Source organism: Gastrolobium bilobum, unplaced genomic scaffold (genome assembly GCF_033153095.1).
Source record: "Gastrolobium bilobum isolate Gb01-03AN ecotype WA unplaced genomic scaffold, APGP_CSIRO_Gbil_v1 utg3261, whole genome shotgun sequence".
Lineage (NCBI taxonomy): Eukaryota > Viridiplantae > Streptophyta > Magnoliopsida > Fabales > Fabaceae > Gastrolobium > Gastrolobium bilobum.
The window spans coordinates 384,924-457,012 of NW_026899069.1; the positions used below are offsets into that span (position 1 = coordinate 384,924).

General features: G+C 33.8%; 5 protein-coding genes and 1 pseudogene across 6 annotated transcripts; 4 read left to right on the forward strand and 2 right to left on the reverse strand.

The window, feature by feature from the left end:
* Nucleotides 1-6,525: 6,525 nt before the first annotated feature.
* Nucleotides 6,526-9,404, forward strand: LOC133286876 (importin subunit beta-3-like; annotated as a pseudogene).
* A 6,160-nt stretch (nt 9,405-15,564) lies between these two features.
* LOC133286850 (importin subunit beta-3-like) lies at nt 15,565-20,101 on the forward strand. The gene is made up of 10 exons (XM_061484345.1): nt 15,565-16,761; nt 16,869-17,072; nt 17,703-17,813; nt 17,999-18,081; nt 18,180-18,246; nt 18,327-18,393; nt 18,479-18,615; nt 19,321-19,412; nt 19,500-19,566; nt 19,937-20,101. The coding sequence occupies exons 1-10, from the start codon at nt 15,565-15,567 to the stop codon at nt 20,099-20,101; spliced, it is 2,190 nt and encodes a 729-aa protein (XP_061340329.1).
* Nucleotides 20,102-20,449: 348 nt separating this feature from the next.
* LOC133286877 (uncharacterized) lies at nt 20,450-21,193 on the forward strand. Its single transcript, XM_061484377.1, has one exon. It carries the CDS (start codon nt 20,450-20,452, stop codon nt 21,191-21,193), a length of 744 nt encoding a protein of 247 aa, XP_061340361.1.
* A 6,667-nt stretch (nt 21,194-27,860) lies between these two features.
* On the reverse strand, nt 27,861-29,845 carry LOC133286895 (uncharacterized). Its single transcript, XM_061484397.1, has 2 exons — nt 29,390-29,845; nt 27,861-28,943 (listed from the first exon to the last, which is right to left on the reverse strand). The coding sequence occupies exons 1-2, from the start codon at nt 29,843-29,845 to the stop codon at nt 27,861-27,863; spliced, it is 1,539 nt and encodes a 512-aa protein (XP_061340381.1).
* Nucleotides 29,846-31,694: 1,849 nt separating this feature from the next.
* LOC133286862 (uncharacterized) lies at nt 31,695-34,402 on the forward strand. Its single transcript, XM_061484364.1, has 3 exons — nt 31,695-32,005; nt 32,858-33,095; nt 33,862-34,402. Exons 1-3 carry the CDS (start codon nt 31,730-31,732, stop codon nt 34,008-34,010), a joined length of 663 nt encoding a protein of 220 aa, XP_061340348.1. The 5' UTR covers nt 31,695-31,729; the 3' UTR covers nt 34,011-34,402.
* An 8,588-nt stretch (nt 34,403-42,990) lies between these two features.
* On the reverse strand, nt 42,991-49,081 carry LOC133286885 (transcription repressor KAN1-like). Of its 2 annotated transcripts, none has more exons than XM_061484386.1 (6): nt 47,651-49,081; nt 47,327-47,403; nt 46,726-46,771; nt 46,252-46,405; nt 44,253-44,349; nt 42,991-43,416 (listed from the first exon to the last, which is right to left on the reverse strand). In XM_061484386.1, the coding sequence occupies exons 1-6, from the start codon at nt 48,618-48,620 to the stop codon at nt 43,300-43,302; spliced, it is 1,461 nt and encodes a 486-aa protein (XP_061340370.1). In that variant the 5' UTR covers nt 48,621-49,081; the 3' UTR covers nt 42,991-43,299. The 2 variants fall into 2 exon arrangements, with proteins under 2 accessions (XP_061340370.1, XP_061340369.1); XM_061484385.1 differs by having other exon boundaries at nt 44,253-44,352.
* Between the last annotated feature and the right edge of the window lie 23,008 nt (nt 49,082-72,089).

The window sequence follows — 72,089 nt, forward strand, 5'->3', positions numbered from 1 at the left end:
ATTTGAAATCAATTCAGAATTCGAATTTTCAAAAGAGTGAGGAATGAGAAGAAAATCGAAATATGTGCATTAAAAAGAAAAAATACAATACCTGATTGTGAAAAGATTTTCACGATTTTCACTGCATCAGAGAGAATAGGAGTTAAGAAATTGAAAAGAAAAACTAAAACCCATTCTAAAGAATTCAACATTAGCAACTAAAACAAAAGAAAAAAATGAAAAGAAACATAATGCATGATAGAGAATTCAAGATTGAAGAACTGAAAAAGAATACCTGATTGTGAAGGGATTTTCACGATTTTCACATCATCAGAGAGAATAGAAGATCAAAAATTGAAAAGAAAAACTAAAACTCATTCCAAATAATTCAACTTTAGCAACGAAATCAGAAGAAAAAAAGAAAAGAAACATAATGCATGACAGAGAATTCAAAATTAAAGAACCGAAAAAGAATACCTAATTGTGAAAGAATTTTCACGATTTTCACTGCATCAGAGAGAATAGGAGTTCAGAAATTGAAAAAAAAAAACTAAAACCCATTTCAAAGAATTTAACATTAGCAACTAAAAAAAAAAGAAAAAAGAAAAGAAAAGAAACATAATACATGATAGAGAATTCAAAATTGAAGAACTTAAGAAGAATACCTGATGGTGAAAGGATTTTCACGAATTTCCCTACATCAGAGAGAATAGGAGTTAAGAAATTGAAAAGAAAAACTAAAACTCATTCCAAAGAATTCAACATTAGCAACTAAAATAAAAGAAAAAAATGAAAAGAAACACAATGCATGATAGAGAATTCAAAGTTGAAGAACTGAAAAAGAATACCTGATTGTGAAGGGATTTTCACGATTTTCACTTCATCAGAGAGAATAGGAGATCAAAAATTGAAAAGAAAAACTAAAACTCATTCCAAAGAATTCAACTTTAGCAACGAAATCAAAAGAAAAAGAAAGAAAGAAAAGAAACATAATGCATGATAGAGAATTCAAAATTGAAGAACCGAAAAAGAATACCTAATTGTGAAAGGATTTTCACGATTTTCACTGCATTAGAGAGAATAGAAGTTCAGAATTTGAAAAGAAAAACTAAAACCCATTTCAAAGAATTCATCATTAGCAACTAAAACAAAAGAAAAAAAAAACATAATGCATGATAGAGAATTCAAAATTGAAGAACTTAAAAAGAATACCTGATGGTGAAAGGATTTTCATGATTTTCCCTGCATCAGATATAATAGGAGTTCAGAAATTGAAAAGAAAAATTAAAACCTATTCCAAAGACATCAACATTAGCAACTAAAACAAAAGAAAAAAATGAAAAGAAACATAATGCATGATAGAGAATTCAAAATTGAAGAACTGAAAAAGAATACCTGATTGTGAAAGGATTTTCACTGCATCAGAGAGAATAGGAGTTAAGAAATTGAAAAGAAAAACTAAAATCCATTCCAAAGAATTCAACATTAGCAACTAAAAAAAATGAAAAGAAACATAATGCATGATAGAGAATTCAAGATTGAAGAACTGAAAAAGAATACCTGATTGTGAAGGGATTTTCACGATTTTCACTTCATCAGAGAGAATGGGAGATCAAAAATTGAACAGAAAAACTAAAACCCATTCCAAAGAATTCAACTTTAGCAACGAAATCAGAAGAAGAAAAAAGAAAAAAAACATAATGCATGATAGAGAATTCAAAATTGAAGAACTGAAATAGAATACCTAATTGTGAAAGGATTTTCATGATTTTCACTGCATCAGAGATAATATGAGTTTAGAAATTGAAAAGAAAAACTAAAACCCATTCCAAAGAATTCAACATTAGCAGCGAAAACAGAAAAAGAAAAAGAAAAAAAGAAACATAATGTATAATAGAGAATTCAAAATTGAAGAACTTAAAAAGAATACCTGATGGTGAAAGGATTTTCACGATTTTCACTGCATCAGAGAGAATAGAAGTTCAGAAATTGAAAAGAAAAACTAAAACTCATTCCAAAGAATTCAACATTAGCAACTAAAACAAAAGAAAAAAATGAAAAGAAACATAATGCATGATAGAGAATTCAAAATTGAAGAACTGAAAAAGAATACCTGATTGTGAAAGGATTTTCACGATTTTCACTGCATCAGAGAGAATAGGAGTTAAGAAATTGAATAGAAAAACTAAAACCCATTCCAAAGAATTCAACATTAGCAACTAAAAAAAATGAAAAGAAACATAATGCATGATAGAGAATTCAAAATTGAAGAACTGAAAAAGAGTACCTGATTGTGAAGGGATTTTCACAATTTTCACTTCATCAGAGAGAATGGGAGATCAAAAATTGAAAAGAAAAACTAAAACTCATTCCAAAGAATTCAAATTTAGCAACGAATTCAGAAGAAGAAGAAAGAAAAGAAACATAATGCATGATAGAGAATTCAAAATTGAAGAACTGAAATAGAATACCTAATTGTGAAAGGATTTTCACAATTTTCACTGCATCAGAGATAATATGAGTTTAGAAATTGAAAAGAAAAACTAAAACTCATTCCAAAGAATTCAACATTAGCAACGAAAACAGAAGAAAAAAAAAAGAAACATAATGCGTAATAGAGAATTCGGAATTGAAGAACTGAAAAAGAATACCTTATTGTGAAAGGATTTTCACGATTTTCACTGCATCAGAGAGAATAGGAGTTAAGAAATTGAAAAGAAAAACTAAAACCCATTCCAAAGAATTCAACATTAGCAACTAAAAAAAAATGAAAAGAAACATAATGCATGATAGAGAATTCAAAATTGAAGAACTGAAAAAGAATACTTGATTGTGAAGGGATTTTCACGATTTTCACTTCATCAGAGAGAATAGAAGATCAAAAATTGAAAAGAAAAACTAAAACTCATTCCAAATAATTCAACTTTAGCAACGAAATCAGAAGAAAAAAAAGAAAAGAAACATAATGCATGACAGAGAATTCAAAATTACAGAACCGAAAAAGAATACCTAATTGTGAAAGAATTTTCACAATTTTCACTGCATCAAAGAGAATAGGAGTTCAGAAATTGAAAAAAAAAACTAAAACCCATTTCAAAGAATTTAACATTAGCAACTAAAAAAAAGAAAAAAAAAAGAAACATAATGCATGATAGAGATTTCAAAATTGAAGAACTTAAGAAGAATACCTGATGGTGAAAGGATTTTCACGAATTTCACTACATCAGAGAGAATATGAGTTAAGAAATTGAAAGAAAAACTAAAACTCATTCCAAAGAATTCAACTTTAGCAACGAAAACAGAAAAAAAGAAAAAAAAAAAGAAACATAATGTATAATAGAGAATTCAAAATTGAAGAACCGAAAAAGAATACCTGATTATGAAAGGATTTTCATGATTTGCACTGCATCAGAGAGAATAGGAGTTCAGAAATTGAAAAGAAAAACTAAAACTCATTCCAAATAATTCAACATTAGTAAGGAAAACAGAAGAAAAATAAAAGAAAAGAAACATAATGCATGATAGAGAATTCAAAATTGAAGAACTGAAAAAGAATACCTGATTGTGAAATACGACGAAACCTAAACCCACACACCATGAAATACGACGAAACGTTCCGCCATACAAAACGAAAAAAAGAGAATTAGTATACAAAAATCAGAACACGAATTCATAGCAACAATCCCTACAAAAAAATATTGTCTGAACGGGATTTGAATGCAACTTAATCAAATAAGCATGTATAAGACATATTTTTTGCTTACATTGCAAAAAATGATAATTCTAAATAGAATTAAATATAACAAATTTTTCACATCCTGTTCTATTCACTCTAATTTTTTTTAAAATCTAAATAATAATAACCGGTGTTGTTTTATTTCATGCAATAGCCTTTGAGTTTTCCATCACTCAGCTACAGTTTTACGCACTGCGTTTTTCATCACTCGTCTCAAGTTCTTCACATGTTTCTTCTCCATGATGCTAGCTAGGTTTACTACCTTCCTCTCTCTTTTTATCCTCTTCTAGACCTTAAAAAAAACTTCCTATAAATTTGATCAATCAACTTTTATTATAATTATCTTAAAATTAATCATAAAAGACATATGATCAATAACTTAATGTGAATTTACCGAAATACAAAGTGAATTTTTCAGATCTCATTTAACTCAAATTGCAAACATAATTAAATAATAACTATCTCATTCCAGAAGCAACAGAAACCACCGCCTATGTAGTTACACTACTATAGTTTCAATTCACCAATGATTTTAAATACCACTAACAGATCTAACCATCCAATTATGCATTCGTAAAGCGAATATATTAAATTCAACAATATGAGTTACGAAATTAAGTTAAACAGTCGGGGAACTCACCTTGCTGAGATTTCAAGGAGTGAGTCCACGGGACTCGGTGGTGACAGTGCTCTGTCAGGAAGCGACAGAGGTGATCAATAGACATGGAGGAGGCGCCAGCGGCCAAGCGATGGAGATGGTCCTGTTCGTCGAAGAGAGCATCTGTGATGGCGGTGTTCTTGTGATATAGGGTTTCGATTTTTTTTTTAGACGAATTGTTGACAGGGTCAGTATTTGCATTAGTGGCAGGACAGATTTATCCTATTTGGAAATGGAGATGAGGTAGGTCCTGTCGCGATCGTACAAATCGAACGCATCGCGGAGCTTGGCGGCATCACCGTGCGGCGATTCTGAGCTTTCTATTCTTAGCACACACGGAGAGAGATAGAGAGAGGCGGTAGAGAGATTGTCGTGCTCAATTAGTTAGATCGTGCTGATAACGTGTATATTTTGCAATTCATAGAACAGTGAGAATGCTTGTATATTTTGTTAAACGTTTAACAATTTCAAGAAAGTAGGTGAACATTAACTGAGTTGTCAGTTTTTAAAAATCAAATTTAAATTTTGAACTCCAAATTTCAAATTTCAAATTTCAAAAAAAGATGAGTTGTGTCCTAATAAAAATGAGAACAGATCTGCACCATTGATTTTAGGTAGCAAATCGTGGCCATCAATTTTGAGTCCAGATTATAATTTCTTTTCGAATTTTTTTATTCCCTGAATTACCAAAGAAGGAAACTTTTTGAATTGTGTAGTGTGAAAGCAAACCTGAAAGTGAAAGAGAAGCAGACACGTGTCAGAAGTTGCCAAAGAATGGCTTTGTCTTAGAATATAAGATTATATGGTTTTTGGGCTATGATTGGGAAAAGGCCCAAGTAAGTAGATGGTAAAATTGGAAAATCATTGGATCGGTTTGGATTGGATCGATTTTCACCAACTCATCCAAAATTCGATCCAATCCAATTAAATTTTACGATTTTTTTTCGATTTTCGATTTTTCGCTTTTGTCACCGTGGTTTGAATCTGTTTGAATCGATTGATGAACACTCCTACGAAACATGTGGGTTTAAAAAAAATAAAAATCCTCTTTATTAACTATATGAATGTAAATATTGAAAAAAAATAAGAGGAAAAATAAGCCAAAACACTTCTAACTCCAAACTTTGAAACTAATTGCTTTTTCTGGAATCTAATCTTGCCCTAACCCAATTATTTCATTGAAAAGTATATTTTTTTTGTCATTCAATCGACTTTATACATCAATTTTTTTTAAATATGTTAGGAAACAATATTTATCTATTTAAAAAATAATTATTTTATTTAAAATTATTATTATTTATTTATTTAATATTTAAATTAAAAAAACTTTCATTTTCTCCCGTCATGATTAATAATTTTAACTAAAATCACACAATTTAATATACTTTAAAGGGGAAGGATATTGTGACAACCAAGTTGTGTTACTACCAAGTGACTACCAATTAATCTCACTGTTAGATCGATTATGTTGATCCAACGGTTATATTTATTTCCATCTTTGTGTGGTCATGATTTCCCAAATTTAAATACTTTATATTTATTTCCACCTTTGTATGGTTAGGATTTCTCATATTTAATGCTTTCACTTTAAATATGGGAAATCATAACCATACAAAGATGGAAATAAATATAACCGTTGGATCAACATAATCGATCTAACAGTGAGATTAATTAGTAGTCACTTGTTAGTAACACAACTTGGTTGTCACAATATCTTTAAAAGTGCAAATACTAATCCCAATATGTTAACACAAAGTAGTTTTTGACTTTTACAAATATTTCTTAAAAAAGCAACGCGTAAGAATCTTTTGAAAACCATCTAAATTACGAATAAATCTTTGGTGTTATTATTGTATCTAGATTGATTCAGTGCACATTCCATCAATGGAAGCATTACACATCAGATAAGAGAAAAAAATTTGGTAGAGAAAATAAAATTTTGACTGATATATAAAATTTCTATTAATGGAATACACTGAATCTTTGATGCAGTAGTATTACCAAAAATTTATAGCTAGTGGTTTTTTTGTTCATTGAAGACTCGAGTGTTTTTTATATAAGGCAACCCCCGACATGTGACTGTAAAAGTTCAACAAGAATCCAAAACCTTCCACACCAAAGAAAAGAAAAAGAATCCAAAACCTTTCTTCTGATGGAGTCAGAGATCCCAAGCGAATGGCAATCCCAAGCCTTCAACGTTCTCAGTTCCAACGACAACAACGCCATTGAAACTCTCTTCTCCGACCTCTCCTCTCCCCAAGCACTCACATTCCTCCAATGCTGCATGCACCACCACCCCGATCTCCTCTTCATCAAGCTCTTCTTCCTCCTACGCTGTAGCCCTAATCTCGACACGCGCGCCAACGCCGCACGCGCCTTCAGCTTCGTTAAACCCTCCGAAATCTGGCCCATGCTACAGCCCGTGGTCCAGGCCCACATCAAAACCCACTTCATTAATTACCTCACAGAAGAAACTTCAATCCACGTTCTCAGACTCGCTTCCTATGTCCTCGCTGAAACTGTTTCCGTTATATACAAAACTCATCAACACTGGCCTCAGATTCTTGAATGGATTGTGTCGTCTATCGCTTCAAACGACGACAAGTTTCGTGAAGTCGCGCTGTTGGTTTTGTCTTCGTTGCCAAACGATTGTCGTTTTCTTGTTTGCGATGCTCTCCGCGACCGCCTCCGCGTTCTTCATTCGTCGTTTTTGAGTTCTCTGGCGTCGTCGAACCCTAACCTTCAGGTTGCGTCGTTTGGTGCGGTTGTGAGTTTGGTTCGATTGTTCTCTGATCCTTCACTGTTCCATGAGCTCTTACGCGCGATGATGGCTGGCGTGTTCACACTCTTGCATGGTTTCGAAGGTACCTATTTTCGAATCGCGTTCGTTGAGTTGATAAATCTGGTGCCTTAAGAGCCTCTTCTGTTGAAGCCTTACGTGAGTGACATGGTTCTCGACGCGCTTCAGATCGCGGAGAATGAGGGTTTGACCAAAGAAACACATCGTTTGGCGTTTGAGTTGGTTATGGGCATGACTGAGGTAAAAGAGTACAGTGAACACGTGTTGCTGAACCTTCCTTCTCAAACTGTGGTTAGGTTGTTCCTCGTTCCTATGAAGATGCTTTTGTGTATTGAAGAGGATGGTGGTGTTGGTGAACATGACTATGACTTTGGAATAAAGTGTTTGAAACAACTTTGTGTTACACTTGGAGGGAGTAAAGTATTGGCAATTGCTTCAGAACTGTTGCCTCTTTACTTGGATTCCAAGGAATGGAAGAAGCGCCATGCTGGAATTACAATGCTTACTGTGATCTCAAAAGAGTTCTCTGATGAAATGGTGATCTCATCATCTTAACAACTCTCTTTTGCTTTCATATATATTAATAACTTTTTTGACTTAATTGCTGGTGAGGTTTACTACTTTCTCACACTGTCTAACCTTTGTTTATTAATTACATTTTTGCAGGTATTGATGGAAAATTTTCTTGGGGAAGTGCTGACCAAAGTTTTGAATTCATTCCAAGACTCTCATGCTCAAGTTAGGTTGGCAGCTTTTAATTTTATGGAGACGCCTACAAACTTTGTCCATGTGGCGCAAACCCTTTATCATCCTAGGCTTCTGAATGCTTTTTCTATTGCACTTGACAATGATCAGGACTATAAAGTGAAGGTATTGTAGATATATAGATGTGAAATTGAATTTGAATTTACTTGCATCATGTTAAAGCTAATTATTATGTTAGGGACCTATTTGCAAGGTATGGGACTTAGAGTCCCACGTTGGTTGTATGGGCAACTAATGTGGGGTTTATAAGGCGTTGAGGACTCTTACACTTTGAGTTAGCTTTAGAGGTGGTACACCTCAAGGTTCTTATCATATTATGATATACAAACTTCCGTGACCCATAGATAGTTGCTTCATTGCCCTGAAACATAAATACAGGAGAAACAACTCTGAAGTACATATACTCACTTTGCTAGTAGTCTAGGGGATTAATTCAGTTTTAGATTATTCACTTCATCCATAGCTTCTTTTGAATGAATTTTGCTGCTAGTTTTTTGGTATGCCAATCATGACTACATAAACAAAGGTATAATCCCTAGTGTATAGTTAAAAGGTACCTCCTCTTATTATGATCAAGATACATACCTCCTCTCAATCTCATGTTGAAATTTTTAGCAATTTATCTTTTGATAGTTTTTCTTTGAAATGAACACTCGGGGTGGGAACGTTGGCAATGCTTGGAAGCATGAACAGTGTCTAGATATTTTACTCGTCCTTCCATTCTTTATGTTTTCACTCTCACTGAGCAAGTCATTAGTGTTATTAGGGAAAAGTTCACTAATACCATGTGGTTTGCTTCAGGATCATTTATGTCCCTGTGGTTTTTTTTTTTATCATATATGTTCTTGTGGTTTGCAAAAATATATGTTTTTAATCATATATGTCCTGTGATTTTTTATTTTTTACAAAGCACAAGAGTATATGTGATAAAAAAAAACCACAGGAACATAGGTGATTCTGAAGCAAACCACAGAGATATTGGTCAACTTTTCCCTTGTTATTATCATCAGCATGTGTGTCTTCTTTATCTTGTTTTTCAAACTTGTCTTATAAGTTAATAATCTTGTGTTGCTTTTCTAGGTAAAAGCCGCCTCAGCTATGCTATTCTTTCTAAAGAACACTCTTCCAGAGAGCTTAACTATGTTCAAGGACGTGGACACCGTAATGGGCAAATTGTTGTCATTGCTTCAGGTAAAAATTACAATCTTTTTTTATGCTGGAATTCAGTGTCTGTCGATAAGTTACCGGATAATTTATTACTACCAATAAAGAAGGAAATATATTTCTTACATTTTCCTTCTTGAAATTTTCATCAAGGCTCATAATATTCTAATTCCTCCCATTGTGACATGCTTATTTGATATTTTTCAGCCATCTGCTTGCTAAGAAGTGTTAAGCAAAGAAGAATTGCTTTGTCAACTTTCAACTTTGTTGAACAGCGGTGTCATGAAGTAGCTCACAAGTAGTCTTGGCGAGAGGATTTTGTTAATAGTAATTCCAAAGTTCTCTTATTAATCTTCTAAGCAAGGGATATTGTAACTTTAATTTCATTTTTTCCCTTCTTTTTGTAGCTCATACAATTTATTCTGTTACTTTTTGTTAACAGAAAAATTTCAAATATAAGTGGAAGAGAAGCCCGCTCCAATATAGTAGCTTTACTTGTATATACATATATAATGATATACGATTAAATCATTTCAAAGGAAAAACGACAATACGTACCAACATTCATTAATAACCATATATCGTGTATTCAAATGATTAAGTTAAGATTAAATTCATATAGTAAAATGACTTCAATTTTAAATAACAAATCACTATTTTAGAGAGTGGATTGGTTTGTATTTTGAAGTAAATGGTTGTCTCTCTATCTCTATGTTTTGCCATATTAGTACATTTTTGCCAAAAAAAAAACTGTCAAAAAGGGTAAATGGAGCCAGTTTGTGACATGGCATGCATCATTGAATCCATACACCGTAAAGATTGTATCTTAATGTAGCACGATTGCAATGTAAAAATGAGAAAGAACTAACATATATATCAAAATGGAAAAAATATTATGGGAGAGCCACCTCCTATATAAGTTTGAAAAAGCTCTAATTGTATTAATTGAATAATTAATAAAATGGTGAAGAAATTAAAAAACTATCATATTGATATTGATATTTAATATGTATCGTATGATTTGTCTTTTGGATACTTTTAAATATTTTTAACCTATATTTTCAAATTACTTTTTGAATTTTTGTCCCCATAAAAATGAGATACTTTAATGATTAGATCCATAAATTACAGTACAATGATTAAAGCTGACTTGAAAAGTATTGATGTCTTTGGTATCATTTAAGAATACGTTTTTATATTAAGATTATATATTTTTATATGTTATACTTAGGAAAATAGTATCTAATGTTACGTTAGATAACTTGTCTAATGTCAATTGAAACGATGTTGTTTTGCAATTAAAAAATTAAAATGACAAAGACTATTATAATCCTGAAATAAATTAAAATTACAAACTCACCATAATTTTTGCCCCAACACAACATTGTTTCAATCAGTGGCGGACGCAGGAATTTTATTGAGAGGGGGCGAAAAATAAAAATACTTCTTCATAAATAAAATTACTTCAAATACAATACAGACATAATATGCAAAAAATTGAAAGAAATATATTACAGAAATTAAGATCACTTCACTTGACTCTTACTCTACGTGTTTTCGCATTGTTAAACCTATCTACAATAAAAACAGATCCAGAAAATGTTTAAATAAATTATAGATAAGTAAATAAATTAAAAAAAGTGTATGTGGAAATACATTGTACCTAAATGATGCTTGGACAATCTGTTGAATCCAGTAAAATTATTTAAATATAATCATCAAGATATATTGTACGTAGAACAACACTCCTGCAAGCTAACCAACATTGAAAAGTAAACACTTCTAGATCCCAGAGTTCAAAGAATAAGAAATTACAGACTAAAAAAATACACTAACAGTTCAGTAAATGAAGTATTTGAAAATTTGAAATATTACAAGTCTCCAATAAATATGTTGTTTTTCACCTTGAGTTTTGATTTTATTTTTTTATTGGTTCATCCATGTTTTGAAATTTTTTTTAATTTATTTGTCCAGCACAATTTATTCTTTCAGTCATAAAGTAATCTTTAATGAAACATTAAAGCATTAAAAAATATTAACGCACCGAACGTCGGTATAAAAAAATGCTAATCAATGAGTCGAAACAAAACATTCAAAACATGGGATTATATGAAAGGATTTCGAAACAAAACAATCGAATAATAGCATCATTGTTAATTTCATAAAAAAAAAATAGAGATAGTGAAAGACTGAGCTGAGAAAATTTGTTAAAATTGAAAGAGAAAGAGAGGGATTTTTTCCATGGGGATGCAAATGGGGCCATGATTGAGTGTAGTGTGATATCTTATGGTGTCATGAAAAATAATTTTATATTATATAATTTTTAAAACAAATAATTTAATAATATTATTAAAATTTTATTTTATATATATATATTAAAAAAAGTTTCTTTAAATTTGGGAGGGTGGTGGCCCCCTAAATCCGCCTCTTGTTTCAATAAACTTTAGACAAAGTTATTTAAAACCTTATATCTTAACTGTATTGTGTTCTAAAATTTTAAAATTTATTCTATCCGTTTATCAAAAAAAATTACCGTGCATGCATGCCCACATATTCCGTATTTGTTTCCGTATTTCAAAGAGCTATATGAAATATGCGTAATTTAAAATATAAAATAAAAATATAGAAACAACAAAAATTTGCTTGAGAAAAACTTTATATACCAAGAATATAGATAAATTTCCGTTTATCTTTAAAACTATACGTTATTAGCTAAAGCTTTGTACCCTAATGTCTTACAAATCTATGAAATACTAAATTATATCAATTAGCCGAATCATATTGAAATAATAAAACAAAGATAACAACATATCTTATTTTTGGAGTCGACGACTTTGTTTTATCTTATATTATTTTCAGTTCTGTTTATGTTTTGTTTTTTTATTTGTTATCATTATAATTACTTTTTCTATATAATAAATCATTGACTTAATGTTTCTCAAGTTGTAGAAGATAATTAATTTATCTCCTATACATATATAAAAATGTGCGGTGTCTATATTTTTATTTTCTCTTTTTTTCATATGGCCTCATACACTTTTACAACATGAGAAACAATAATCTCGTAAACTTAGAGTTGACAAAATGTAAGCCGCTACAAATGGCGAGTTGGGTTGGGATTTCCATCCCGCCAACCTGCTTCAACCAGTCTCTTTTAAGGGCGGGTCAAAACGGGTTCAACTTGTGGCGAGGCAGGTTAATTTTTTATTTTAAATAATAATAATTATTATGATATTTCTTATATATCTTTTGTCTTCATTTGATACCTTTTACATTTGTGGGGAGTATAAATTAAAAAAAAAATCACTTTTTTAATATATTGATGAGTTGGCAAGGCGGTACGGGATAAAATTTTCAATTCATTTTCAAAAGTAAGGCAGATTGGATTATTTTAAGGTGGGTTGGAGGTGGGGCGGGCCATGTTACCCGCTTTGCCACCTCTTTATTTTACCCTTTTTTGTTTTTATCTTAAGATACATTATTTTAGCCTTTATAGTCATTATTAAATATCAGTTTTCCAAAAGTAAGTTTGGATAAGTATACTAAGCGAGGTGTATTGCTTTAGAATTTTGAAAAAAAAGTTTTTATAGATTTTAAAAGACTATTTAGAATTAGACTGACTTTAAAGACTTTTTAAAAAGATTTTTTTTTACAGTCAAGATTTCATAAGATTGAATTTTAAATGATTTTAATAGAATTTATAAGATTTGAAAAGATAATATTGATTTATAAGATTTTAAAAACAATATGAATTTATAACAAATATTCAAAATTACAAGAGTCAATTAAAAAATAATAAAGAAATGCAATGATATTAATAAAAAAATCAAAACCTAATATAATTTTCTCAATCAATAAAATATAATATAACTTTTAACAAACATTCAAAATTACTTAGCAATAATTCTCCATATATCTAAAATTATACTAGTCCTTCATGCATTAGCATTTTCTCGTTCATGCTATTGGGTTTGACCAATGAGTTAAAAATTATCTTCTTCATTTGGTACCAAAGCTATGCATGTATGATTATAACACCCAATTTTTATTTATTTATTAAAATAATTCTAAATTTACATATAGAACCTAAAGTTCATGATAAAATTTTGTTTGAAATTTTTTGCAATTGATCTTGGAAACCTTGGAGTTTTTGTTCTAAGTGATGAGAGTTTTCTAACCATATATCATATGCATGTTTTCATTTAGTATTTTAAGAAAATTTCGAATCTAAATTTTTGAGTTTTATTACATGAAAGTTTAGAAAAAATTTCAAATTATTTTCAATCGATACATTAAAATTTTAAATTATTTTGGGGCATTTGAAAAACAAGTTTTTAGTTATCTATTGATACAAAAATTGTTTGAAATCATTTCCTATAGCGAAGGAATTTAGTTCATGAATGTAGTGTTACGAAATATAGGGTTTATATTATGAAAGTTTCAATCTTTCTTTAAATTGATCTTGTTTCATTGATGTAAAATGAAAATTGGTTTAAGGGTTTTATGTTATTTTGAATACAAAAATCATACCTTTATATGCCAAGAAAAATCGTGGCCCATAGCTTGAAAAATTATTTTTTAAACTTCCAAAAGCTCTCAAAAAAATCTAATGTCTGAGTTGTTTTGTGATGAAAATCGCTCAAAAATATGCTATTTTTTAGCTTTGACGAAGCTCCCATAACCCGATTTTTAGCGGGTCAACCCATCAAAAGAAGAAGAAAATAGTGCAATAGAGAAATCTCAAGAAATCCTAGGGGTTAGGGTGAGATTGTGAGAGAGGCATCCTATATATTTCTCACTAAGAAATCTCACGAAATCCACACCAATAGAAAATCCATTATAATCATCAGATTTTTGAATACCACAAGATTGTTTTTCCTTTGTTTAAAATCCTGATTGAATACCGACGTATTTGGATGGACTCTAAAATAATCTTTTAAAATCCTAATCGAATATCACATCACTTTTTTTCAATCCTTTAAAATCCTAATCGAATACCAATGGATTTTTTGTCCAAAAACAATCCATTAAAATCCTTTGAAATCCCAATCCAATACACCCCTAAAAATGTTCTATAATTAGTAACATGGGTGTTATGATCTGATAGATCATAATGTCCAATCATAGATTGGTATGTTAATATTGGATCTGTTTACCCTCCCCCAGGTACCTATAGGAGAGGTACCCTAAAGATAGGCGCATCACTGTGCACTATAGTATAACGACATAGTCAAGGCGTGGGGTGTGTGCACAGTGACAAGCTAAGAGAGAGGGTTTTTAGTCTGTGTACCTTATTGGTTTAACCCCGTATTTATAGATGGGTTACCTGAAGGAGGGTACTTCTGGGCCTCTTAGGAATATTGGGAACCCAAGTCCAACTGCTTAGCTGTCTGGATAGGATCGTCATCAATAGGAGATTCCCTTCCCTTTGTGTTGTCCTTTATTGGTCCTTCTAGAATATGAGCCTTTGTCAGGTCCATAACAATGGGGTATTGGGATTTCATATTTAATAATCTCCTTGAGGGTATTTAAATTACGACTAATAATATGATATAAGGTTCGATCAGGTGTCCAAATTCACGATTATATGATGAAAGGTTCGATCAGGTGCCCCTAATTAGGGTGGTAAACGAACCAGGGGCCTTTGGCTCGGCTCGTGAAGGCCTGGACTCACGATTATATGATTATATGTCTAAAATTGGTTGTTGGAATCAGACTTAGACTTGTATCAAAGTTCGTTTAATAAAAAAGCCTCAGACTCCAATTTCGAAAGCTCGGCCTTAGAGCCTCCCAGGCTGACCTAGTATATTAATTTTTATTTTATATTTTTTATACTATTTTTAGTATCTCTCTCCTCAATCCATTTCACCCCATTTTATGGTTAAACAGATTTTTTGAATGATTTTGTTCTATATTATGCTATTTAGATGTACATTAAATTTATGAATATTATGGAATTACTAGCTGTTGATTGTATCTCTTGTTTGGATAAATTTTTGTTGTCTTATTTTTTTTAAACAGGCTAAACAAAGCTTTTATTTTTTTGTAAATAAGTGAGGACACAGGCTAATAATTATATTCATAACAAGTAACAGGCTTGGTCAGACTTACACATTTAAACACAGACTTAGCATTTTAAGACCAAAAACCAAAACTATAATTATATTCAAAACAAGTAACAGGCTTGATCACATTTAAACACAGACTTAGGCTTTTAAGACCAAAGCTCGGCTCGGCTCAACCCGTTAACGCCCCTACCGCCGATACTCATTGAATAAGAATAACAATTATGATGAAAATAACCTAATATATATAGCTTCGTAGACAATAAATCATAAGATTATTTATTTGTCTTGCTCTTTCAGCCATCACATATACTTTCTTTCTTTCTCTTGCTCCCTAGAGTTTTCGTTCTTTATGAAACAAATAACGTAGCAAGAAAGCACCTCGCAAACATTTGTAATGGAGTCAGAATTCTCAACCGAATTGCAATCCAAAGCCTTCGAGGTTCTCAGTTCCGATGACAACACTGCCATGGAAACACTCTTTTCACATCTCTTCTCTCACCAACACCAATCTCATGCAATCACATTCCTCCAATGCTGCATGCACCACCACCCCGATCTCCTCTTCATCAAGCTCTTCTTCCTCCTACGCTGCAGCCCTAATCTCGACACGCGCGCAAACGCCGCACGCGCCTTCCGCTTCGTTAAACCCTCCGAACTCTGGCCCAAGCTAAGACCCGTGGCCCAGGCCCGTCTCAAAGCCCACTTCATCGATTACCTCACTGAAGAAACTTCAATCCAAGTTCTCAGACTCGCTTCCGTCGTCCTCGCTGAAACCGTTTCCGTTGTATACAAAACTCATCAAAACTGGCCTGAGATTCTCGAATGGGTTATGTCGTCTGTCGCTTCAAACGACGACAAGTTTCGTGAAGTCGCGCTGTTGGTTTTGTCTTCGTTGCCAAACGATTGTCGTTTTCTTATTTCCGATGCTCTCCGCGACCGCGTCCGCGTCTTTCATTCGTCGTTTTTGAGTTCTCTGGCTTCGTCGAACCCTAACGTTCAGGTTGCGTCGTTTGGTGCGGTTGTGAGTTTGGTTCGGTTGTTCTCTGATCCTTCGCTGTTCCACGAGCTCTTACGCGCGATGATGGTTGGTGTGTTCACACTCTTGCATGGTTTCGAAGGTACCTATTTTCGAAGCGCGTTCGCTGAGTTGATAAATTTGGTGTCGCAAGAGCCTCTTCTGTTGAAGCCTTACGTGAGTGACATGGTTCTCGACGTGCTTCAGATCGCGGAGAGTGAGGGTTTGAGCAAAGAAACGCACCGTTTGGCGTTTGAGTTGGTTATGGCCATGACGGAGTTAAAAGAGTACCGTGAACACGTGTTGCTGAACCTTCCTTCTGATACTGTGGTTAGGTTGTTCCACATTCCAATGAAAATGTTACTATCTATTAAAGAGGATGGTGTTGGTGACCATGACCGTGACTTTGGAATAAAGTGTTTGAAACAACTTTGTGTCACACTTGGAGGGAGTAAAGTATTGCATTTAATTGTTTATGAAGTGTTGCCTCTTTACTTGGATGACACGGAATGGAAGAAGCGCCTTTCGGGAATTACATTGCTTAATGTGATTGCAAAAGAGTTCTCAGATGAAATGGTGACCTCATCTTAACATTTTCTTATATATAGAAATTGTTGTTATCTTAGTGGTTGTTTTCTTCAATATCACTGTCTAACCTTTTTTGTATACCTACATTTGTGCAGGTATTGATGGAAAATTTTCAAGGGGAAGTGCTGAACAAAGTTTTGAAGACATTCCAAGACTCCCATGTTCAAGTTCGGTTGGCAGCTTTTAATTTTATGGAGATGCCTACAAACTTTGTCCAGGCGGCGCAAATCCTTTATCATCATAGGCTTGTGCATGCTTTTTCCATTGCACTTGACAGTGATCAGGACTGTAAAGTGAAGGTACTGTAGATGTGAAATTGTGAATTGAGTACTGGTTTCATGCTAAAGCTGTTTACTATAATTTAAAAATTCCACGATCCTTAGATAGTTGCTTCATTGCCCTGAAACATAAATACAGAGGAAACACTCAGAAGTACTTCTATACTCACTGTTTGACTGGATTAATTCAGTTTTTGATTCACTTCATATCCAGATGTAGACATTTGAATGAAGATATCTTAATGAATTTCATAGTAGTTTTTTGTATTGCCAATCCTGTCCATATAAACATATGTAACATCACTAGTAGTTATACCTCCTCTCATTATAATCAAGATGCATACCCTACTATTTTGACATATTATTTTTCAAAAGCCTATGATGCTTTTAATTTTGAAAAAAGGGGGTGTGGTTTTTTTTTTTTTTTTATGCTTTTAATTTTGAAAAAATATTTTCTCCTACAGATATGCTTTGTTTACTATGAATCTTTTAGTGTGTATAAGAAGCCATGGGACATTATGGAAAATTATTTTTCCCTTTTGATTTTTTGGATTTCTACCAACACAAATGATCTTTATCACCAGCATGTGTCTTCTTTATCTCGTTGTCAAACATGTCTTATAAGTTAATAATCTTATGTTGTTTTTCTAGGAACAAGCTGCCTCAGCAATGCTATTCTTTCTAAAGAACACTCTTCCAGAGAGCTTAACATTGAACAAGAATGTGGATACCATAATGAGCAAATTGTTGTCAATGCTTAAGGTAAAAATTACATTATTATATTATGCATGATTTCAGTGTCTGTAGAAAGTCACCATATAGTTTATTATTACTAATTTTGGAGAAAATGTCATTCCTACATTTTTTTTTCTTGAAAGATTTTCCTTTTGAATTCCCACCATTATGATCTGTTTATTTGATGTTTTTCAGCCATCTGCTTGCTGCAGGGTAAAGAAAGTGCTAAGCAAAGAAGTATTGCCTTGTCAACTTTTAATATAGTTGCACAGCGGTGTCATGAAGTAGCTCCCAAGTAGTCTTTCTGATCTTCCTTTTGTCATTCTTATATGTTCGATATATTTATCAATATCATATAATGATCATACATGTTCTATATGTTTTTCTTGGTAGGTACTGTGCAAATTATCTTCCAATCTTACTAGAAGCATGTAATGACAAGGATTCTGAAATCAAAGAGGTTTCCTGCCTTGTGCCGGATTGGTTTTATTCCTATTGCAGATATTCTGTATCCAATTATTTACTATGTCCCTTTTTCAGGAGGCAGCACGGGGAATTCGAATTTGTGCAGAGTTTGGAACACCTCAGCTGAAGCCTTTTGTCAATAGTATGCTTTTGTTCCATAATTCTCCCAAATCCCAATGTTATTGTTAATAGTATCACAACTAAGATATGTTTTCTGTCCTTTTTAGGGATATTGTCAGAAATCAGTGTTTTAATGAAAGATCCAAATCGATCACTTTCAGAGAATGCAAAAGCACATGATATTGCTGTTTCTGCTCTAGGAAGAATTTGTGAATTCCATCGTGACAGCATTGATGGCTCTAAGGTAATGTTTTCCTTCATATTGTTGTCTAATCGTTAGAGGTTATTGCCCTTTCTTCAGATCTTTCTGTAAAAAAAAAAAAAAAAGTCCAGTTTTAATATTTACATAGAAATGAACTCCACAATTTTATTTACCAATCCTTTCTGCAATCCAAACACAAGATTTATCCGAAGTAGTTCAAGTTTTGTCAGAACTAGAATCGACATTAAAATTCTAAAACTTCAATTCTGATTTTGTTGTCCACATAGAGCCTAATGTTTTCTAATAAGCATAGGACTGAATTCACCAGGTATATACACTGTCCCCTCAGAACATATTCTGGAATGTGAAACAGAATTTATACTTGTCCTATCAGGGAGGGTCGAAGTTGCTGAAGTGATGCCTTATTCTGAAATTTGAATTCAGTTGTATTTACTCAAACTTTGTATGATAAGTATTATTTATTGCTTGTCCCTTTTAACATAAGAAATAGCATGGAAAAGGAAGGCTGCTTTATAATTTCTGACATGGTTCTTACTGCACTAATAGTCGAAACCTAGCCAACAGATTTAATTACTGGTTTACTACTATATTTATGTTCAGGTAGAGCTAAGTTTCTTGATATCAGGATAGATATATTTGATCAACTTATGTATTTGTTCAATTGGTGGCCATAGTTAGAAAATGATGAAGAAGAAAGAACAATTTTGACCCCTATTATACTTGCAGATTGTTCCTGCCTGGTTAAGTTACTTGCCACTTAAAGATGATTTGACTGAAGCCAAAGTCATGCATGAACAACTTTGTGTAATGGTTGCAAGGTGAGTGTTTAAAAGTATCTTTTTGAATTCTTAGTTTTTCAATACAACAAGCAGGTTTGATTAACGGAATGCTTTAATACTTTTCAGATTAGATAAGGACCTTTTAGGAGCCGGTAATCAAAACCTTGTTAAGATAATTGCAGTGTTTGTGGAGGTGAGTTATCGACATGTATATACCTATTTGTTTGATTTCTCTTTGTTTTTTCTGTCAATTAAGAAATGTTTAAACACTTGACAGCTATCAATATTGTAGGCATTCTTGTTTAAAAGAATATCTAGGAAATTACTGGGTTAACATGACTCGTTGAAGTCACAAAATGTCCCCTTTTGAATGAATTTCTATGCTGCATGAATTAGATTATAGATCAACTTTACTATTGCTTTTTGTTTTTTGTTATGAAAAGACTTGGATATGCTCTAATGCTCTAATTTCTTACACTATATAAACATGATTCTTTAATTTTATTGAATATTGATCACTTTATGTGTGCCCTTATATCTGGTTGAATATAATTTTATTACAGGTTATTGATAAGGGTGACAAATTAGCTACAACACAAACAATCAAGCAGATGAATAATTTGCTGAGGCAGCTTGGGCGACAGATTCCTCGTAGTGCGCTTGATACAATTTTATTGTCTTTGAATGCCAATCAACGGCAACTATTATTGCCTTTGGTATCCTCTTAGTAGTTTTACTTTTATAGAAAAAAGATGTATAGTTTTGTGAAAATATTGAACAACAAATCTTCATTTGAAACTTTGAAACTCTGTTAGATGTTAGTTTGTTAGGATTTTATGTTAGCCTATTGTAACAGCTAAGTATGATTTGTTATAGCTGTTTTCTTTGTAACAATTTGTACGTTCCTATGTCTATTTATATGACCTCTGGGAAATTAATAAGGCAGATCAATACAAACCATTATGCAAAACATATCTTCCGCTTCTAATATGGTATCAGAAGGTACAATCCAGGCCTCCTAACCTATCAAGCGTACAACCTTGTTACCTAATTTAAAACCCACCCACACCACCACCATGACTTCCGAAACAAATCCAAACACAACTCAACCCAACCCTAATACATCTGAAACCAGTAACACCACTGAGTCGTCTGGCCCCAACACAACCTTAAAAACTACAGATCCTCGTTCTCCTTTTTATCTCTCCCCACCAGGCGTTCTTCTCACCAACATATTGCTACGCGGTGACTCAAATTATGACACATGGAGCAGGGCCATGAAAAACGCGTTTGATGCCAAAAACAAGTTGGGGTTTGTCCTTGGTTCCATCCACGCTCCTTCCGACGTTATTTCTGATGAAGGTCAGGCTTGGAGAATGTGTAACTCCATGATATCTGGATGGATTCACAATACTATCGACCCACAACTACGTCATTTCATCAAATATTTTCCAACTGCTAAACAACTTTGGGATGATCTCAAGGATAAGTATTCTGTGGCCAACATTCCACGTATCTATCAACTCAAAAGTCTCCTTCCCAACATCAAACAACAAGGTTCTTCCATCAGTTCATACTACACACGCCTTCGTGCCATTTGGGATGAACTTGAGGAACACTACACATCTGACCCGTGCTCAAATGGGGATCAATGTCCTGTTACTAAGCTTCTTAACAGTATTATCACCAACGATCAAGTGTATCAGTTTCTCATGGGTCTTGATGAAGCAACTTTTGGTATCATCCGCTCCCAAATCCTTAACACCAATCCATTACCTTCCTTAAATCGCGTATATTCAATGTGTAAGACCTCATTCTAGAACCGGTTTGTTAACATCGCATTATGATATTAAGCGCAATTACAATCACATTGGCTCAATTAAAATTCCGGATAAATTTTTCTTTTTAAAACGATGCCGGATTTAAAATATCCAATTGCGTGATCATAACCATATTACTTTGCGGAATCAGATAAACCAAGCTTAACATCATGTTCTTATTCCATTTATAAACCATTAATTTACTTCTTATTTATTTCCCAACTTCTACTATATTGTAGATCTCTTCGTTAGCTACGCGTGGTTTCAAACCGCTCCTCATTTGGAGCTCTGTAGCTCAAGTTATGACGATTTTACTAACTCAGGTGTATGCTGAAAAACTACGCGGGCAGGGCGCTTAAGCGCGCTCCAGGGCGCTTAAGCGCCCACAGACAGAGGGAATTTACATTTTTTTTTGCCACCAAGGGCGCTTAAGCGCTCTCCAGGGCGCTTAAGCGCGCTACCTGGGCACTGATGTAATGTCCCACATCGGTTGGAGAGGGGAACGAAGCATGCCTTAAATAAGGGTGTGGATACCTTTCCTTGTAGGAGGCCTTTTGCGGGGGTAACCCGAAACGTAAAACCGTGAGCTCGACGGTGCTTGTGCACGGGGAAAAGCGGACAATATCCTGCTACCAGGGTTTGGGGCTGTTACATTTGGTATCAGAGCCTGGCCCTGGACCGGAGTGTACAGCGGGGACGCTATATTCCCAGTGGGGGAGGATGTAATGTCCCACATCGGTTGGAGAGGGGAACGAAGCATGCCTTAAATAAGGGTGTGGATACCTTTCCTTGTAAGAGGCCTTTTGGGGGGTAACCCGAAACGTAAAACCGTGAACTCGACGGTGCTTGTGCGCGGGGCAAAGCGGACAATATCCTCCTACAGGGTTTGGGGCTGTTACACAATGGCCACTCAGGAGGAAACTCACAAAACCATTATCCGTTCCTCACCTGATCGAGTTGATGCTGTTGGTTATGCTCTTCAAACTAAACCCCATGCACCATCTACTGTCAAGGCAGCAACCCAGGTTCGCATATGCTCTCATTGTGGTCGTCCAAATCATGACGTATCCAGGTGCTTCTTTCTCCATGGTTTTCCTCCAAAAACACCAGGACGTGATCGTTTCAAACCAAAAATCACTCCTGCCACAGCTAATGCCGCAATCTTGCCTACGCCTTCAGCAAATAATGTTGCATCTCCATCAACAACTCTAACTCCAGAAGTGGTACAACGCTTGCTTTCTCTTGTAGACAAGCCAACCAACGAATCACAACTTTTAACTGGTAATGTTGCTACTCCATCTTGGTTAATAGACAGTGGAGCCTCTCAACATATGACATGTAATATTAACCTGCTTAATAATCCTGTCCACATTGCTCCATCTCAAGTTGGCTTACATGATGGCTCTACCACGCTTGTTATTCAAGCGGGCATTGTCTGTCTAGCTCCGCAGTTAACATTGCACAATGTTTTGCATGTTCCTAATCTCACATGCAACTTGATTTCTGTATCTCAGTTATTATAGACATCCTCTACCATTGTCACATTTAATAAATTCACATGTTTTCTGCAGGACCTCACCCAGAAGATGCTGATTGGATTGGGTAAATTGGTCAATGGAGTATATGTGTTTCAACAGTCCAAGCATCAAGCTCTTGCAACTCAAGCCGACACTACTTTGTGGCATCGACGTTTGGGCCATCCTTCAAATGCAGTTTTTTCATTAATTCCTTGTATTCCTTTTAATATTAGCAACAATAAAGTTGATGTTTGTGATGTTTGTTGTCGAGCAAAAATGACTCGATGTCCTTTCCCTTTAAGCAATAATAAAACCAATGATTGCTTTCAACTTGTGCACTGTGATGTGTAGGGACCGTATCGTCCGTCTACAATTACTGGAGCTCATTATTTTCTCACATTGGTTGATGACTATACTCGTACTACATGGGTTTATCTTATGGCAGAAAAATCAGAAACCCACAGATTGATCACACGTTTCCTTGCTATGATAAAAACACATTTTGGCAAAATGGTCCAAGTATTTAGAACCGACAATGGAACTGAGTTTCTTTCCCAGTCTATGCACGAGTTGCATTCCAACTTTGGGATAGTTCACCAAATATCTTGCATTGACACCCCTCAACAAAATGGACGAGTTGAGCGAAAGCATCGAACAATTCTCAATGTTGCGCGAGCTCTTCGATTTCAAAGTAACCTATCGGTTAAATTTTGGGGAGAATGCATTCTCACCGCTGCCCATCTTCTCAATCGCACACCTAGCAAAACCCTTGGTGGCAAAACTTCCTATGAAATTGCTTTATGGACAGCCTCCTTCATATGCTCATCTACGTACGTTTGGTTGCTTGTGCTATGCCTTGATTCGTCCCAAACCTGCTGACAAGTTTGCTAATCGTTCCACAAGATGTGTGTTCCTCGGCTATCCATTTGGAAAGAAAGGTTGGAGATTAATGGATCTTGAAACCAATAAGATTTTTGTCTCGTGATTTTCGCTTTCAAGAATCAACATTTCCATTTGATGCAGACTCCACATGTGGTCCACCCGAGCCTACTCATGAAATGCAATTACCTTCCTCTATACTCCCACTTAATCACCACCCTTTGGAAGACATACCTCAAACTCTTCCACACAATCATTCTTCCTTTGTTCTTGATAACATACAAAACCCCACATCACCTGACAGGGGGAGTACTTGTCCTCCACAACCTATTGAAGACACCCTTTAAAGTGATCCCTCGTCAGAAAATTCTCCACAAGACCAAGCTACATTGTCTCAGCCTCAAAGAAGTCGTCGTCCTCCACGTTACTTGGATGATTATTCTTGCATCATGCACAAACACATATACTCCATCCCAAGTCTCCTATTCCATCCGCATCTTCAGGAGTAAGGTACCTCATTGAAAACTTTATCTCATATAAACCATTTACTTCAAAACACACACATTTCATGGCAGCTTTGTCTACAGGAGTTGAGCCAAATTCTTATAAAGAAGCCGCAACTGATGAACGTTGGTGTGAAGCCATGCAAGCTGAAATTAAAGCTCTACAAGATAATAAAAGATGGACCTTAACAACTCTTCCTCCAGGAAAACGTGCCATTCCATGTAAATGTATTTATCGTATCAAATACAAATCCGATGGCACTGTGGAAAGATTTAAAGCTCGTCTTGTAGTAGCTGTAAACCACCAAGTTGACAGTGAGGACTTCACGGAGACCTTTGCTCCGGTCACTAAAATGGTGAGTGTTTGTACTTTTCTATCAGTTGTTGTTGCCAAAAACTGGGATATTCATCAATTAGATGTCCACAATGCTTTCCTCCATGGTGATCTCAATGATGAAGTATATATGCGCCTTCCTCAAGGTTTTCATGTTGTCAGTCCATACCAAGTGTGTCGACTATGTAAATCCTTATACGGTTTGCGTCAATCTCCTCGTAACTGGTTCACAAAGCTGTCTTCCTATCTTCTCAACTATGGATTTGTTCAATCCAAAGCAGACTATACTCTATTCACTCTCACACGAGGAACTACATTCCTAGCTGTGTTGATTTACGTCGATGATATTCTTCTAGCAGGAAATGATGCAGAAGCTTGCTGCAAACTTAAATCCTACATGAACTCTTGTTTTCAAATTAAAGACTTGGGTCCACTTAAGTATTTCCTAGGGATCGAGTTTGCCCGCAATTCTACTGGTTTGTTCATGTCACAACGTAAATATGCCACTGACATCCTCAGCGAGGCTGGGTTACTTGGATGCAAGCCCACTGATAGTCCAATCGAACAAAACCACAAGCTAGCTACTGTTGATAGTCCTGACTACAATGATCCTACCAGATATCGCCGGCTCATAGGAAAACTGGTATATCTGACTATTACAAGACCAGAAATTTGCTATGGTGTTCATATCCTCTCCCAGTTTATGCAGAAACCAAAACAAGAACACTACAATGCAGTTTTGCAGTTACTTCACTATGTGAAAGCCAATCCTGGCCAAGGCCTTTTGCTGTCATCTTCTTCTGACCTTCAACTCTATGCTTACTGCGACTCGGACTGGGCTAGTTGTCCTATCACTCGCAGATCACTCACTGGTTTTTTCATCCAACTTGGTTCATCTCCAATCTCTTGGAAAACCAAGAAACAACCTACAGTGTCTAGGTCCTCAACTGAAGCAGAATATTGTGCTATGGCATGTGCAACTTCTGAATTAATATGGCTAAAATCATTTCTTGCGTCTTTGGGCGTCCTCCAATCATCCCCTATGAAATTATTTTGTGATAGCCAAGCTGCTTTGCACATTGCAACAAATCCTGTATTCCATGAGCGGACTAAGCATATCGAATTGGACTGTCATTTTGTACGTGATCATGTTCTTAGCAAGACGATTTCCACTGCACATATTGCTTCTGTTGACCAGCCTGCGGATATCTTTACCAAAGCATTGGGGAAGAAGTAATTCCATTATTTACTGTCCAAGTTGGGTATTTGTCACCTTCATACTCCAACTTGAGGGGGAGTATGAAAATATTGAACAACAAATCTTCATTTGAAACTTTGAAACTCTGTTAGCTGTTAGTTTGTTAGGATTTTATGTTAGCCTTTTGTAACAGCTAGGTATGATTTGTTATAGTTGTTTTCTTTGTAACAGTTTGTACGTTCCTATGTCTATTTATATGACCTCTGGGAAATTAATAAGGCAGATCAATACAAACCATTATGCAAAACATATCTTCCGCTTCTAATAAGTTTTTTTTACGGAAGAAAAAATGTATAGTTGATTTCGTTTTGAACATAATAAGATCATTGGCCTTTGAGTTAAGAGGATCTGAAAATTGTTTCATAAAATCCTTACAAAGGTTTTGGGAATAGAATTTGAGTTAGATTTTACCATGAACATCGAATGAACTAAAAGATAATAGTAATGAACTAACTACCTGAACCTCCCGACTCCTTTACCTTAATCTGTTTTATTTCTAATTTCATAAGTTAAAATGATTTAAGGATTTAATGTTTTGTAGGAGATAAATTTATTTTTTATACATACATAAAAGTATGTGAGATGTATATTTTTTTCTTTTTCTTTTTTCTTCTCGCATGAGTTCCATATAATTTTATGTATGTATAGAAGATAAATTTATCTTCTACAAAAACATTAAAACACGACAATTTCTGTTAATCTAAATTAAATATGAATTAATCTAAAAACGTTTATTAAAAAATTTTAATCTGACTTAACCAACTCAAAATCTAATCTCTCTCTTTTTTATCTTATAAACTATCACCTAGCTAGAGAAAAAACTATCATCTTATCATCTTTTAATTAAAGAATTAAAACTCAATTAGCCAGTAAGTTAATAACCTAGATAATAGGATACCCAAAAAAAAAAATTAAAAAAATAACCTAGTTAATTTGTCTTTAACACTAATTATTCAAACTTCTTAGTTTTAATTAATTTGAATTTAAAAAAAATAAATTTATAGAATTACAAATAAACTAAATTGACCATCACCATAAGGCCGACAAAAGACTAAAAATATGTTCAGCCCAATTTAACCCTTATATACACGCACGAGCCAGTTTTGAAAGCTCCCAATATACTTTTGACCATGAACAATTTAAAAGAGAAATTATAAAAAAGGAGAAAACAAATGCATTCATCTCACTTGTAACAAGAGTAAATCTTATCTGTATGTACAAAATTATACTAAGTAGCATTGAACAAGATCTTTGCTTTGATTGTCATCGTACAATTATAGTACTGTCCCTTGCCATGGCCGGATGACCCTCAAAGCGCAATGGTTGGAAAATAGTAAAACAGACCAACACCTAAGAACTATGTTGTAAGGACATCGATACGGGACACGAGATATGATATGATACTTTGACACATTAATTTTTAAAAATGCTAAATTTTGATATATTAGAACACGTTTAGATATTAAATAATATTTTTAATTTATGTAATGTATATTATATTTAATATTCGATAATTTAACAAAAAAAAATAAAATTAATCTTATAATAACCATCAATTTTGCTTTAAATTTAATAAAATAATAATCATAATCTAATGAATTTAATAGTTGAACTAAAAAAGCAATGCAACGCAATCTTCGAACCCTTTTTTTGAGTCTTTGCAATACATGTTGGAGAGTCAGAGAGTGTCAAAAAGTGTCGGACACGACACATCAAATTTTTTGAAGTGTCGATACTTCGTACCGAAGAACATTATTGCTTTCTTTGGAAGATTAATAAAAAACAGAATGTTAAAATGATAACCCAGTTATTTACACGTATTGTTACTGCTTCCTGCAAAATAATCATCATAATATTTCTTCTAATAATGAAAGGAGTTACTAATCATGGTGCTTGAGATAGTTTTCTCATGTGTGTTAGATAAATATGTGGAGTCCATAATTTAAAACAAAAAGAAAAAGAAATAAAAAAAACTGTCACAAAATTTGATGAGTGTATGACATGAGATATCTATCTTCAACGAAATGAGAAAATTTTTCCCAATAATGAAAACATCAACAGAGATTGCAAATTAACACGGGCATAAATGAAGAATAAAAAAAACAAAAATCACCCTAGACATGAACAAAACCAAGATTCTATAACATTCTATATTAAGAATAGAAGAGGCTTTTGTTCATTCTGTCATGTCATCCTCATCATCTTCGTCCTCTAGATCAAGATCAGCCAGCAACTCCTCCAATGCAACAGAAGGTAGCTCTTCACCAGCAGTCACTGATGCAATCTCTGATGGCTGGTACTCTTTATTTCGGTACAATGATATGTTAAACCTCATATCAGGGTTTTCTTCAAGATCTTTCAAGAATTGTTCATATTCTGAGTTCATCTTGTTTTGTTCAACTCTACCCTTGTTATCATCAACCTCCATGTCAAGTGATTTAAGCTTCCATGAGCGAGGCTTACCACGTTTTTTCTGGCGCTTCTCTTCATAACTCTTCTTTATTAAGATTGCATCAGGAAGAACAAGTCCTCTGTACTTGTCCAATTCAATGTCATTACTGTTAGCCCTATACAAGTCATAACCAAGAGCATAATCACCAGGACTTAAAAGATGGCCTAGGTGAGTCCTGATTGAAAATATTGTGCCATTCTTTCCAAAATCTGACACGCGAGCCATTTGTGCATCTGCCAAAACATATTTTGTGCCACCAATAGTAACCTCAGATGAAACAGCCTCCACATCTAACACAATATATTCCACTAACTGTCTGCTAGTAAGTAAAGACTTGAAGGATGTCCTCCAGTACTGATCAGCATCTAAGAAGCAGTGCCTTAGGGTAAATGGATCAAGCAAAGCAATGTTGTTGGTAACCTTAGTACAAATCACAAGAGGACCAAGATTTCCCAAACTAACAGCAACTTTAGGATGCAGACAAATTATATCCTCACGGCAAATGGGGCTGATTTCAACAGAAAATGTATATTTGTAGTTGTAGTTGTTACTCTTTGGATCATGAGAAACAAGTTGCTTATCGTGACGGCTCCTCACAGGAGCAACTTTCCCAACAAAGTTCACAAATTTGACACCATGACTTCTATTAGAGAAAAAGAAATCAATACCTTGATCCATCTGTTTGATTCTTATAGCACTAGCAGCAGCACCATGCTTCAGAATCATCTGTTCCAAATAAAAGAAAGTGCGCCGATGAGAAACATGTTGCCTGAGTTGCACAGCAGCAACCCACTGGTGAGGGTTAGCCTTGTTAGGTTTAGTATGCTCTTTTCACTTAAGCTCAATAGCTTCAGTGAGAGTGAGCCCAAAGTCCAATGTTAACCCATGAAGCTTAGGGTTAGTTTTGGATTGGGCAGACTATATAAACTCTCTTTTCTCTCAAGTGCTTCCTAGGGTTACAGACATCAGAAACACACCTAAGAGGCAGACGTTCATCATCTGAACAGTTGCCCACATGACCACCTGATCCCCTTGAGTCATAGCCTGGAAGATCAACCGTAGAGCGGAATTGCGACCGTTCGTAGTAGTGCGTTGCTGCAGATCGTGAGACTTGAGGAGGAGAACTGAACGTGAGAAATTGTTGGCACGTTCGCTGCTTCATCTCAGGTAATCAAAGCGGTGTTCTTCATTCCTCATCGCATCGGTACGTACGTACGATGCGCTTCCGCGTTTCTGATGATATACCTTCAAACCTGGACCCTAGAACAAGACTGAGACATATGTTCCTGTTGAAAATACTCCACAGTATAAGATTGTTCAAGAATAGCTCCATTCAGAACCTCCTTCTGAACTTTGACATTGACTTTTATCCTCTTGGAGTGGGGCTCAGTCCAAATAAATTCGGCGTGAACCATCCTTACTTTATTGGAGCTTAAATTCTTCTGCAATTTTTTCAAGCAAAATGTTAGCAGCTCCTTTGATTCTAAATGTAGTTTAACCCAACTTCTGGGTGGCTGCAAGTAACTCTCACACTCAGGGCAATGGACAAGCACTAGACGCTTCAGTAATCCTTCTGTGATATCAACTTCTGAGCGCAAACACTTCACACACATATTGGCAGCATTTGGTTGCATTGGAATTCCACATTTGCAACACAAAACACTGCCGATTGTTTGATGAATCATGAACATACCAGCTTCTTCTGCCATTCCTGAAGGACCTAACATAGTATTCTCCTATTGGAAAAGGGGAAAAATTACATAAGTATGCATATCGGAAAATTAATAATAAACAATAAAGAAAGGGAGTTCTGAAAAAGAGGAAGAAGAGACAGAGGAAACAGGAAATAGCTTGAAATATTATGCAAAGTACACTATTCGTTTAAGAATCCATAGTAATCGTTCTCCAGCCATTGAAATATTATAGACATTGGTGAGAAACAAATGCACATGTACTAGCCTCGAAAACCTTTTCCGCCTATAACATGCATGTCAAAAAGTATATATTCATAGAAATGATTGCTGGAAAGCAATAAACAGAACATTCAACATAAGGGATTCAGAATACGAGCCCATGAGAGGAAAAGAGAGAGAAAGAGAAAACATAAGTCCCATAAACTTTTATACATCAACATCAACATCAATAACATTTTTATCCCAAATTAATTGAGGTCGGTGGTAGATGAACTCAAATGAAAGATACAAAAAGGATAAACTTTTATATATATAAAAAATAAATTTATCTCCCATGATATAAGCAACATTTAACCCATAGTTTAATTTAGTAATGTAACTTTGAATGCGTGATTTCATGACGTGAAAGATAAGGAACCATGTAACATATCTTTTTTTCTTTTGGTAAAAAAAGTAACATGCCCTAAATCAGGGGATATTAAATTTTAAACCGCCTCTAGATTGAGCCTCGCTTACAACTTTCTCCGCTTTCGGTGTCAGTTCCTGAATCAAAAACTTTGTTTGGCTTACTTCTCAATCATACTTATACACATAATCTCTCTACACCTTAATAACACCTCGTCCCTCTGCTCTCTTTTCACTTTCACTCACATCAAGCGTAACCCCAACGTTTGCACAACATCAACCAAGCAATAAGACCAATGCATTTAAAAATAATAATAATAAATTCAGCCCTTAATAAAAAAAGGTATATTACAGATAATTGAATCAAAGCAGAAACATAAAAGGTACCTGGTACTTGGTAGGCGTCTTCTAATAGCTCTGGTCTTCTTGGAACAAAGATTGAAAGGAAACTACTTCTTCTTGCAACAGTGACCATTTTGTCACCAGCGGCGAACAGTAAATTTTTTGTCAAAACATGACGTGGCATATTTCGCTACACACTGTAGCGAAATATGTGTATAAATAATTCGCTATACAGTGTAGCGAAATATGCCACGTCAAAACCAAAAATGTCACGTGTCAAAACTGTAGAAATTCGCTACCCTATATAGCGAATTTTTTCAATTTTGACACATGACATTTTTTGTTCTGAGTAGTCTAACGTGGCATATTTCGCTACACTATGTAGTGAATTATTTGCACACATATTTCGCTACACAGTGTAGCGAAATATGCCACGTGACATTTTGATAAAATTTACTGTTAACGTGACAATCTGGTAATTTTTTTGGCCAACAGTGACACTTTAGTCACTGTTCCTCTCCTTCTTGTAAACTTCCCTCAATGCTTAAAACCACGGGCTTTGACCTAAAATATCAAAACAAAATAACCATGGGCTTAAAACCCAATTGATTGTCCAATATTGGGCCCATCATCAGCCCAACACTTTGATTCTGCTCTTATCTCAAAAATATATAAATAAATATTTGTTTATTATTTAATAAATTCTCATTCACAGAATCGAGAGTTGTATGTTGTAACAAGTGTACAATGATGAATCAGCAGCCCCACGTGGAGGGTGAAGATGTAATATAAGGTGCCGACGTGCTTGTCGCTCTCTCACGTGTCGCTGTTGCTTAATTAATCAAGTCAAAATCCACAATATGGGACCCACTTGGATGCAGTGTGCTTTTAATCTCACACTCTCTTTTCCTTATTCTCTCGCTGCAACTGAAAATGGCGGAGAAGGTTAACGGCAACGGCGTCGAAGAAGAGATGTTGAAGAAGCACACAAAGGGAACGGAAACGGAGACTTTGCCGGAGGTCGTTAACCGTATGGCTTCCGCTATTTTGTTCCCTGAACCGGTGAACAGTGGATCCCTACTTCGCCGGATCAAGGCCTCCGTCGCCGACAACGCTCCTCTTCTTCCAGAAGCTTCTAGAAACTCCGCACACCACGTTCTCCTCTGGACTCGCCAAGGCAGCCCCCTCCGTGCCCTACTCGTCATCTCCGTAAGTGTTGATTGAATCGAGTTCAAAGCATTCGTAAATTGTAGATTCTTTTTTCAATTAAATATTTTTTTTTACAAAATTAAAAATTAAAAAATAAAACCGTTGTCAATCTGTTGGTTGAACCTATGAGTAGTTGAGTGACTTCACACTTGATGCTGAAACTGTGAATCATCAATGTTGATGCAATTTTCCTCTATGTGAAGGTTGTCAGAAGAGGAAGCATTTTGCAGAGTGAAGATCACTTGGAATTTTTTTTTTTTCTTGTTAGTTTGAGTTTGGAATTTTATGTTCCTTTTTTCAAATTTATGAAGGAAAAACTTTAAAAATGGGAAACAGAATCCAATCAAGGCTTTTTTTTTTATCATTATCAATGAAAAGATTATCTACCAAAGTGAAATTAGAAAGCAAATCAAACATCAGATTGGCAATAGAGGGTTTAAGTAAAGGTGTAACATTAAGATGCAAAATAAGCTAATGGAAAGGGACGCTTATGGAGGGCTTGTAATGGATTTGTTCACATGCAGGATAGAATCTTTAGAATTCAAAGCATGCAAGATGATATTTTTGATGATATTGAAAATGGGGGAAATCAGAAGGCCATGCATGATTGTCAGTTTTGATGTCGTTTAATCTTGCCCTATTTTAATCTTAATAATTATAATGAATCATCTTCTATACATTTCCAAAGTAAAAAAAAAAAAAACAGAAGTCTTTTAATTTGTTAGTTCCATAGATTTTTTTAGACAGAACACTCTTCTGTCTTCTGTATGATATTTATATTAAGGAAAAGGTGTATGATAAATTTATCTTTTGATTTGAATGTTTATGATTTGTTTTTCCTTATTGCTGCAGGTTGGATCCGTTACTTTTGTTGCTCTTACAGGACTGCTTGTATTTATGCTTTTCTTTCTGGCTGCGACCATAAATGCCATTGTCATATCGTTGCTGATGTCTTTGGCAGCAGCTGGAGGATTCTTGGCTCTTTTCTTTGCTTCTGTTACAGCTATATACATTGGAGCGTTATCACTAGCCATATTTGTAATTTCCGTTACTACATTTTGGGCAATTGTGGCTGTTCTGATAACCACAGGTAAAAAGTTGTTTGGCCAACTCAGCTTTTTCTCATTTACTGTCCAGATATCTTGTTTTAGGTTTGATGTTGTTTGCTATTACACTGTTATGAAAACTTCCATCACTTGTGTGAAATCCAATAGTTTGAAAACAGCTATAGACATAATATCTCTTCAACAAGATGTGCTTCTAAATAAGATTTGAAATGATATTAACTGCATCCTTTTGTTGCAATTAGGCAGACATTATTGCAGATCAATGACTACTAGTTTGTAGTCCTTCCCAGTGTAGAAAAGTACCTGTAGCCGTAAGATTAATTTTTTTCCACCTGCGGGACGCTGCATATGTATAAATGATCAAATGGAGATTTATAATTTTGCATACAGTTGTCCTAATAATAGGCATATCTTTTTGAAATAGACCACCTACTGAACTCCTAATGGGTACGGGTGATGTAATGGGTTAAATGTTCACTATTTGAATGTTACTGCTGTTGGCTGCTTAGCAGTCAAAAACAGTTGCCATTAGACCAGCGTTGCCTAGTGTGGTAGTTCCTTCCTCAGAATTTCAACATTATTTTTGTGAATATGACAACCACAAGGGAGTTTCTGTGATTTCTCTAACTTATATGCAACTGATTTTGTCCTTTTTATTCTAAAATATAAGATTCTGTAGACATTTCCTTGATGGATTCCTATAATGTTCCTCTTTGTTTTTCCCAAAAAAAATTCTTCTGTGGGTTAACACTGTAATGTTCCCTGGACATGGAAATCAATGTGAACCAGGCTGGATTGGATTCTTTTATACTGTGTGGCTGGTAACTAGAAAGAGCTTTGGATTTGCTAAACACTCACTGAGTGCGACTGGCTCTGCAATTTCAACTTACACTACTGCTCGGCATGCCCGCCACCGAGTACACAAAGATTCAGATTAAAGGATGATCACAAATATAAGCTTATGAACAAATCTTAAGTTACATGTGCTTGTTTTGAAATGACACAAGCTTCTGTTGGCTGGTATGATGCCTTATTCCTAGATCTTGCACAGTTTGGTGGCGATGCCTATCTTTTATTTTGTACTTGTGAACTGAGAGAAGTTTTGAAAAATAATCCAGGTTATTTTGTGTTGTGTTTGAAGTTTGATGTTAATATAAAACAGTGGCATTTCTTCTTTAGCCACCTAGTTACCTGGTGTTGTAAACTTATTGCCGATATGAAATTACACTGCGTGCAAATGATGTAATTTTGAAACGAGTTATAATTGTTGCAGCATTTGTGTGAACAAAGATGTACATGCGGTACTAGTGGAGCCACACATCATATTATCATAATACCTTATATTTATATTTTGCTATGACGCTAGAGTGCAGAATTCTAATTCTTTATTACTTATTTTTTTCTTTTTGCCAAAGTTAGACTAGGGATTTCATTCCATCACACAGTTATAACCAAAACAAGCTTTGGACAAGCTCAGAAATACCAAGAAAACTTGGAACAAAGGGAAACTTGGAAGTTAGATCCAAACGGTAAAGTCATTACAAACAACCTCAAAAGCGATTCACTCAGTGGCAACATCATTAAGGCCAGACATCGAATTAGTAGTTTCTGCCTTATGTTTGGCCTTACCAAATGTGTTATACAGCTAGAAGGGAAGCTAGTATAGGGGCTTGTTTTTGTTGGATTAGCTCCATTTTGGTCCTTGTTTAAGCTATAGGAGAAGTGAATAGTTTTCTTTTCCATTATTAGTTCATTTGTTTCGCCTGTTAGAAAAAGTAACTTTTATCTCTTCTTTATTTTAAAAGTGTTTTTTATAAAAGTTAAAACTATTTATATTTTTATAAGAATATTTAATTTTTTTAAAAAAATATTTGGCTTTTGATTTCTGTTTTTTTTAGAAGTTAAATTTTTAGCTTTTAAAAAAAATAAATTTTTGACTTTTTTGTGACTTATGTTTTTTTTTAAAATAGACATTCAAACGAAATTAAAGTGAGAAATATTTTTTGTTCTTGAAAAAAACAGTTTTTGAAGAAAAAAAATTAATTCAAACGGGCCCTAAGTGCATTATGTGATTGTTTGAAACCTTAATATCGTGCAAGATCTACATTTAGCTTGTGGGATTAACTTCCTCGATTCTAAATTTACAATTTATTATTGTGATAACCATGACATTTCTTCTTAATGAATTGTGTTTGGGAAAATTATTCTTAATGGTCAGTAGCGGTCATTTTGGACAATTTGGATAAGTTGATAGTTTAGAATGTTTTCAAGCGTAGGCGGAACTAATATTGCGGGATAATCCTCCAATTCTCGCAATTTTTTACCCATATCCAAAATATATTTAGGAATAGTCTTTGGAAAAGTGTTTTGTGTAGGTAGGATGCGCACGTTTTGATTCGATTCAATTTTTTATGCCGAACAAAATCAAATTGATTTTAATACTTTGGTTAAAAAAATTAGATCGGTTTTAATTGTTTGGTAAATTTGCCGAATCGACTTTACATTTTTACAAATTGATTATGAACTGGTTTAAAATTGATTTTGGTTTCGAATTAATTTTGAGCTGATCTGATTATAACTGATTTTGGTTTTATTTTGAATTGGATTTAAGATTAAAAAAAATTGAAAAAAAAAATGATTCTAAAATAAAAAAAATGCTAGCAACTAAAGAAAAAGAATCCATTCGGTTTTTTGTTTCTAAAAATAGTTCAAACAAAATCATTCGGTTATTAAACCAATTTTAAAATTTATTATTTAATTGCTGTTTGATTCAGATGATGATTCCGTATGATTCTTTTGAATTATATGCGTACCCAGTCAAGTACATTTTGCGTCCTGAATAAAAATTAGATGATTCAATTTAATCTTTTAGAAAAAAAAGTCGACTCGTGATTCCTCTAGATTTCAAAATAGATCTATGTTAGTCCTTTTGAAGGATTAATACGGATCTTTTTCGAATTTCAGAGGAACCGCGATTTCAACTAATTTGGTCTATTTTGAAATTCAAAAGTATCACGAGTCAACTTTTTTTGTAAGCAATTAAATTGGATCCCATAATTTTTGTTGAGAACTCAAAAGGTACTTTACTCTGTATATAATTTCCAGAGCAGAAATGACAAGTGACACTGGAGGTGATCAGAGATAAGGGAGTATGGAGTATTGTTTAAAAACTCGGCCCGACCATCGACTTAGCTGAGGTCAGGGTCAAGGGGTTACGAGTTTAACTAGGGGTCACGAGATTACTTCGTTGACACGGTTTTATACATTAAAAAAATTAAATATATATCTTATACGAAAAATTCAAAAAAATCAAATCACCAATCATCATAGATTCAAAATATACTTAACATAATTTATCCAATTACATCCACAAGTCAATATTACACAAGCTAATCAAAGTATCAAAGTATAAAGCACATATTCCAATGGAGTTAATAAAAAGTTATATCATCAAACTCAAACCCTCATTGTCTTTCTCACGCACCTACAACAGCATATGAAAGGAGATCCCTTACCCAAGAGAGAAGAATAGAGGAGAGGTGACGACGAGACGAATCAACGATTGGGAGAGAAGAGCCAGCAAGACGGAGTAGAGGGAGAGAGAAGACCGAAGAGCATAAGAGGAGGTACCACCATGGCGGAGGAGATCACCGAATCAGGGAGACTAAGTCTGGGTTTGGTAAAGAAGATCGGAAGAAAAGAAGAAAAACGATTCAGATTTTAGATCTAGTTCTAGATCTAAGTAGCAACAAGTTTTTTTTTTTCAGTTTGCTTTTTGTTTTTTGTTTTTTTTTACACACCAAACGATTTTTTTTCGTGTGTAAATTTAAAAAAAAAATGCAGTGATCCCCCTAAACCCTCTGATCCGAGAGTCACAGATTCAACTGGAGGATTTCGGGGGATCAGAAGAGTCAACGTGCATACAAAATTTAATTATTGACCCCAACCCTCAGAAAGAGAGGGTAAGTGACCTGGCGGGGTCGACCCCTGGGCAGAGTTTTAAAACACTAGTATAGAGAAGATAAACTATTGTATATTTGACCATTTATATTGATTATTTTCAAGATATTTAATTTTAAGCAAAAGGAAAATAAATGTAATATACAATGTTAAATGAGGGTGCAATATGCTCAAATATATAAAATAAAATAAAAAGTGTAGTCTTCACCCTAAAAAAAGGTATAGTAACAATAATAAATCAGGTAAAGTACATTTGACAAAACAAAACAAAAAATACGCTATTGTGAGCTTATTAGGTCGTTTGTTCAAGTAACAATTAATTTTTCACAAAATAAAAATTTATAAATATAATGATGTCAAATCTTCTTATTTTATAGTTACGATGTCCAATAAATCAAATGTAGCAACCCCAAGACCCCAGCTAACTGAGACCAGGCCCAATCGTGTTAAGCGAAGGCCCAATTACCTAACGGACTACTGCTAGTGCTCTTTGAGCCCATGGAAACATAAATCCTTTAATTCAGCTTTTATAATTTCCTTTATGTAATTTTCTTTATGTAATTTCTTTTATGCACTCAGAAAAGCGTTGTAACAGAAAATGATATAGCCCATGAGGGGCGTGGGGAATAGAACAGAAAATGTTTGACAATCTCTCTTTTTTCTCTCTCACTACTCCTTCTTCTCTCTTTTCTGTTATCTGAATCTAGATCTGAAGAATCACCCTTACAATTGGTGCTTTCATTGCTCCTCATCCTACCTGCTCATGGCGGAAAATACGCGTTTAAGGGATTTGCAGCAGCGCCTTGACACCTTGGAGACTCAATTTCGCTCAGCGGAATTAGCCAGAGAACAACAGTACCTAGGGTTACAGGAATCCCATTCCAACTTACAAGAATTGCAACACACTATGCAATCCTCTCACGAGCGGCTCCATCAGGATCTGACACGTTTGATTGACTTACAGGAATCATCCTCAGGCGGTGTTCCTCTTAACCGTGGCATTTTGGGATCTGGACCCCATGGCCCTTCTGACCACGTCAGATCTCGCCAAATTAAGTTGGAATTTCCCCGATTTGCTTCTGGCGACCCTACTACATGGATTATTGCTGTTGAACGGTATTTTAATTTTTGCCAGGTCCCTTCTACTGATCGTGTGAACTTGGCTGCTTTTCATTTAACTGACCTAGCAGATAGCTGGTTTTATGGGTCAGATCAGAATGGTTTACTACCTGATTGGAGATCTTTCTGCACTTCTCTACAACGTCGTTTTGGACCTTCCGAGTTTGAGGATCCGGCTGGCTCACTATTTCGCCTCCATCAATCTGGTTCGGTTGTTGAATACCAATCCGCCTTTGAGAAACTGGTTAGCAAAGTTCCCGGGTTATCCGCTACACTCTTACGTAGTATCTTTATTTCTGGCTTAAAACCATATATTCGTCGTCTTATCCTCACCCAACGTCCCCATGACTACCATGCAGCCTTTTCCTTGGTCAGAATTTACGAAGATCAGGCCCACGATTCAAAACTGTATCCTCCCTGGATAAATTCCCAAAAATCCATTTTGCCAGCCCAATCCACCAATATACATAACCCTTCCACCGCCCTTCCATCCCCTTCCCAGAATCCACCACTACCTGCCATACCTATTCGCTGTTTGTCTCCGGCAGAAATGCTTGTGAGAAGAGAAAAAAATTTGTGCTATAACTGTGACGAGAAGTATTCCTTTGGTCACAGGTGCAAAGGCAAAGCTGCCCTTCTCTATTTAGAAGGTACTGATGAGGAAGTTCTTCCAGATCTTCCAGAGATACTTCCCGCACCCTTACCTCATGAGATTGAACCAGAAATCAGTCTCAATGCGTTACTTGGTAATCGTAACCCACGATCCTTTCGATTGGAGTGTACCATCAAGGGCAAACATGTCCAAATATTAGTTGATGGGGGTAGCACCCATAATTTTATCACTGAACGTGTGGCTACATTTCTTGAATTAACCATTCACATGATCACTCCGTTTCAGGTTCATGTTGGTAACGGTGAGGCACCAACGTGCACTGCTTCCTGTCCCTCTGTTCCTATGCTTTTGCAGTCCCAACTTTTCACCGTTGATCTCTTTGTTTTGGACCTGAAAGGGGCGGATGTTGTCCTTGGGGTCCAATGGTTGGCAACCTTAGGACCTATAATGACAGACTACTCTACTATGACTATGTCCTTCTCCAATGCGGGCTCCACTGTCACATTACATGGTAATCACATCACTGGTCCTACTTCCATCTCTGCCGCCCAACTGCAGAAGCTGGTGACTTAGCACTCCATTTCCTCTTACTTTATGTGCCTCACTAGCAACCTTATTCCACTAGCTACCCTTCCCTTGCCCTTACACACAAATATACATGACATCCTCACCCAATTCCAAGACATCTTTCAGGATCCTAAGTCCCTACCCCCTGACCGCTCCACCAACCATTCTATTAACCTGTTACCCGACTCCAAGCCCATCCAAGTTAGACCCTATCGCTACCCTCATTTCCAAAAGGCTGAGATTGAGAAAATGGTAGGGGAAATGCTTGAGTCTGGTACAATACAACCCAGTCACTCCCCTTTTAGTTCGCCAGTCTTTTTGGTCCGTAAAAAGGATGGCACATGGTGTTTCTGTGTGGACTACCGTGCTCTCAATGCCCTCACGATCCCAGATAAATTCCCCATTCCTACTGTTGATGAATTACTGGATGAACTTCATGGAGCTCAAATATTTTCTAAATTGGACTTAAGATCTGGGTATCACCAGATCAGAATGAAGCCTTGTGATGTGCCTAAGACTGCTTTCAGGACCCATAGTGGTCACTTTGAATTTTTGGTGATGCCTTTTGGGCTCTCTAATGCCCCATCGACCTTCCAAGCCACCATGAACCATGTCTTCGCACGTTTTTTACGTCGATTCGTGGTCATATTTTTTGATGATATCCTAGTCTACAGCTCTACCCTCCAAGATCATGAGGACCACTTGTTGCAAGTGTTACAAACACTGTGTCACCACAAATTCTTTGCTAAGCTCACTAAATGCTCTTTTGCTGTGCATGAAATACAATGTCTAGGTCACATTGTTTCTGCTGCGGGTGTCTCTCCAAACCCCTCTAAGGTCCAAGCGGTCCAACAGTGGCCCACCCCCCAATCGGTTACTGAATTACGGGCTTTTCTTGGTCTATCTGGCTATTAACGCCGTTTTATTAAGGGCTATGCTATGACAGCCGCTCCCCTCACCGACTTACTGTCCAAAGATGCTTTCGTGTGGACAACAGAGGCGGGTCAGGCTTTTGATTCTCTCAAGCGGCTGCTTACCACGGCTCCTATACTAGCCTTACCTAATCTTCAATTACCTTTTATACTGGAGACAGATGCCTCAGGTGTAGGTGTCGGTGCAGTGTTATTACAGGATAATCATCTGATTGCTTTTTTCAGTCGGAAATTGTCTAAGTTAATGCAATCTAAATCCACTTATTTTCGAGAAATGTTTGCTATCACTTCCGCGGTTGCTAAATGGCGACAATATCTTTTGGGCTCGCCCTTCGTCATCAAGACGGATCACCAGAGTTTACATCACTTAATGTCCCAGGTGATCTAAACCCCAGATCAACAACAATTTCTCGCGAAACTGTTGGGGTTTAATTTTTCCATTCAATATAAGTCTGGCAAATTAAATACGGTGGCAGATGCTCTGTCCCGCCACCCTGAGGGGACATCAGTTATTTCTTCCCCTGCACTATTGGCGATTACTGTGCCTACTACTCATTATCTTGAGGTCTTACAGTCCGAGATAAAGAATGATTCCTATGCTACACAAATTTTACAAGATATCAATTTGGATGCTTCTAAACGTCCCCATTGGCGCGTTCATAACGGTCTCTTGTTCCATCGCCACAGGTTGTATGTCCCTGCTGGATCTTCCATGATCCCATTTCTTTTACAGGAGTTCCATTCTTCCAAAGTGGGTGGCCACGCGGGGGTTCGTCGAACTCTGCTTCATCTTGGTGCAAAATTTACCTGGAAAAACATTAAGAAAGACGTTCAACAGTTTGTTCAACACTGTGAGATCTGTCAGAAAACAAAGGCCCCCAACCATGCCCCATACGACCTTCTTCAACCACTACCCATACCTGAAGAAATTTGGTCCTCGTTGTCCATGGACTTCATCACCCATCTTCCTTCTTCCGCAGGTTTTGCCACTATTTTCGTGGTTGTAGACAGATTAACGAAAGGGGCCCATTTTGTTGCTTTGCCCGCTCGATACTCGGCTGCTAAAGTGGCCCAAGTTTTTTGGGACAACATTGGCAAATTGCATGGTCCTCCAAAGTCCATTGTTTCCGATCGTGACCCCATATTCCTCAGTGAATTTTGGCGCACACTTTTTAAACTGCACGGAACAGATCTGCACTTTAGCACAGCATACCACCCACAATCGGACGGACAGACAGAGAGGGTTAATAGAAGTTTGGAACAGTACCTGAGGTGTTTCGTTCATGAACATCCTTCCTTCTGGCACTGGTACCTCAGTTGGGCGGAATTTCATTATAACACTGCTCACAATCGATCCACTGGTTTTTCCCCTTTTCAGGCTACATACGACCGCTCTCCGCATGTCTCCTCGAATATGCTATGGGCACAACTTCCCTAGAAGCTGTGGACTCGGATCTTCAACGATGTTCCTTACTCCTGTCATCGTTAAAACAAAACTTAAAAAGAGCACAAGGTTTCATGAAAGTACAGGCTGATAAAAAAAAGAAAAGATTTCACTTTTCAACTCGGCGATCTAGTGCTCCTTCGTCTCCAGCCCTTCCGACAGCTGTCTGTTCATCGGAGATCTTGTCACAAGCTCTCCTTACGTTTCTTTGGTCCATATCAGGTTCTGGAGCGCATCGTCCAGGTCGCTTATCGTCTCCAACTTCCAGCTGACTCTCGTGTTCATCCGGTGTTCCATGTGTCTCTCCTGAGACCCTTCACTACTACACAGAGGTACAAGATCCATGCTTTCCCTACAGATTTACAACGGTCCACTCCCACGCATGTGCTCGCAGCCATCGTTTCTCGTCGCATGATCTGGAAGCAAGGACGCCAGGTCCCTCAGTCACTGGTACAATGGCAAGGGTTACCACTGGAGGATTCGACATGGGAGGACGAGGCTTTGGTCTCCCTGAACCTACCCAACCAGTTACAGTTGCCTTCTCCAGCACAACATTCCACCCCAGCTACTTCAACAGACGCGGTTTCTTTTCCATCTCACCTAACCCTAGCCAACTGTGATATCAGTTCCCTCATTAATGCCACCGAACCCACAGCCAATGAGAAGCCTGCATCCCAGATTCTTATCCCTTCATCAACTAATGACACCCTGCCACATGCTCAATCCATCTGCCCACCTAACCCTATGTCTGACCCTTTGTACCTCGTGGACGAGGCCTGTTCTGAAGGAGAGGGGAATGTAGCAACCCCAGGACCCCAGCTAACTGAGACCAGGCCCAATCGTGTTAAGCGAAGGCCCAATTACCTAACGAACTACTGCTAGTGCTCTCTGAGCCCATGGAAATATAAATCCTTTAATTCAGCTTTTATAATTTCCTTTATGTAATTTCTTTTATGCACTCAGAAAAGCGTTGTAACAGAAAAGGATATAGCCCATGAGGGGCGTGGGGAATAGAACAGAAAATGTTTGACAATCTCTCTATTTTCTCTCTCACTACTCCTTCTTCTCTCTTTTCTGTTATCTGAATCTAGATCTGAAGAATCACCCTTACATCAAACCTTTTTACAAACTTTGCTTATGAAGTTTTGATTGTTCTTTTAATAAAATAAAGTGACAAGAAGGATAATTAAAATATATATTCCTGAGAAAAAAAGAGAGAGAAATAGAGCAAGAAGAAAATGGGAATTGGTTTAAACAAAATAAAGTTTTCTATTTCTTCCCCTTCCTCTCTATCTCTCTTCATTGTTGTTCTACATTGGCAGCTACATCAGCTTCTTCCTGTGCCTCCTCCTCACCAATTAATAAAATTTAAATACAATAAAAGGCTAAACAAAATTGTTCATAAACTCAGAAAACTTCCAAAAGAAACTTAGCAGAACTATATGTAGAGCTTTTTACTTCTTCTCCTTGACACCAATTTATACATATAACTAATACCGCATCTCTATTTCAGGAAAGATGAAGTTGCCACCGTGGATTATAATTAAATTATGCATAATTAATAGATCAGAAAATAAGGGAACCAATGAAAATTAGGCTTGTCCTTTGCCATTCCAATCTGGTATGCCTAATGTGAACTCCAAACTTGGGTTCTTGCACTCTAAATTAGATCCTGACAAACTGTTCTTGAGTTGAGTTGAATCACACTCCTGTAGGGTAAACAATCTTTTGTAAATTAGATATAAAATAAGGGAAAATTATTTGTCTTTTTAAAATATGTAACTTATGTCATTTTATCAATTTATAACTATGTACAAAGGGTGTACATAGTTATACTTAGAGGTGTAAATGGGCTAGGCTAGACTAGCTAGACTTTGGCTTAAATAGGCCAACCCTGTGTAAAAAACATTGGGTATGGCCTGACCTATTAGCCTGTGTAGGCTTCAAATTACAATTCTGGCATGACCTATATTCAAAAAATAAAAGTCTTGACCTAAGTCTGTTTAAACCTATTAAACATTCAACAATTAAATGAATAACTAAAATAATATTATTTTATTATTCAAAATTATTAAATAATAATTTTATTTATTATATTTTAAATAAATAACATGATATAGGTCTGCCTGTAAACTTATAGGCCCGACATGTACAAAAAAAACCTATGATCTATTTTCTAAATTGGTTTTTTTAAAAGCCTAGGTCTATTATATTTTACTACTTATAATAGGCCAAGTTTGGCCTAATATAGGCTAGGTCGTAGGTCCATGTAGGCCGGCCTAGCCCATTTACACCCCTAGTTATAATATTAAAGTTGTACTTTTTTCTCTCTCTTTAAATACTGTTTGTTGACGTGTGGAGAGAATACAATTTTAATATTATAATTATGTAATAACCTTAATAGATAGTTATAAATTGTTAAAATGACATAAGTTAAATCCTTTAAACTTTTAACCCATAAAATAATCACACATATATATATATATATATATATATATATATATATAGACACACCCACACACAGGCACACACCAATCTCTTATACCTGAACTTGATGCCCTCCTGCTATTGATTGTGACTGGAAGATAGGTGATCTGAAACCATCTATGTCATTAGAACTAGTTTGTGGCCATGGCTCTCTACTGCTGATCAATTCCATTAACATCCGAAAGACACAAGCATGAAAATTTTTTTGCGTTAGTTCCATTACATCACACATAATTTCCACGAAGATGAGAATTACACTACATACAGAAATTCGGAAATTGTCACATATTTGTGAACTATTAATTATTATAAATAGAGAAAAATTATCTTTGACCTATGTTGTGCTTACTCTTCTAATTTTTATTAATTAGCCATTCAGGAAAGAAATGTATATATAACTTTATCTTATATATAAACGATAAACCGTTGTTAAATTAATTTTCCTTGTTTAAAAAGAAATTATTGCATTAAAAGACATAAATTAAACCATACCTAAATCAATGTATTACATCTATGATGATCATTGATTAATAAAATTTATAAGTACTGTCAATATATACGCACTATAAAAAATAACAAAGGACTCATGTATACACATAATGTCCGTACAATGGTTTGGCTAGGCACGTGCCAAACTGCCAATTGTACTTACAATATGACCGCATAACTTATGATTATGACCCTTGCTTGTTTGCTTCCACCAAAACTGGTTTTCATTTAGTGAGAGTTCTAGACCATTAATTTAAGTTCATTTAAGGAAATATGATGAAGTTTACGTAAGGGAATATTTTTTTTTTTGATAACAAGGGAATATTTTTCAACCATGACAAACAGCAGTAGGTATTGGTCCTAGAAGTTTTAATATATCCAAAAACTGAATAAGAGAAAGAGGAGAGGCCTCTCAATTTTTAAAAGATATATGATTAAAGGCTATCATTACTATAAAACTTTACCTGCAAGAGCGACTATTTATCCCCTTGGATTTTAAATCTATCTTCAGCATCCCCTTTTGCATTTATATTTCGGTATAAACTTATATATCTATGTGTATGTTGCCGATATTATGAATCAATGACTTTGCAGAATTTCATCACCTATTTAGTCTAACATATTTGGTGCAATGTGTTCCGTGAGAATCTATCTAGCACGTCTTCAAGATAAAAAGCAAAAGAAAACACCATCTTAAGCGAAAACTCTAGAAGTAGAATATCCCCATTACCAAATACAATATGATATATTTCAATTTAGATTGTAAGTAATAACAATAATGCTTCTAGAAAAACACACTCAATATGAACGATTTCATCATTTGGGTTTTATGCACACTACAGGTGCAGAGAATAATACAACCACATTTTTAACAATGTTCCATATTTCCTTAGTTAAGATCTGTTGAGGAATTCAAGTGTGCATGAATGAAGTCTCACATTGGTTAAGAATAGATTGTGTGAGCATCGTATTAGTGGAAAGACTCTTGTACCAAATTCCTTAAGATTTTGAATTTGACTGTGGTGTCTAGATATGCTTAATATCGTTGCTCAGTTAGTTCATGGATGGGTAAGCATCAACTGTAATTACTATGTAGTATTAGGACACAAGCACACACATACACATAATAAAATAGGCGAATGATCAAGCTATAGGTTGCTTTCCTTTTATCCTAATTAAAGTTTGGTTATGTCTTGTAGCTTTCTTTTGTTGTACCTACCCAAGGCTACATATCTGATTAGGTGAAAAAATTCATTAAGATTCAAAAGATATATAAAGGAAAAAAGAAAGAAAGAAGAAAATCAATCAAACACAGGTAAAGCAAAAGCTGCCACGAGAACCCTTTTTATTCTTCATAAAAAAGAGTGTGACGGACGTGGGTTTGCATTGATTTCTAAGAGATACCATGCAAAAGCAAAAGCAAATCAAGCAATGCAGTGTCCCAAAATAATCATTTAATATGTACATACGTCTACTTATACAAGCACATATATAAAACATATGAATTTATTTATAATCTCTCTAACAAAGAGAAAGAGGAATTGGTAATGTTTTAATGGTAATGGTACCTTGAAGAGTTACTCCATAAAGTGGTGCTCGAAGAGTAGTCCATATCTTGTTGCACTGGCCGATCCGGCAACCCTCTTTGGTCGGAAAATTGCCGTAGACCACCGCTGCTTCCCATCGGAGACATGTCATCCTCTCCTGATCCATCTGAAAGTCCTGCAACAAAAAATAATAATGACTCCAAAATGAAATTGCAACATGTTTGTGTGTATGTGTAAGTGCATGCATGCACACATCTTCGTATTTTTTATATAATTAATTTATTTAGGATTAATGTATAGGTAAGAGACAATAGAAACAAGGGAATACTTGTGGTAATAGTATAATAAAATTGTCTGAAAAAGAACAAGGTAAGTGGCATTTTCCTTTATATAAAAAATTAACTAAATAAATATTCGTGATGTTTAAGAGAGGAATAAAAAAAAAAAGCTGCTGAAAAAGGAAAAAATGGTTGAAGATTGAACAATACGAATTACCTGAAGAAGCTGCAGGCTTGTCAGTGGTCTTAACAGTTCGATACATCTGGGAACAAAGTCATAAAACAAGGCATTTTACTTACAAATAAGGCATTTCCTCATTTGAAAGAAAACTATACACTACAAGTATATACATATACATATATAAAAATTAAAATAAAATAAAAAACAATTCTTTGTATAAAATATAAATTAAAGAAAAATAAAAACTGGTGATTCCCATTTAGATCCCTCTCTGTTCTCTACGTTAGGGTGTCTGGGGTTTGCACATTAATCACGAGGTTGATGTTTGATAAGGTTGTAAGGAGAGGTGTATTATTGGAAAATGATGACTTTTGTCTGTTTTTGTTTCTCTCTCTCTCTCTCTCTCTCTCTCTGTAAGCAGAAGCGGTGTCTGTCTGGTCGATTGTCTCAGACGATAAAGGCTCTTACTTAGCTCACTACAGTCTTTAAATTCATCCACTCCCACATTCACTGCTTTCTTCATCGGCTACCGTGCCCCCTCTTCCATACTCCAAAAATTATAGAGAGAGAGAGAGAAATTGAGAGAAAAGAAAAAGGGATATTTGAAACCATATACATAACATAACATTTAACATACCTGCAAATGGCTTTTGACATGAGCTAATGTGAGATCCTTCACATCCATTAGCTCAAGAACTGACTTTGGAGTAGCTCCTAAAATTCACCATCTAAATACATTAGCCAAAAGCCTAAAAGTGGAAAACAAGAAAGAAAGAAAAAAAAAAAAAGGAAAAAGAAAAACAAGAAGAACCCACCTAATAATACACTAATTCACTTTCATTCATTTAAAAGTAAAAAAAAAAGATAGCAAGTGACAAACTAAAGTCAAGATTTAAAGAAATTATTAAAATAAGTTGGGAAAATAAAAAAGAAGATAAACAAAATCTTAAAATTAATTTACTTTCATGGCCACCAAGAAGCTCAACGGCATGAACAAATCGAGCATGGAGGGTGCTTGTCCAACGCATTCTTGGTGCTCTCATGCTTCTCTTGGTTGGTAACTTGGGCAAAAACCTTGATCTCATAAAACCAGAGGAAGCTTCAAGATGAGAGGAGGGTCCAAGTCCAACCCCATAGTGTGAGTGATGATGGTGCAATGGATGAGATTTGAAACCCTCACTTGAAATCCCATTAAACCTTGTTGCAGTGGCAGCCCTATACGCCGCCGCCGACCCGTTGGTGGCGCCCGCGCCGCCTCCTGAGTTCAAGAACGACATGGGATCCAAACCCCCAAAGTATGGTGAAGGAGAAGTGGAAGGAGTTGAACACAGAGAGGAACAAGAAGAGGACAAAGAGGGATATGAAGACATGTGATGATATAAGCACATCTTGGGATTATGATGATGATGATGATCCTTGTCTCTTGAATGATCCATGGGTAAGAAAGGGAATGAACGGTTGTGATACACTGGAATCCCCTTGATTGGCCTCAATCCTTCTGATGACACATCAAGCAATGAAACACCATAATTTATGTGATTCAAGTGATGAGTACTTGAACTAGTAGTGCTACTTGTTGTTGTTGTTGGAACACCATGATGGAAATGAACCTGTTGTTGGTTTTGATAATAAGGGTTATTGTGTGGTGATTCCTCATGAAGTACTCCTCCTCCTTCTTCACCACCACCACCACTGAAATTCCTTCCAAGAGAAAGCTCAGTGTGAGCTTGAGACACTTTTCTTGAAGGGAAATTTGAGGTAGCTGAATTGTGGCCTTCATAATTGTTGTTACCACCAGCTACTTGAGCTTGATTGTTACAAATCAAAGAAGAAGAAGAAGAAGATGTGCTTGGTGGGCTTATGTGAAGGGAAAGATCAGGAATAGAACTATTAGTTGAAGTGGGTTCAATGAAAATCCCCTCCAAGGGCATCTTCTTTAGAGATTGTAGCTTGATGGTTAAACAGAATATATATATATGAGAGAGAGAGAGAGAGAGAGAGAGAGAGAGAGGTTTTTTTTTTTTTTTTTTTTCCTTTATTAAAATCAGATTTTGATACTAAGGAGAGACAAAGCAATTAAAGTGTAATATTCACAGGCAAAGGAGTGTGTAATCCTTTTGTTTTGTTCAGCAATGAGTCTTTCTTTTCTCCTTCTCTCTATCTCTCTTTGCTTTTTTTAGCTTTCCCCGGAAAAGAATCTGGAAAGCTAACTCTAGCTATATGCGAAGAAAACCTTGTGCTTTTGAAAAAAATAAAAAAAATAAAAAAAAAATAAGAGAGAAGCTTGAACACAGAGAGAGAGTGAGAGAGAGAAAGCTAAGAAGAAAAGGAAGAATGAGTCATAGCAATGTTTAGTAAAGAAAAAACAGACATACTGAAGAGAAAGCGGAGAAGAGTGTGAAAGTGTGATGAGAGGTTAGAGAGAGACAGATAGAGAGGAAGAGAAAAGAAGAGGACTCATATGTTGAGCAGTGGACAGAAGATAGAAGGAATTAAATTTTATTTTATTTTATTTTATTTTATTTTTTATTTTTTGAGTGGAAATAAAACGGAAAAGAATTCCAGAAAGGCATGGAAAAGAAAACAGGTGGATTTGCGTTTTGTTTTCCTCGAGAGTATATCTTGGAAAATGACACTAGTGAGACGTATGATACACAGACATTTTTAATTTTGTTCAAGTGTTTAAAATATTCACAAATGAGACACTAGAGGATATGAACTATGAAGGCTGCATATGTGGAATATTTTTAATTAATATTTTATAGTTGCTGGCATCTAAGTTAAAAAAAGAGATAGGTGATTTAGTGGAAGATTATACCTCAAATCCTCAATCATCATTGTCATACCTTAGTCTTAGATCATAGAATTTTAATGCTTGGTATGAGATTTAGACATCTAAGCAAGTATATAATGACTATACATCAAGACTAAAAATAAATGTACTTTTTATCTAATTTCAATATTTACTTATTATATCATACAATTTATAATAATTTAATTGAATTAGTAGTAAATATCACATGATCATTTCATAGAAAAAAATTCAGGTTATTAGTAATTTTCTTATTATTTTAAATAAATCCTATTATTAAGTCATTAGAGTAGAATTAGCAAGGATGAATGACTATTTGTAAAATAAAAAAAATGAATTATGAAAAACTAAATTTGAAATCAATTGAAGAAATTATCAAGTCAAATAACTAAAAGTGTGTTTATAAATATTTATTTTTAATATATGTATGAAATTAACTTGAGAATTGATTAATGATATCAAGCCTTAATGATTAACTATTATGTATCAAATGCAGAGTAAAAAGTGAAGCGGAACGGGTGAAAGTGTTTATGTGGATGACTTTGCTTGCTAAACTTTCAGTGCGCAGCAGAACCAGTAAGTGGAGCGGAGGTTTAAATGTCTGTCCCAGTTGTCCAAATCATGAGGAAACTATTATTCATGTTCTTCGTGATTGTAGACATGCTAGGAAAATTTGGCAATCTTGGTTTACAGGTTTGATACCCAATTCCTTTATGAATTCGAATTTGCAGGATTGGTTGACTTTAAATATCGATAACATGTGGTCCTCCAATAAAGTGAAGAACTGGAGGGATATTTTCTTTACTACTTGTTGGTTTTTGTGCAAGTGGAGAAATTTGGAGATCCATGAAGATCATTTCTGTCATGATGAGCAATCGCAGGCTTCAATTTGGATGTTTGTCCAACAGATTCTGCAATCTCGAATTTATCAGCGCCGTGGTGATTCCAACGATAGCGTTTGGACAGCCCCCAAGCAAGGGTGGGTTAAGTTGAATTGTGATGGAGCTTCTTCTAGTGGCATGAAAAAAGCTAGTTGTGGTGGTATATTAAGAGATCACAATGGATCCTTTTTGGGAAGCTTCTATTGTAATTTAGGTTCATGCAATCCTCTTGATGCAGAATTATGGGGATTACTAAAAGGTTTGGAACTGCTTTAGGGAACAGGATTAAAAAGAATAGAGCTAGAATGTGATTCTAGCCAAGCCATCCAGATGTTAAAGGAGCAGCATGAAGATCCTAGGGACTCTCAAGTCACTAGCAGATTGAGATTATGGTTAAAAGCAGATTGGACTATTCATCTTGTTCATACCAAGAGAGAAAACAACAAATGTGCTCATTGGTTAGCTAAAGTTGGGCAGACTAATAATCTCCATTTCAAGATTTTTAAAGATCCTCCTCCTCAGTTGATGGAACTTATAGTTGCTGATGCTAGAAATATGTCTAGCTTGTTAGTTTCTGATTTGTAATTTCTTTCTGTTTCTGGGGCTTAGCCCCTCTTTATTTACAGACAAAAAAAAAATTAATGATATTATATACATTATTAAGAATAAGTTATATAACTAGGATTGACCAAAGAATTAATAAAATTATTATAAATGAAAAATTTAAAAATATATAATTTTTATGTCATGAAAAATGAATTTAAGATGTTAAAATACATTCAAATATTTTTTATTTTAATTTACTTACACACATTTCATGTAATAATTAAATTGTGTATATGAATGTATATTAAGAGTTTATCAAAGCATTGTCATAATTAAATAAAAAAAATATGATCATATAATTATTATTCTTAGTTTATACTTTATGAGTTTAGAAATTCATTTGAAATAATATATTTTACAATTGAAAAACTTTTCCATTAAAAGAATTGTTTGGAATACTTACTGAAAGTTGGGCCCGTTGGGACTATGTGAAAAGAAAAGAAAAAAAATGGACTCACATACTTTTATATGTATAGATGAAAAAAAAATTATTTCCTACAACATGATAAACATTGTCCCATATATTATATATAAAGCCTAAAATGATTCGTACGTGCCACTGAAATGTATCAAAAAATGTAATTTACAATATAGAGAAAAGTTAATAAAATATACTCAAAATTTAAGTTAAAAATTATTAAAAAATTGTAAAATAAAAATATATATAAAATTTATATGTTTTTAAAAAAGACTTATTTCATATGTTAAAATAAATTAGAATGGGCTTATTTTTCTTTTCTTTTTTGGTAAGCAATGGGCTTATTTTTCTTTATCACAACTTACACAAGTACTAACTTATGTATATAAACTTAAATCATAAATTCACTCAAATATTTTTCATGTTTTGAATTGAGTCTCTATTTTTTTTTTATAAAATCATAAATATGTTTTATTTATTTATTTTATGCATAGAAAAATTTCCAGTTAAAAACTCTTTAGAATATTTCAATTATTTTTTAAATAAATAAAAAAATTAACGTAAATATATACTAGATATCTAGCTATTAACTAAGACATTCAGATCATGGATATAAAATTTAAAATAACTTATGTAACTTAAGAAAAGGATAAAAAGTATCATTGTATTAAATAGTTAAATTTAAAAAGTATATACTTGTTAAGAATTAAATATGGGAATTTTACCCAAATCTTTTTTTATATTTTAAAAAAAATCAGTTTTTTTTTTTTTTTCTGTTTTTGGAGTTAATCCAACCCTAATTACCTCTTTGAGAAAAGTTAGCTTCTCTTGTATCCGCACAAGCTTCGACTCTTTGAGTCGGATATAAGATTAATTCAGATCGAATACGGGTCGGATCAGGGATGAAGATATTTAAATCTTTCCTCTCCCAAAGGTGGCATATGGAGATCGAATCAAGGCCCTTTCATTTTCACTTACTCTGCTCACTTACTACTAACTAAACTACCATAATTTGTTATTAAAAAAAAATCAATGTTAAATGGACATCAAACACATCTTAGAGAACAATATACAGCAGAAGTTCTTTCTCTATTACTCTAGTCAAAACCCATCTATGGTGACTTTGGATAAAAAGTATTAGACAGATGAAGACAGCATCATGTGCCATTCCTTCCTCCCCTCTCATCACTGTTGAAATATATAAATATCTCTATCTTTCTTCACTGTTTAAATGTTGAAATATATCTATACTCTTTAGTGAATCAATCAATTGGAGACTGATTTTCTTGCTTAAATGGGAAATCTAAGTTATTGGACAATACTTTTTATTTTTCTTTTTTTTTTTCACGACAAAAGTTATGTTTATTATCTCTTTTTCTTACTACTTCTTACTGTCGAATCTTAGTTGTTGATTTCCTCCAATAAAATGGTTATAGTTTATTGAGTTATGCTTATTAATTAATTATTAATTTCCAATAAATTATAACCATTAGATATTGACGGAAATCAACGGTTAAAATTTGGTAGTAAGATATAGTAAAAAAAGAAGATAATAAGGGTGTGCATGACAACCATTATGTTCCCTAGCACTGTTTCTGAATAGAAGCAATTCTTTTCTATTTTTATACCTTGGAACAGTTTATGAGAAAATATATGTTTGATAACATGTTCTATTTTTATTCTGAGAACGAGAATTGCGTTTGATAACACAACAAATAATTCCTATGAAACTTTAAAAAAAATCTGGATCATCACTTTCCTTTCCATATGGTGTGGTGGTGGTGGCGACAGTGGTAGCATGGTGGTGGTAATGGTGACGATAGTAGTGGTGGCAGCGGTGGTGATAGTGGCGGCGGTGGTGGCGATGTCGTGGTGATGGTAGTGGCTACGGCGATGGTGGTGGCATAATGACTGTGGTGGTAGTGATGGCGAAGGTGACGGCAGTGGCTGCGACGATGGCAGCGGTGATAGTGGTGGTGGTGGTGACGGTAGTGGCTGCGGCGACGATGGTGGTGATAGTGGCAGTGGTAGTAATTGCAGTAGCTGCGACAATGGTAGTGGTAGTGATAGTGGCGGCAGTGGTTGCGATTGTAGTAGTGATGATTGGTGGCGGTGTTGGTGGTGACAGTGACATAATGGTAATGGAGGTGGTGGTGATAGTGGTGGTGGCATTGTCTTAGTGGTGATGGTGGTGACGACGACACTAGTGGTACGACGGCGATTGCGGCGATGGTGGCGGTGGTCGTGTCAGAACGATGGTAGTGGGGGTGATAATGGTAGTGGTTAAGAGTGATTGAGAGAGATCAGTCTTTCTCATTTTGTCCCGAAAATAAAAAATTAGAAATTTGTATTTTATTTTTTTTCTGTTCTTTAGTACAAAAATTAAACTGATTTATCCCCAAAACAAAAAAATAAATTGATTTTACTAAACGAGTTTTCTTTCAATTTCTGTTTTCAAAAACAAAAATTAAACAAATAATAATTTCGGGAAAGTTGCGATTCACACTTTTAAGTATAACATCTCCATTACAATTTTCAAATTCTCAGGTCGTATTGAATTTTCATAATGTTCCGTGTACTAGATGCTTGGTCCTAAAAGAAAACTGAAAACAAAAAAAAAACCCATTGATCTAAGTGAGAGTGAGAAAGACCCCACAAAGGGGGTTTTGTTTGCTTCTCCATATATGCATCTCGAAAACTAATGCTAATTAATTAGTGACGCCCACATGGCAAATTATATTGCATATTCTATGTAATTAATTTCATAAAAAGCATAAACCCCTTTCCAACTACATTCCCCATTATTTTTTTTTCTATAAACAAAATATTAGAATTTCGTTTACAGTGTTTTAAATTTATTAGTTAATTAAAGATCATTCAATATTTTAATTGAATATTTTAAATTATTTATAGAAAACGATTAAATATTTAAAATTATCAATATCATAATTTTTTAATATATTTTATTTTTATTTTCTTAATCCATGCCGACATTTATTACTGAATTCTAAAAAATAAAAGAAATAATTAATTAATTATGGGTTTTGACACTCCAAAGTTATGCCCTTTCCATTTTTCTCTTGGAATGATTGAAAAAAACCTTTAGCATTGACCAAAGTTGAGGGGGGTGCTACTGCTAGTGTTTCCCAAACCCTAGGCTAAATCGACAATAATCATAATTTATTATAAACAATATGGGATCCTTAACTCTTATATCGGGAACTAACCCCTAAATTTAATTGCTGACACCCTAGATAAAACTTATCTCTGGGTAGCTTGGGGTGTCAACTTTCTAATAATCAAGCACTTAAAATAATGAAGTTTTTTTTTTTATTCAGTGTCCCAGTGCCAGTGCCACCATCTGCATTGTTCCGAAGGAAACAGTAATTCAAATACATTGTTTGGAAGGCTCATTAAATGCAAATATTGGGTAGAGAGAATGGCATTTGATTCTTAAACTCTTTTCCTTCTAACCTTTTTAACCCTCATCCTCCTTCTTTCTGCCATCTTTTTAACGCGTTGTTGTAAGAAATGGTCTTTGACCGACATGTACAGTGAAGTAGTTAAATTTTTCATTCACATTGTTTGTCGTATATTGGCAAATATTAAACAGTAACCAGTTTTACAGAGTATGATCTTGGATTTACATATGACCTTGAATCAGACTTTCGTCTTCATCATGCACAGGAACTTACGGAAATAAATATATATATATATATATATAGGAGTAGAATCATTTGACATTAGTGTCAAATTTAAAGTTTCACACATCATCTAAAAGCCGTTAGATCAAAAAAGATCAACGAGTCTGATTTATAAGAATGTGACACTATTGATCTTTTTTTATCTAACGTCTTTCAGATGATGTGTCAAATTTCAAATTTGACACTGGTGTCAAATGATTCTACCTCATATATATATATATATATATATATATATATATATATATATATAAACATCATAATCATTTAGATATAATATAAACATCAATTTTAATAGGAAATACTAAATTAGCTAACTTTTTTTTTTTTTTTTGGTAAACAGCTAACTCTTTATTATGAATAAAATATTGGATTTATAATCATTTTGTCATCAACGAGTATTGATAAGTGTCCAAGACACTGTTTTTATAGTTAAAAAGAGTTCAAATAATAATTAAAATAATTAAAATATAGTGTTAAATAATAAAATAGTAAAAGAGAATGAATTGCCAACAAATAGATAAGATTCTAATATTTGTTGTTGTTTCAAGTTGTTTAGACTAGAATAACAATCTACCAAGACGATAAGGACGAGGCAACAGTTGCATCCGCGGATTGTCAAGCAAATCAGAATTTAAAATAAGGAAATAAATAAAAAGAAATTATTTTGGTCAACCTTGCTTCACTGTTCGCATCAGCGAGCCAGTGAGCAAAGAGAAGAATTAGGCTCGCTCCACTGGCGAGCAAGTGAGCGAGCTGGCTCGCTATACTCCTCGCTCAAGCGAGTGAGTGAGCGACAAGCAAGAAAATGCTTGCTGAGCAGCTCGCTTCAGCGAGGTCCTAAGCGAGCGGGTCCAGAAATCAGAAGCCCAAATTTCACTTTTTAAATACAACGCAATGGAAGCCGAGAAAGGAGATTCTGGAACGCGAAGGGAAAAGTCAGAGACCGAGACGAAGCGAAGGAAGGAGCGGAAGAGGAACACTGGAGCGTTGCAGAGGAGAAAGGATGAATCAATTATGCGTCATTGATCATCATTGTTAATCAAGTTTTACCATGAACTTTATTTATTTTCCAGTATATTTTAAATCTGTCTTTATGATTATGTTAGGCTAAATTATTGTTAGTAGTTAGGATGAGACAAAACCAATGGGTTCTTAGTTGATGTTTACTTATTTCTTATGAATTACATTCTTGCTTTTGAATTATGCAATTAATCTAATATTTATTATTAGTCTTATTTATGATCTGGCCAGTATTGAATGAGCATTAGAGTTGTGCATGACAATAGGGGTGTTGGTGTATGATTTTGATTGATTGATTGCTGGAATTTGTATGATCTAGGGATAGACTTATGAATTCTATAACCGTAGGTTCTTGCGTTAATGCTTATTTTATGAAAAAGTACTAAGAGATTAAGCTTTGGATTAGAATAAAGGATTAGATTACCAAGGGATTGAGATTTAATCAATCATAGAAAGAGCGGTTAATAATTTGATCTTGAATGTAATCGTAAAAATAGGTAAACTCGTTAAGAAACTATTGAGGAAATTGGCCTCTTTATTAAAACTTAAACCAAATTTTCTAAAATATATAAAAAAACTAAAAATAGTTTACAAACTCTGCTTTTAATTTAATCACAACATTCTCAAGAAATCCTTTACGATCGATCCAACTTTAGTTGAATAGATAAATTATTGCTTAGTCATCTGTCCTCGTGGGATTGACAACTTTTCTTATCACTTTATTACTTGTACGACCGGTGCACTTGCAGAGTTCGCAACAAGTATAATAGCACTGTCAACAATAAAGTTAACAATGCCACTCTCAACTTAAAATTCTTGTTGAAATTTCACTAGGAACTACTGGCGAGATGAAAATTTATTAGAAGAGGATACATTACCTTTCCACACGAAAAAAAAGGTTAGACAGTACTATAATCAAAATTCTACATTATTATAACTTTGTTCTCATTGTCAAAGAAGCTTTGACATGTAACTAGAAAAAAAATGATTTGAATATTCTCTATATAATGTTGGAACTCAAAATAGCAACCACACAGAGAGACAGTTGAAATGAATCCCTATAAAACGGTACAATCGTTAGAATGGTATAATATTTTATTATACAATAATGACACAGAAAAATACAAAAACACAAGTGTGTAAAATCAAGAAAATTAAGCACAGAAAAAAAATAAAACGAGATTTAATAAACAATGGGTCATGACCTTCGGATCTAATTTCTTAAGAACCAATAACTTTAGAGTGCAAAATCAATATAATAAAATAGCATATATGTATTTGATTTAAAAATCAATCAGAATTGATAACACAAAAGAGCAATGGTTTAATTTGCAATTGTTGTAAATCCACTTGAATATTATCTTTTTTGTCAATTAGTAACAATAAAGAGGTTTTAATTCATTGCTTAATAAAAATTTGACATGTATAAATAGTTAAATAATATTATCTTCGGTGATAAAAAAAAATTTGGTGTAATGATAAAAAGTTTGTAAAGCTAAAAATGCATCATGTATAGTTACTTCTGAATAATTTTAAAATCTAAAAACTGATGTATTATTATTTGATTAGTAAACCATTCAGATTCAAAACTTAAGCTTGCAACTAGATGAATTAATTAATTTCTTTAAATATGCCATGACATTTTTTACAAAAATAATGCAATTTGATAAAAGAAATACCAATATAATACAAAAGAGAAACAATTTACCAAACTAGTGTAGGAAGACGTAAGGGAATACATGTCCAAGTCGCACAACAAGGGGTGCACAAGTGTGTCATGTGACATGCTCTTCAAGATGTGCATGCTATTATTTTTGCCCAAAACACGTGTCTCATTAAGACATTTCAGATTTGATGAGCGTGCTATTTGCACTCGCATAAATGGTCAATATGAGACACACATTCTTTATTGCGTGTCCTAAACTAATACCCCTTGTAAATTATTTTACTTTTACATTTTTTTGGTATTTTTTTAAAATAAGTTGCATTATTTTGGTTTAAAGACCATATGCCATAGTAATATAGGAAGGTTAACCATTAAGACTATTCGAAAAGAAATATAATCTTAGTAATTCAAAAATGCCATTGATGTATAATTTGATGGAGAAAAGGTTAGTTTTTATCTAATTTTTAAATAATTTTCTTACTTTATCAACTCTTAACTAAATTTTAAAAGTAAAATTAGTTGCATTCAAGCTGAAGACTCGGGCCGAAATCTCCATCCAAAATTCACAAGCATGGTTATGTTATTTGCATATACTTTATAACCTATCATAAAAAGAAAAAAAGCAGAATGGTTATAAAAGCTGGCCACAAAGAGGCCTAGGGAAAGATTTAGTTGACAACATAATACTACCTCTCGGAAATTCCCCATTCATCACATTGTTATCAATATCTGAGAACAGGTTTTTCCCCCACATGCATGTCATTTATTGGTTGTCAGGTTGACAAGAATGTATGGTGGAGAATATGGAATAGACTGTACCATCAAACTTAGTATTCGGTGCAGACTCTATACAATTCAAATGGTGCTGGCTGGTTTCTCTCATCAATCACAGACCATTTGATTAACCGGGTCCCACTTAATACAACATCGGCCCCACCTCATAAATATAATCTGGGATTAGTGTACGTTTTTCATGTTTTTGTAAAGAATTATTTCAATCAAAATATTAAGGTGATGAGAATTTTTTAAAGATTAATATTATTCTTTAATATATTTCTTTACATAATAGCTTTTTGGGCTTCAAGTATAGATACTGTACAGATTTAATTTTGATTTACCTTTATCTAGTTCCACTTGAAAGTGAGGAGGGGGAGGGGATGATGATCAAACCTGTGACCTTTTTGTCATTGAAACTCTAATACCATGTAAAGAATCACTTTAACTTAAAATTTTAAAGTGTTGGGTGAGGGACTTTTTAACGATATATATTATTCTCTAACACTATACACACATAAATATATATATAACTCGTGTTTTTTTTTTCCTTTCACATTACCTCATATGGGCCCATACACTATTACTTATATGTATGAGATAATTTTATTTATCTCCTACAGAAACATTAATCTCATGTATATAATATGAGAAATCATATTTTTCTGCAACAGGCAAATTGATCTCTCATGCAATAGATATATATTTTTTTGAAGTGGGTCCCATTATTTAATAATAATAAAAAAAACTATTGACACGGTTCTCCATGGATGTGCAGGAAGAACTGATATCTTCTGCCGGCGTAGAAAATATAGCCCCATATAATATAGGGTTTTATAAGAGTTATGTTGTAGGCAAAGTGATTGTGTAATGTTATAGAGATTCGTTTTGCGTGCCGTAATTTTCTTTTTTTTCTTTTTTCTTCAAAAAGTGTGAGCCCCTCAAAATGTTGTGTGTGTAGGAAAGTTTGTTGTGTCATGTTAAATGACAAATGCAAACCCTATAATATAATATCAAAGCAAAATAACTATTATAATAATGGTTATATTTTTCTTATGTTGTAGGAAAATGGTTATCTCATGTTATAGAAATAAAATTATAAGTGAGACCTATATGTAAGAGAAGAGAAAAAAAAATGTGAGATCCATCTCAACTTCGTGTGTATAGGAAGTTTGTTTATCTTATGTAACATAAGATAAATATAACCCTTATAATAAACACAATTTCTTTACATCTATTATTTATTATTTGATGTACTAAAAACATAAAAAGTATTTAATATTTGTTAAATATTTATAAATATAGACAAAATATTAAATATGCTTTCACTGCTACTTTTAAGATACTACTTGTTAGTAAAAGGAAAATACAAATATCATGTTATATGACACATCTTATATCATGCCATAAACACAAAAAGATGTAAACTCCGGTAAAAAAATAAAAGTATCAATTCCATCTTTTTGTGTTTATAACATAACACAAGATATATCATGTAAGAAGAGATTGGAACAGTGACCATTGCGCCGCTGTTTCCACACAAATTTACCTAAATGCCACGCTCCTGAACTAATTTTCCAAACTGCCACGCAGGCAAGGTCGCTTGCAGCAGTAGTGAACTATGCATGATGATGTGTCAGGAAGCTGGTGGTGTCAGAGTTCGCTTCTGACACATGCGACTTCTGTTTTTAATTAAATTCGCCTACCATGTAGGCGACCTTCATTTTTATTTTTATTTTTAAATTTGATTCTTGTTATCCACTAAAAATGTGACACGTCAGCAAATTGAGTTCGCCTGTGTCAGAAGCGAACTTGCACCCGTAACAGATTAGAAAATAACACTGTTCACGTGGTATTTAGGTAAAAAAATTGGTGAACAGTGACATTTTAATCAGTTATCCAGAAGAGATTCACTTTTCCCTTAATAAAATTTTACCAAAAAAAATAAAAAATTCTTTCTTTATGTTTTTCTCCCACAACAAAAAGAACGGAACGGAATTTCACACCATAAAGCAAAGCCAATTCATGAGTCAGTTTCCCGTATCAGGCTGGATTTTGCCATAGTATATTATTTAAGGGGACCCACAATGGAAAGGCTGGTTTCAACATCGTTACCTCACAAATAAATTTCATGATTAACCCAATCTTGACCGTCCAATATTTTATTGGTGCACATGCAAGCTTTTCCTCTCTGTTTTACCTTTTACTTATGGGTTTATCATCTATCATTTAACATGACCACAAAAATTTTTCTACACACACAACATTTTGTGGACCCGCAGCAAAAAAAAAAAAAACTCTGGCACGCAAAACGAATCTCTATAACATAACACAATCACTTTTCCTACCACATAACTCTTATAAAACCCTTTACTTATACGCATACTTCACATACTCAAGAGATCTCGTCTTCATTTAACAAGATTAAATACTTAGAAACTGTAAAATATAATATTCAATACTCAATCATAGGAAAAGGACAATAAGAGGTATACAATTGGGCATTTTGATATTATATTTATGGCATCATCTAATTTTATGTTGTAGGAGATACTCCTCTTATATTATAGACATAACACATAGTAGATTTCATCATGTGTTAAAAAATAAAAAATAAAATAATAAAAAGTACGTTTGTCGATGTATCTGCAACATAAAATAACTCTCTCTTATTATATAAAAGAATAATTTCCCTATATTTATCTAAAGTTCACCATCTTTAGCCAAAACATAATTTTTGTAAGAGGAAATTCTTTAGTAAGCACATTTTATTAATCATTTTCGAAGATGTATTCTGTTTGATTTACATCCCCTCCTTTTTGTATTTCATCCTTAAAGTCACTATCGCCCTTTTCAATGAATGTGGTGTATAAGATATGGAATCAATTGATGGAAATATCTACTAATTGAGTGGATTTAAGCTTCTAAGAGAGCTATAATAGCGACTAGTTCTACCAATTAAGGTCTATGTCATGTGGTGTAGCCCAATTTTTGTCATGACAATTATGGTATGTATCTCTACTAGATCAATCTGGGTTTTATCTTAATTCGCAATTGAAAAAGTTGTCTTTTCAACCAATAATTATGACCTTTTTATAAAGTTTTTGAACAAAAATAACAGTTCGAATCATGTCTTATCGCTAATACTGGACAACAGGGCCCCTCACCTTTATTTTTTCTTTCGTTCTTATGCAGTTCTGGGCAGGCACTTTTTTCATGCTTCTCTAAAATTATAACAAGTAGTATAATTATTGGTAAAATTTTCTACCCACACAATATTTTATGGGATTCACATTTTTTAAAGCAAAAAAAAAAAAAAAAAACCGAAGGCACAAAAAACGAATCTCAGTAACATGACACAATCACTTTTCCTACAACATAACTCTTATAAAATCCTAATTATATATATTCTTGGACTGCGTTTAAAATATTAAAATATATAATTAAATCAAATCTTTTAGTTTAGTACTATGATAATATATAATAATAGAGAATTGTTTTTATTATGTTACATAACATAAACCCATCTTTCTACACACACAAATTTAATATGGAACTCATTTTAATTTTTTTTTTCTTTTTTCTATTCTCTCCCCTCTCTCTTTCTTTTGTTAGAGTAGAAAATTTGCTTTTATATTATGTAACATAACAAAAACAATTCCCATAATAATAAGTGTTAAAGTTGCCATGAGTCCATGACTACTATCTAGGAAGTTGATTCCTGACATCATTACATCTTGTTCTAGACATCTTATCATATAAACTACAACGACATTTAAATTTGGAATAGTACACCTTAATTAACACATATTTATCAAATAATTAACATATTCTATCGAATTGCACTTTCTGTATAAGTATTTATTATATGAATAATATATAATTTTAAAATGATTGAAAGTTATTTTATAATCAACTGGTATATTTAAAAATTAATATAATATATGATTTTTCAATATAAGGAAATATAAACTTTATCAATATTTATTATTGTCTATTCTCTTAATATAACAAATGCAATCAACATGTTAAATAATTGTAATACAATAGTTAATTAAATTCCTCTGGCATGGAATGCTGGTTATAGAAATTAGATTCCTCCAAAAATTTCGACATTCTTTACAACCAGTCTTCCTTGATTTTTACTAGGACCTACTTCTGTGCAAGAATTCAGATTACAAAATTGAGGAACCGACATATTTGCTTCACACATAATTTTAGAATCTTTCAAAAAGTTTAAGTTGACAGATGAAAATATGAATGATTTTTTGTTTTATCTCTTAACATGTCCCCTTGTATGAGAATTCTTTGGACTTTAAAGTATGGATAATGTGTAAGCTCAATTATTTACTTTGTGCTTAGATTTAAATTGTTTTCCTTTTTTAGAACAATAAGGTAACAATAATCAAACTTAAACTATTTTGTCACAAAAACTATGTCTTAGAGATATAAATTAGTAACAAAGCTTTCACCAAAGTTAAAAATATAATATAAAGATCATTTATATGTCTTCAAATAGCTTAAGCTCTTGGGATGTTTGGTTCTTGACAAACACTTTTAAAGTTTAATTAGTGGCTTGATTTCGATAGGCGAATGCGCATACAAAAATCGCTAAATAGAAAATTGAGATTTGATAAAAAGAGAAATGCTATGATTCTCAATTTCTATTATAAACATAAAATAAAATATTTAACTCCTACCATAGAGATTTTAAGCAACCTTTTATAAACCAATTACAAATCAATACAAATAAGGAAAATTCCCAAAGACAAATTTAAAAATAACTACCTCTTAAAACAATTCTAAAAATAAAGATAATTAATTACCAGGGATATGATATTGTAACAACCAATTAAGGTTATTACCAATGTTACTACCACTCAATTTCATCGTTAGTTCGATTATTTTGATCCAACGATTATATTTATTTCCAATTTTGTATGGTTATGATTCTCCATATTTAATGTGAAAGCATTAAATATGGAAAATCATAACCATACAAAAGTGAAAATAAATATAAAGTATTAAATACAGGGAATCATAACTATACAGAGATGGAAATAAATATAACCGTTAGATCAACATAATCGATCTAACAGTGAAATTGATTTGTAGTAACATTGGCAATAACCCTAATTGGTTGTTATAATATCCTACCCCTACAATTAAATCATTCAAAACACATCCTGAATCTTATATCTCAAATCACGTCAAATTATTGCCTTTCTTTTTTTGCCGAGCAAAAATTTGATTGTAATTTTGTTAGATTTCAAATTTCTATTTGTTTAACATGTGAACCATACTTAATGAGCAGAAATTCTATTTGACTCCAAACTTTTTGAATCAAACTGTCAATTTGTTGGACCTTACACAGTGGGTCAACTATAAGTGCAACATTATCCCCTACTAAGAAAAGATTTGCTCTCAAATCTACTTCATCTTCACCGATACAATTCTCTTTAGGTGACAACTCAAGTAATAACACTTTCGCTATTGGATCTTCAACATCTGGTTCTCTATCAGATTTATAACAAACTAAATGATCATTGTAGACTCAATGATCATTGTAGTTTAGATAATCATCATAAACTGAATTATCGTCATAAATTAGATAATTATCATAAATTAGATAATCATCATAAATTGGATTGTCATTATAGATTGAATAATCATCGTAAACTGGATTACAATTATAAACTTCAATGTTAGGAATGTCATCTCAATATCTTGAAAAGTAGACTGATTTTCAAGTTGCACTACCAATTGTGTCCCTGGTTTAGGATCCCAAAAGGATTGGTTTCCTGCTCTTTATTTTTTATTAAATTAATTCCTTCTTCGAATTGACTGTCCAACTTTTTCTACCCGAATCGTCGCTCAAAATCTTGAATTTTCTTCCTTTGTACCCGCACAAGTTGACACTCCGAATCCTGAATCTGTCTTCCGAGCTTTTCATTTTCTATGTCTCGTGGCTCTATTTGATGTGGTTGTTTGTCTTCTTCAGGAACGAATCTATGTCCCTCGCCATCACGATTCTGCCATCCACAATCTCCATGATTTCGTTCAGCCATTGGTTGAAGGTAACCTAGTGCTCTGATTGCAAATCAATCAACATTAAACACAACTAAAATAAGTAAATAATTAAAATCAAATTAGCCTAATAATATAAAGATTAAAAAAAGAAATTAAATCAAATTTCAAATCTAAGTTTTCTCATGTAAGCCAATTCTAATTGCATCACTATTGCAAGGAGACATATGAATTTTCTTTATATGTAATATATATATCTAACATGACAAAAGTTTCATCACAAATTAATATCTCTTTAACGCTAATATACCATGTCATTCGCAAAATCTTCCCAAAATTAAGCCGTTGGGTAAAAACAGATAAATGATTTTATTTTATTTTATCTCTTAACAGCATCTCTCAATATTATGACTATGTGGCTATTCCATTTTCTCTTTGATAGTTTTGTCTACTCATCCAAAATGATGTTCTTAGGCTACCTTACCCAAATTAGTTAAAAAAAAAATTCAATTTTTTTTGGGTTTTTTTATCCAAAAATATTAATTAAACATTATTTTCTTTTAAATTTATCGCATAATATAAATATATCAAGTAATTATGAAGTTCCTTGAAGCTTTTTAAATTTAGAGAGTTGTTAGAGTAATTAAGGTAAGGGTGACAAAAGGAACCTGATTGTAGAATTACCTCATTTAACTTGTCTATTTTGGCGAATTGAGTTGAATATTTCAGCAACCTAGCACAACTCGTTCGATATTAAGGTGAGTTAAAGTGAATTAATCAGCGAGTCAAGCTTTCTTTTTTAAAAAGATAGCAAATATGTTTTATTTGTCATGCTAAACTTTTGTGATATCTAAGATGAGTTTGCTTTTGGCATCTACTAGTACTTAGCGTAGTTGGGTGGCAGCACAATGTAGGTATTGATGTCTGACTAAATTTCGTAATAGATGGATCCAACAAATACAATTATGATTAGGGTTATGCTAGGTATCTTCTTTAGCCTATTTATAATAGGGTTAAGCCATATGAGTTGTCATACTCCTATTGTATTAAAGTTATCATTCTGAAATAGATCATAGATAGGAAGATCTTAGTTTCAAGTTATACATTTCCTTCGATTCTGAAGATATCATCCCAACAACGTATAATATTACCACATTTAATCTTTCTATGTTAATAGAACATGGTGTTTTATTACCATATACATGGTATATGAATTCATTCTTGTTTTTGCCTATTCATGAACATTGTTATGTACCAAATTAATTTATTCAGTACAAGTATTTTTAAATATTTCATGTAAGATGTATAAAACTTGTAAATTAAAAATATCCAAGAGAAAATTATACAAAAGATATGCATGATTAATTCAAGTAGAACTTACAAAGTACAGATTAAAAGGGAAAGAGTATTTAAAATTATAGAGAAGATATTCATATTTAATTTAAAAGAATTCAAATTTAAATAAAAATTAAAAATTACATGCGTCATTGTTCCAGAAAAAATAACTAAAGGAATAAAATAGTATAAAGAAAACATACTTTAATATAATATATAAGAGTGAATATTACATAATAGTCAAAAAAATTGTAAAATATATGGCCAAGAAAGTAAAATGGTGCACTTTTTTTTGTATCTATGCTATATTATAATTCAGAGCCATTTTGTGAAAAGTTTTGCCACGTATAATTCATACAATAATTTAAATTCTTTTGAAAGCATAAATTTTCCATCTAAAGCAAGTTTTTTTTTAAAAAAATGAATTATATGTGTCATGGGCCAAGTGGGACTTAATCCATGGTGCAATCTAATTAATTTAAATGTTAAATTAATAAAAATAATTTGAATTCTAATCTTCTGCAATAACTAATATACAATAATTCGCTTATTACTTGAAATTTGGAAATATTTATTCCTTTATTTGATTACGAAAAAAAGTTTAATAAAATACATTTATGATAAACTATTTTCAACTTAAAAAAGCGAAGAGACACATTCTGCATCGTAAAACTATGTCTGTCATTAAATTTTTTATTATTCATGTGTTTACATTTCAACCGATTTCTTTTAATTTATGTGTCAGGAAGTTTATTATTATTATTTTTTGTAAACTATATGTTAGTCTCTTAATCTTGATTATTTTTTGAAACCTTCTGATATTCCTTTTTTTTTCCTGGATCTTCTTTCAATGGCTGATTCTTCATCTTCTGCAAAACAGTGAGCGATTGAGAAACAAAGACTGATGCCCCTGAAATCTCTTCCAAGAGATTTATTATTGCAGATTTTTGGAGTCTCTAACGTAACATTTTTAGAGTATATTTGATGCACAGTATAGGATAAGACTTGATAGTATAAAACCTGATAGTATAAGGCCTGATTGTATAAGACTTGATTAAATTTTAATACCATCTAGGTTTGGCATGGTATTGTATAATTTAACATATTGTATAAGATAATATCATTCGATGTTTGGTAATGCACTCTATAATACTAGATAGGTTTAAAATAAATATTTTTGACAAAAATATCCTTGAATAAAATATTATATAATTTTTCCAAATATGTCATATGATATTAATTTTTATAAAAATCTAGTAATTTCAGTTTGTCCAAAAAGTATATTTTATAAAAATAAAAATCTCCAATATTTTAAAAATTAATATATTGAAAAATAAATTTTTATTTTCATATATTAATTTTAAAATATTATATTAATTTTTGAGAATTGCACTGGTCAATAATGTTAATACATCAACCTTTATCAATCCTAATCTCAACCCCTTATGCCTAATTAAGTTGTACATAATTTTAATGTAATAAGGTATTTTACTATATAAGCTTATACTATACAATATTCACACCAAATAACTAAAAATGTCGTAACGTATCGTATAAGCTTATACTATCAGGCCTTATACATCACACCAAATATGCCCTTAGAGTCTATTATAGGCGCCATTCAATATTAAATTGCAAATCTCTTATCTATTTTATCTTTTAATTATTTCTTTAATAATAGTGTCCTAGAAAATTTTATTTATAAATTTTATTTGAAATTTGCATTAACTTTTACGAGATAAACAAACCGACTTCTCTTTTTCTCCATGCATCGCATGGATAATAAACTAGTAAACCTAAATGATGCATAATCAGAGTTGTGCATGAGACCAATAAAAATTAATATTTAGCTTGATACGTTTTTTAATTGCTTCCTCTATTTATCAAATTAGCAGTATCTTTTAATTGATCTAGTTCAAAATTGAATATGGCATTTATATGTATGCAGGAATTTTCTTACATAATAAGAATGTGAAGGTAGAAGGGTTTAGATATTAGAGCACGTAAAAGTAATTGCAGTCATGTCAGCTAAGTTATTCATGTACGTGTGTTTCTCTTCCACATTTCTTGTGGGGTTGACAACTTAAAACGAATTGAAATAAGGAAAAAGGTTCGATTTAATTACAAGTAAAATATACCACAAAATTTAAGAGCATGAGAATGGAAAATGTTGAATCGTAGTGTGGTAATCCGACCCCTATGCTCTCCCAAAAATGTGATTATTCGTAAAATTCAAATCAAACCCAACTCAAAAAGGAGTAAGAATAAGAGAAAGAGATCACTATGCGTTCTTGAAGCTCGATATGAGCAACCAAACCACATGACACAAACATCCATCCTTCTCTCCTTAATTGGCAAAAATTCACTTTGAAACGTCTCATCTCACGAAGTAAATGCTCTTTACTTTGATAAGAGTTTTTGGTTATCCCCCATCTACCTTTTCCCACAGCCTATAAGAATGGCACATTTCCTTTTACAAGTGATGGTCATTGCGTTCTTGAAAGCTGATCGTAGCAAGTACTTCAAAAGGGTCTTAGGCTCTTCTTTTAATTCATTCTTGAGAGTCATTTTTCCCCTTTTACTTTGCTACGTAAATACGTCATTGGTTTCGTACAACTATAACGCTCCTTCAATTTCAAATGCTCCCAACCACCATCACTATGTTCTTTTTAATGAGCAATTTGTTACGGCATCCTAACAATAGCTATAAATATATTCTACTTATCTATCGACGTAATACACGGCTTGTTTAAATCAAATATCTATTACAATAAATTTTATTTTAATAGATAAATATTTAATATATATTTAAAGAAGAATGTTATACTTACAATCTATTTTCGTTTAGATCCTCTTACAATCATATCTTAACCGTTGATTTTCGCCAATCAACGGTTATCATTTTCGCAAATCAATCTTATTAGTTAATTATTAATTCACAATAAATGATAACTGTTGATTGTCAAAAAACAACGGTTAAGATGTATTTATAAGAGGTTGTAAACGAAAAAATGTTGTAAGTATAAGCTTTCTGATATTTAAATTAACTTATTTATTTTTAAAAAAATATCATAGCAAAATATTTCAAAGTAAAGTGAATTAAAAAATAAAATGTACATTCATCTTAGGAAACGTAAAATATACACAAAATTTTCTATTCATGGAATTTGTAATATAAAATTTTCTAATTAATAATAATTAATTGATCTAAAAATTTATAAATATTTGCTTCCCTTATTTTTTCCACCAAATAAACTACTCAATTTTTTTTTAATTGGATTTGATTAATTCACACAACTAATAAAGAGATACACTTTCAAAATCTTAAACATTCCTCTTGAATTATATAATTGGGACCAATTTTTTTAATTTTTTTAATTAGCTTTACGATGTTCAAAGAATAAATTAAACAAAATAAGATTCGGATTCGAGCGTGGCCACTCTAAATCGGAAGCAACCATAAAACTATGCCAAACTTGGAATTTCCGTGGAATTAGTTTAGACTAATAAGTCTGTGCATGATAATCATTGTGTTCTCTGACACTGTTTCTGAAAAGAAACAATTCTTTTTTATTTCTGTGCCTTGGAACAGTTTCAGACAAGAAAAAAAACATGTTTGATAACATGTTCTATTTTTATTCTGAAAATGAGAATTGCATTTAATAATACAAAAAATAATATAATAAAAAATGATTCCTATTAACCATAAATTTTTTTCGGATCATCACTTTCATTTCCATATGGCGACGACGGTGGTGGCGGCAGCGTGGTGGTGGTGGTAGTGACGCAGTAGCTGCGGTGATAATGGTGGTGGTGATGGTGGTGATGGCAGTTACTATGAGATGGTGGTGGTGGTGGTGGCGTGGTAGTGGTGATGAGAGTGGCTGCGACGATGGTGGTGGTAGTTGGTGATGGTGGCGATGGTAGTGGTGATGGTGATGACAGTGGCTGCGACGATGGTAGTGATAGTTGGTGAAGGTGGTGGAAGTGGTGGCGTCTTGATAGTGGTAGTGGTGGCGATGGTAGTGGTGGTGATAGCAGTAGCTGCGATGATGGTGATGGTGGTTGGTGACAGTGGTGATGGTGGTGACGATGATGGTACTGATGGGGACGACGACGACAGTGGTGGTGGTGGTGGTGGTGATGGTGGCAAGGTGGTGGTGGTGGCCATGAAATCATTGTCGTAGTGGTGGTGATGGTGGCGGTGGCATTGCCGTCGTGGTGGTGGTGGTGGTTGTGATGACGATATTGGTGGTACAAAGACGGCGGCATCCATGGTGGCGGTGGTCGTGTTAGGATGATGATGGTGGTGATGATGATGGTAGTGGAGACTGAAGAGTGATGGAGAGAAATAAGTGTTTCTCATTTTGTGTCCGATAACAAAAAAAAAAACATACTTTTTTTTATTCTTTTTGTTTAAACTAGTTCATCTCGGGACCAAAAAAAAATCAATTTTACCAAACGAATTTTTTATTTATTTGTGTTCTAGAAAATAAAAATTAAAAAAAATATTCCAGAAAGGTTTTTATATATACCCAAAACATTCGAGTCACGACTCATGCAGTACCCCATTTTTTTTTTTTTTGGATGATTTATACGTTGCCTTCGTATTCGACTTTTGGTTCTATCTTAGATACTCATGTTAATTGTGTATTTGAATTAGTCAACACGTGTTAATTAAATGATTTTTGTTTGGATTAAAATGTCTCGCACAATTAATTTAAGGGATGTAAAAGTCAAGGAGTGTATGTTTGGGTATTATAGAAGTGTATTTTCATTACAATGGGAGTAGATACTCTCTTATCAAAAAGAATAAAAATATAAATATAGAAAGAAATAACCATAAACATAAAGGTAGTATAAAATTATTACTTTTTTTCATATTTGGAAAAAGATATACTGAGTGATCATATATCTGTAGTACTTAAAATATTTTCTATATTATAGAAACCGATCAAATATCAAAGTGATTTCAGTCATAGAAATCAATTGTTTTTACTATCAAGGAGTGGTGGAATGAAGGAGGGGCAGGAGGGAGATCGTCCCCTTCAACTTTATTTAACCTTTATTCTAGAGTGTATTAAGACTAAAAAGAAAGATATTATGGATAAATTTGCCCCTCTTAGAATTTGAAGAGTTCTTCAAATCTGATTATTTACCGACCAACTATCGTTTTGCTTGTCTAAGTTAATGTGATTTTTGTTTTCTTTGTCCCCTCTCACAAAGTTTTTTGCCTACACCATTGTCATCAAGCACATGAATCAATTTGTAGAGAGTCATTTCAGCTTAATTAGTAGTCTTGAATTCGAGTAATAACACATCTGGGTAGAGTCGGTAAAACGACCTCGGCTCAGCGGGCCAACCCGCCCAATCCGCCAAACGGGGTGGGGCGGATTGAATTTTTCAACCCATCTCAAAAGCGGGGCGGGGTGGACGCGGACTCATTTTTTAGCAGGCTGATGGCGGGTATAGGCGGGCCGAGGTGGGTTAGTGTAAAATAGGCTCGGGATGGTGGGCCAACCCGCCCAACCCGCCAAACGAGACAGGGCGAACTGAGTTTTTTAACCCACTTTCAAAAGCGGAGCGGGACAGACTGATTTTTTTTTTTTTTTGCGGGTTCATGGTTCTGCCTGGCTGGCGGTCAGATATGAAATGCTTTATATATATATATATATGGGTTTTATAAGAGGTATGTTGCAGAAAAAGTGATTGTGTTATGTTATAGAGATTCGTTTTGCGTGCCGAAGTTTTTTTTTTGCTGCGAGCCCCACAAAATGTTGTGTGTGTAGGAAATTTTTTGTGGTCATGTTAAATGATAGATGATAAACCCTATATATATAGCCATAATATAGGTCGAAGTAGTGGACCTAGAATATTTATGATAGGGAATGAAAATAAAATATCAAAGTTATTAATATTAAGAGAAATGACTAATTATTATAAGTGTTTTTAGAAATGGATTAACTATTAGGACTATTAAGTAATTATTATTAAAAAAATATTATTTTACACCTATAATAATAAAAAAATAAAGTTTAAGGAGGGGTTACTGTGTGACCTTAACCCCTCCCTTAGATCCGCCCCTGATCATATTTCTTGATTCTCTAAAGAGCAAATTGGTAATTAGTGAAATAATTACGGAAATGGATTTTCAAAA

What these genes read in the sequence shown, in the direction of transcription:
- LOC133286850 (XM_061484345.1), top strand. Translation starts at nt 15,565, where the DNA reads ATGGAGTCAGAATTCTCAACCGAATTGCAATCCAAAGCCTTCGAGGTT. An exon ending in ACAGCATTGATGGCTCTAAG is followed by an intron (nt 18,616 to 19,320) that starts GTAATGTTTTCC and finishes TTATACTTGCAG; the next exon opens with ATTGTTCCTGCCTGGTTAAG. An exon ending in TAATTGCAGTGTTTGTGGAG is followed by an intron (nt 19,567 to 19,936) that starts GTGAGTTATCGA and finishes ATTTTATTACAG; the next exon opens with GTTATTGATAAGGGTGACAA.
- LOC133286877 (XM_061484377.1), top strand. Translation starts at nt 20,450, where the DNA reads ATGACTTCCGAAACAAATCCAAACACAACTCAACCCAACCCTAATACA.
- LOC133286895 (XM_061484397.1), bottom strand. Translation starts at nt 29,845, where the DNA reads ATGGCAGAAGAAGCTGGTATGTTCATGATTCATCAAACAATCGGCAGT. An exon ending in AGTCTTGTTCTAGGGTCCAG is followed by an intron (nt 28,944 to 29,389) that starts GTTTGAAGGTAT and finishes AAACCTAACAAG; the next exon opens with GCTAACCCTCACCAGTGGGT.
- LOC133286862 (XM_061484364.1), top strand. Translation starts at nt 31,730, where the DNA reads ATGGCGGAGAAGGTTAACGGCAACGGCGTCGAAGAAGAGATGTTGAAG. An exon ending in GTGCCCTACTCGTCATCTCC is followed by an intron (nt 32,006 to 32,857) that starts GTAAGTGTTGAT and finishes TTATTGCTGCAG; the next exon opens with GTTGGATCCGTTACTTTTGT. An exon ending in GGCTGTTCTGATAACCACAG is followed by an intron (nt 33,096 to 33,861) that starts GTAAAAAGTTGT and finishes AATGTGAACCAG; the next exon opens with GCTGGATTGGATTCTTTTAT.
- LOC133286885 (XM_061484385.1), bottom strand. Translation starts at nt 48,620, where the DNA reads ATGCCCTTGGAGGGGATTTTCATTGAACCCACTTCAACTAATAGTTCT. An exon ending in GCTTCTTGGTGGCCATGAAA is followed by an intron (nt 47,404 to 47,650) that starts GTAAATTAATTT and finishes GGTGAATTTTAG; the next exon opens with GAGCTACTCCAAAGTCAGTT. An exon ending in TTATGGAGTAACTCTTCAAG is followed by an intron (nt 44,353 to 46,251) that starts GTACCATTACCA and finishes GGAATTGATCAG; the next exon opens with CAGTAGAGAGCCATGGCCAC.